At 51.0% G+C, this 56,524-nt stretch overlaps 18 protein-coding genes across 18 annotated transcripts; 10 read left to right on the top strand and 8 right to left on the bottom strand.

The window, feature by feature from the left end:
- Positions 1-700: 700 nt before the first annotated feature.
- On the top strand, positions 701-2,852 carry MIND_00664200 (uncharacterized protein; the record flags this gene model as incomplete). The annotated part of the gene is made up of 5 exons (XM_037363364.1): positions 701-759; positions 814-1,195; positions 1,240-1,792; positions 1,851-2,267; positions 2,338-2,852. Exons 1-5 carry the CDS (start codon positions 713-715, stop codon positions 2,850-2,852), a joined length of 1,914 nt encoding a protein of 637 aa, XP_037219008.1. The 5' UTR covers positions 701-712.
- Positions 2,853-3,015: 163 nt separating this feature from the next.
- MIND_00664100 (SNO glutamine amidotransferase) lies at positions 3,016-4,236 on the bottom strand (the record flags this gene model as incomplete). The annotated part of the gene is made up of 5 exons (XM_037363363.1): positions 3,016-3,205; positions 3,389-3,582; positions 3,631-3,714; positions 3,764-3,963; positions 4,017-4,236. The coding sequence occupies 5 exons, from the start codon at positions 4,234-4,236 to the stop codon at positions 3,016-3,018; spliced, it is 888 nt and encodes a 295-aa protein (XP_037219007.1).
- A 429-nt stretch (positions 4,237-4,665) lies between these two features.
- Positions 4,666-5,325, bottom strand: MIND_00664000 (Triacylglycerol lipase; the record flags this gene model as incomplete). The annotated part of the gene is made up of 1 exon (XM_037363362.1): positions 4,666-5,325. One exon carries the CDS (start codon positions 5,323-5,325, stop codon positions 4,666-4,668), a length of 660 nt encoding a protein of 219 aa, XP_037219006.1.
- Positions 5,326-5,496: 171 nt separating this feature from the next.
- Positions 5,497-9,363, bottom strand: MIND_00663900 (uncharacterized protein; the record flags this gene model as incomplete). Its single annotated transcript, XM_037363361.1, has 16 exons — positions 5,497-6,869; positions 6,917-7,222; positions 7,268-7,396; positions 7,444-7,506; positions 7,558-7,785; positions 7,828-7,869; positions 7,915-8,031; positions 8,083-8,121; positions 8,174-8,257; positions 8,312-8,359; positions 8,412-8,528; positions 8,579-8,755; positions 8,809-8,874; positions 8,925-9,005; positions 9,050-9,103; positions 9,147-9,363. The coding sequence occupies 16 exons, from the start codon at positions 9,361-9,363 to the stop codon at positions 5,497-5,499; spliced, it is 3,141 nt and encodes a 1,046-aa protein (XP_037219005.1).
- A 748-nt stretch (positions 9,364-10,111) lies between these two features.
- MIND_00663800 (uncharacterized protein) lies at positions 10,112-11,666 on the top strand (the record flags this gene model as incomplete). Its single annotated transcript, XM_037363360.1, has 4 exons — positions 10,112-11,002; positions 11,051-11,461; positions 11,513-11,557; positions 11,607-11,666. 4 exons carry the CDS (start codon positions 10,112-10,114, stop codon positions 11,664-11,666), a joined length of 1,407 nt encoding a protein of 468 aa, XP_037219004.1.
- Positions 11,667-13,358: 1,692 nt separating this feature from the next.
- On the top strand, positions 13,359-14,647 carry MIND_00663700 (uncharacterized protein; the record flags this gene model as incomplete). The annotated part of the gene is made up of 8 exons (XM_037363359.1): positions 13,359-13,432; positions 13,494-13,698; positions 13,744-13,819; positions 13,868-13,929; positions 13,973-14,094; positions 14,140-14,446; positions 14,491-14,532; positions 14,579-14,647. The coding sequence occupies 8 exons, from the start codon at positions 13,359-13,361 to the stop codon at positions 14,645-14,647; spliced, it is 957 nt and encodes a 318-aa protein (XP_037219003.1).
- Positions 14,648-15,495: 848 nt separating this feature from the next.
- Positions 15,496-16,104, bottom strand: MIND_00663600 (Costars domain-containing protein; the record flags this gene model as incomplete). The annotated part of the gene is made up of 1 exon (XM_037363358.1): positions 15,496-16,104. One exon carries the CDS (start codon positions 16,102-16,104, stop codon positions 15,496-15,498), a length of 609 nt encoding a protein of 202 aa, XP_037219002.1.
- An 829-nt stretch (positions 16,105-16,933) lies between these two features.
- MIND_00663500 (IPPc domain-containing protein) lies at positions 16,934-20,527 on the top strand (the record flags this gene model as incomplete). Its single annotated transcript, XM_037363357.1, has 5 exons — positions 16,934-17,370; positions 17,424-19,168; positions 19,217-19,728; positions 19,779-19,991; positions 20,045-20,527. The coding sequence occupies 5 exons, from the start codon at positions 16,934-16,936 to the stop codon at positions 20,525-20,527; spliced, it is 3,390 nt and encodes a 1,129-aa protein (XP_037219001.1).
- Positions 20,528-20,849: 322 nt separating this feature from the next.
- MIND_00663400 (uncharacterized protein) lies at positions 20,850-21,924 on the bottom strand (the record flags this gene model as incomplete). Its single annotated transcript, XM_037363356.1, has 8 exons — positions 20,850-20,948; positions 20,998-21,075; positions 21,131-21,205; positions 21,253-21,342; positions 21,396-21,542; positions 21,587-21,616; positions 21,669-21,796; positions 21,873-21,924. 8 exons carry the CDS (start codon positions 21,922-21,924, stop codon positions 20,850-20,852), a joined length of 699 nt encoding a protein of 232 aa, XP_037219000.1.
- A 1,164-nt stretch (positions 21,925-23,088) lies between these two features.
- MIND_00663300 (Glyco-hydro-79C domain-containing protein) lies at positions 23,089-25,235 on the top strand (the record flags this gene model as incomplete). The annotated part of the gene is made up of 8 exons (XM_037363355.1): positions 23,089-23,265; positions 23,313-23,397; positions 23,444-24,047; positions 24,095-24,116; positions 24,164-24,460; positions 24,512-24,568; positions 24,620-25,136; positions 25,192-25,235. 8 exons carry the CDS (start codon positions 23,089-23,091, stop codon positions 25,233-25,235), a joined length of 1,803 nt encoding a protein of 600 aa, XP_037218999.1.
- Positions 25,236-28,687: 3,452 nt separating this feature from the next.
- On the top strand, positions 28,688-31,336 carry MIND_00663200 (uncharacterized protein; the record flags this gene model as incomplete). The annotated part of the gene is made up of 10 exons (XM_037363354.1): positions 28,688-29,387; positions 29,436-29,477; positions 29,522-29,650; positions 29,699-29,734; positions 29,781-29,858; positions 29,914-29,994; positions 30,041-30,181; positions 30,232-30,456; positions 30,498-30,650; positions 30,699-31,336. 10 exons carry the CDS (start codon positions 28,688-28,690, stop codon positions 31,334-31,336), a joined length of 2,223 nt encoding a protein of 740 aa, XP_037218998.1.
- Positions 31,337-31,662: 326 nt separating this feature from the next.
- On the bottom strand, positions 31,663-33,075 carry MIND_00663100 (uncharacterized protein; the record flags this gene model as incomplete). The annotated part of the gene is made up of 6 exons (XM_037363353.1): positions 31,663-31,758; positions 31,808-31,983; positions 32,032-32,235; positions 32,288-32,663; positions 32,714-32,795; positions 32,849-33,075. 6 exons carry the CDS (start codon positions 33,073-33,075, stop codon positions 31,663-31,665), a joined length of 1,161 nt encoding a protein of 386 aa, XP_037218997.1.
- Positions 33,076-35,264: 2,189 nt separating this feature from the next.
- On the bottom strand, positions 35,265-38,334 carry MIND_00663000 (Glycosyltransferase family 39 protein; the record flags this gene model as incomplete). Its single annotated transcript, XM_037363352.1, has 8 exons — positions 38,009-38,334; positions 37,807-37,959; positions 37,061-37,758; positions 36,532-37,011; positions 36,327-36,484; positions 36,133-36,280; positions 35,746-36,086; positions 35,265-35,696 (listed from the first exon to the last, which is right to left on the bottom strand). Exons 1-8 carry the CDS (start codon positions 38,272-38,274, stop codon positions 35,265-35,267), a joined length of 2,676 nt encoding a protein of 891 aa, XP_037218996.1. The 5' UTR covers positions 38,275-38,334.
- Positions 38,335-41,299: 2,965 nt separating this feature from the next.
- Positions 41,300-42,380, top strand: MIND_00662800 (S-adenosyl-L-methionine-dependent methyltransferase; the record flags this gene model as incomplete). The annotated part of the gene is made up of 4 exons (XM_037363351.1): positions 41,300-41,337; positions 41,389-41,768; positions 41,817-42,000; positions 42,047-42,380. The coding sequence occupies 4 exons, from the start codon at positions 41,300-41,302 to the stop codon at positions 42,378-42,380; spliced, it is 936 nt and encodes a 311-aa protein (XP_037218995.1).
- An 805-nt stretch (positions 42,381-43,185) lies between these two features.
- On the top strand, positions 43,186-44,808 carry MIND_00662700 (Saposin B-type domain-containing protein; the record flags this gene model as incomplete). The annotated part of the gene is made up of 14 exons (XM_037363350.1): positions 43,186-43,338; positions 43,385-43,398; positions 43,466-43,505; positions 43,556-43,666; positions 43,724-43,995; positions 44,047-44,087; positions 44,138-44,156; positions 44,210-44,237; positions 44,291-44,309; positions 44,356-44,391; positions 44,440-44,464; positions 44,514-44,601; positions 44,650-44,718; positions 44,767-44,808. The coding sequence occupies 14 exons, from the start codon at positions 43,186-43,188 to the stop codon at positions 44,806-44,808; spliced, it is 957 nt and encodes a 318-aa protein (XP_037218994.1).
- A 154-nt stretch (positions 44,809-44,962) lies between these two features.
- Positions 44,963-46,227, bottom strand: MIND_00662600 (malate dehydrogenase; the record flags this gene model as incomplete). The annotated part of the gene is made up of 6 exons (XM_037363349.1): positions 44,963-45,085; positions 45,136-45,684; positions 45,734-45,757; positions 45,808-45,813; positions 45,865-45,948; positions 46,000-46,227. The coding sequence occupies 6 exons, from the start codon at positions 46,225-46,227 to the stop codon at positions 44,963-44,965; spliced, it is 1,014 nt and encodes a 337-aa protein (XP_037218993.1).
- A 67-nt stretch (positions 46,228-46,294) lies between these two features.
- On the top strand, positions 46,295-47,540 carry MIND_00662500 (CYCLIN domain-containing protein; the record flags this gene model as incomplete). Its single annotated transcript, XM_037363348.1, has 4 exons — positions 46,295-46,326; positions 46,372-46,481; positions 46,529-46,738; positions 46,786-47,540. The coding sequence occupies 4 exons, from the start codon at positions 46,295-46,297 to the stop codon at positions 47,538-47,540; spliced, it is 1,107 nt and encodes a 368-aa protein (XP_037218992.1).
- A 268-nt stretch (positions 47,541-47,808) lies between these two features.
- MIND_00662400 (Aldo-ket-red domain-containing protein) lies at positions 47,809-49,209 on the top strand (the record flags this gene model as incomplete). Its single annotated transcript, XM_037363347.1, has 6 exons — positions 47,809-48,035; positions 48,091-48,176; positions 48,211-48,615; positions 48,648-48,845; positions 48,922-49,070; positions 49,117-49,209. The coding sequence occupies 6 exons, from the start codon at positions 47,809-47,811 to the stop codon at positions 49,207-49,209; spliced, it is 1,158 nt and encodes a 385-aa protein (XP_037218991.1).
- Between the last annotated feature and the right edge of the window lie 7,315 nt (positions 49,210-56,524).

Raw genomic sequence — 56,524 nt, 5'->3', positions numbered from 1 at the left:
TAGTAGTTTCACTAAGGATTCCCCCTCTGCTCAGGACTCTGATTTCGAGCCTCGCGAGGTTGCCCTTACAGGAGAGCGCTGAGTTGGGCTGCCTTCAGACATGTGGCAAGGAAGGCGAGCAGAGAGAGCGAGGCAGAGAAAAAAAGAGAAAAGGCCCCGACAGATGTGTCGAGGGCGGAGAAGAAGAGATGATGGCACGTGACGTCTACTCGACACATCTGTAGCTAACTTATCTTACGATACCCTTGAGCCGCTCGTGCCTCGCCTCAAGGGTATCTTGAAATTGTCGAGCATCTGGAAGAGAGAGGGGCAGTCATTCTTGGTGAGGCGATCATAGGCGAGATTCCGGCGTGCGGCGCGAACTTTCCATGGCGCAAGTTGGGTCGGCGCAGGTGGGGTGGACATGGTCAGAGGGCAAGATGAAGTTTTAGGGGTATCCCCGTGTCACAAGCGTCACCGTGGAGCGTCTTCCAAATAAGAAAGAAAAAAAGTAAAGTGTTGAAGATTTGTATGTCCGGGTTTCGTGTTCAGCAACTTATATAAAAAGTGGGAACCTCTGTACATGATAAGTTGCTACTCCAGGATGGTACTTACGGGTTAATAGTTTATGTCGCTGATAAGTAGTTGAGAGAGGTGTTGAAGCCTCGAAACTGTGCTGTTTTCGGAATTTGACGTTTATCAAAACACGACCAAACAAACCAAGCAGGATGGTATGAAGCATGTCGCTCGAACGCGACAAGAACCCATTTCCGTCCCCTGGTGAGCCATCCGTCATCTCGACTTTCCTACAATCCTCACAATCTACTTGCTAAGGGACAGCATCGATGACTGGGTCAACTCCGCGGCTTTCGACTTCCGCTGTGCGCAAAAAGCACACGACCTCGCCAGAGTATCGATCGCTTACGGGAGCGACCTTTCCGACGAGACTAGAAGTCTCTGGTCCTCGCCGACCAGCGAGACCTCGGCGACCACCGTCGAGTCGGACCCTGGCGAACTCGAAGCGGCCTTTTATTATGCAGGTCTCGGGCCCAAGGGAACATGGCCACGGCTAGTCCATCGTGATTCTCCTGACGTGTTCGAAGAACCAACCGGGCCTGAGGCTTTCATTCGCATGATGAGGCTTGTGCCGGTCCCAAGCAGCCATTATTTTGCGAAGAATGGACTATGGGACACCGTCCGTGATTGGGCACGTACAGTTTCTTCTTCTTCTCATAATCCCCCGCTCATGCTCGTTACAAGGTTGAAGTGTTCCTCATAGCCCAAGAAATTAGGGTTTCGTCTATTGACTTTGTTCGTTTCACCTGGCTCAATAAGCGGGATGACCAGGAGATTGAGGTGAACAAGGAAGAGGAAACCGCAGCAACCGATTATAATCTGGATGACGAGGATATCGATGCTGCATACGCCAAGACCGGCGACAGGTACTACACCAATCCAACGATCTGGATCGGCGTCTTGCCCGATACTTTGAACGCTACACACGCCGCCGAGCTCAACCGGAAAATTCGTGATTTCTTGAATGGGCTCAACATCGTCAATGTGGATATCGCCTTTCGCGAGTCTATCACACAATCCTTGGTTCGCAGCGGCCCAGGGCCGGCACTCTCCGAGACGGGTGATTCATTGCAAGACTTCATCGATAGTATCTTGTGCATCCCCATCTGCGGTCGAAAGACGCCAATGCAAGGAACATTGGGGCCATACTTCAAGCACGGCAACAACCTTTACGCAATTACGGCTCGTCGCAATTTGTTCTTGGCCAACGATGGAAACAACGAGTATCGGTATCACCGTACGTTGACTTGCTGTTTCACGAATGAGATTACTGACCCCCCCTCTTTTTTTCCTAGCACATGGCCCGAAGCGCGAGGTCATTGCAATGGGTGCTTCGGCTTTTGAAAACTACCAAGCCGCCATACAAGCCCGTATCAGCAACCTCAATGACTCCGTTGTTTCGTTCAAGAAGTTGATCGCGACCTACAGCGCCCGAGTTGAGAAGCAAATTAATCTCTTGGAGTCGAAGGAAAGGCTTGCAGATTTCGAGACCGAGCTCGACAAGGCACACCGACGCATTGTCAAGCTCAAGCAGTTGTTCGTCACGCTGTCGAAGAACTGGAGCAAGACGGGTGCACATGTGATTGGGCATATTGTCTGGGCTCCTCCCATCGGTGTGGGCGTCGGTCCTAGTCGCTTCACCCGAGATGTGTGCGTTGTTGAACCGCACCAGTCGAAATTCTCCAAATTCGTCGGAAATTTGCTCAGTTTAGGTATGATGCTTGTCTGTCATTCAAGTTCTGTTTGTTCATCATTGTCCCTTCTCTCTTCTGTTTTTCCTAGGATCTGAGATGAATGAGTCCGACCTCAAGGGCCTTCTATACGACCATCCTGATACATGTATCCCCTTTCAATTCAACCACCCATCCAATGGCCTCCTCCAACTCAAGGGTATCACGACGAAGAACGAAATCAAAAGTCCCATTGATCAAGATCGAATCCCTCGGGTCCTGAAACGTGGTTTCCCAACCAACACAACGGTCAGAACGCTACCCCAATTTATGTCCTTCACAAGGAAGTACTTTACAACCGGTACCCTCGAGTCACTTGAACTCCCCATTCTCCCCCATGAGCGTCAGGTTGGGCCGTTCTCCAAGGGTGGGGACTCGGGTGCTCTCGTGGTTTCTCCAGCAGGGGAGCTTGTCGGCCTGATCACCAGTGGAACAAGCAAAGGGAGTGATGGCTCCGATATAACTTATGCGACTCTGTTTCAGTATCTTTGGGATCTTGTCCTGGTCGAGTTCCCAGGTGCAAATCTCTGTTGGGATGATATTCCAGCATTCCTGGCTGCTGTCTGAGTCCGTTTGTTCCTTTCTTCTGTTGTCTGCATTGCAACTAACGATCTTGTAGGTCAGGAAGGTTATCATATTTGCTGCCTTTGTTCTTCGCACATCTGCCTGGCCACTGTAAAGTAAAAAAAAAATTGGTCCTGTATGAAATGTCTGTAATTCCAATATATCATCACACGGTTAGTGTGAAGTCGTCAACCGGGGTTATCGAAGTCGCTGACTGCTGGTCGTGGTCGACGCCACGTGTGATGCTAGAATCGACGCGAAGGGTGTAAAGCGGCGAACGGGATCCATATAATGCTTTCAAGATGATCTTGAAGACTGCGTAGGCAGTTGGAGCTCCCAAGAGAGCTACGAGGAGCCTGGAGGGCATTGCTGAAAAAATTGAAGTGGGTGTGTTCATTGGGGCGCTGTTTTTATTTGCTGCACCACCGTGAGTCACGGACACAGTCGTTGAACCAGTTGAATGCACGTTAAAATAAGCAAAATTTCAAGTTTCGACGGTATCTATTGTCTAATGAGTATCTAGGCTAGGAAGTACACACTGTCGTGCAAAATAGTCATGAAAGCGATTGTCTTTTGTCAGCTCAGGATGGAAGGTCGTCAGCAAATGTTGGCCTTCCCGGAGAGCGACGATAGTTCGTGGGTCAATCTCGTCGTCCACTGGCTCTGGAAGCAGATTGGGTGGTAGTCGTGCAATGACTTGGATTCCAGCATTTGAATCTAGCCCGATGACAACCTGGAAAACAATCAGCTCTAATACTTCCTTCCAAAACGAGAAACACACCGGAGCACGAATGAAGATGCCCGTATACGGTACTGCCGAGTCCGAGAGGCCATTGACGTCCAGAGCTGCCTCGAACGATTCGACCTGCGAACGCGATAAGTAAAGAAAAGCACACTAACTCAGAGAGTCTTACCTGCGAACCCCAGCCATTCCTCGCAATGTCAACTGACACGCCTCCAAACAGCTCTTGTCCGTCCTTCTTCGCACTAGTGACTGATCTCGATAGCAGAATAGCGCCAGCACAAGTGCCCCAGACCGGTTTGGATTGGATGAATTGCTTGAGAGCGTCTGTCAGACCCGAAAGCCGCGCCAGAAGGGCGATAGTGGTTGATTCTGGCATGATTATTTGAACATGCTGAGATTTAATGAGATCTGGTCAGACGAACCGCCACCCGGAATAATGAGCCCATCACACCGCTCGAGGTCATCCGTAGTCTTCACGAGCACAGTCGCGATTTTGCGTTTGAGATGAAGATTTTGCAGTCTTGACTGGTGTTCTGCAAATGCGCCTTGAAGCTTGAAGGGCTGTGTGGAAGAGCAGTGTTGGTCCCTTGGCTTTCCCAGAGGCAAGCAGCGCTTGCCTAGAATCCCGATGGTGACCGACATGAAAAGAGAAGATTTTGATCCGGAGATTGTCACATGACCTACGGATTTGGGTCCCCTGAACAAAAGGCTGTCAGAAACCCAAGAAGAACTCAACTGATGGCCCTCCTGCTATCCAGGTCCTCCCTCACCAATGGCAGCCTCCGCCGCTTTCTGCACGGCACAAGGCACTAAAGGAGATGGAGGTCGGTTTGTGTGCCGCGTGTCCACCATCGAACTCGAGTTGTTGCCTCTCAAGCGTGAAGACAGGATTTGCGTACTCAGAGAGTAGACAATTCTCCCCCATTAACAGCGTACATTGACGACAGAAACAATTTCATGGGATGTTGCAACTACCCACTGAGGCGAGGCGAAAGTTGTGATTCGAGTGTTCTTCAAACGAAGTAGATTAGTTAGACCAGACCTCTGCTGAATGCCAACTCACGACTATCATCATAGAAAGCCACACATCGCCAACACTGCATCATTCGACCCGTCTTCTGCATTGACATCTCCCAGATACGCCAACTTCCCATCTCCCACCACCGCCAGCGCCACTGCTGCCTCTGAAGGGGTATGCGCCGAGGTCGGCGCAAAGACATGCGATTCGACAACCGATTCAGCCGTTGACGCGTACCAAACGTGGGCTGGATCGACCTTGCTCACCGACAATGCCTTCTGACTATAACTCGCAGGCAACTTGTCCGCCATTGGCCCAGCATTCGTGCGGTTCAACGTTGTCGTAGTCCGGTGGTAAGACCCTCTCTCCCACGACAGCCCGGCCTTTGCGAAGAACGGCTTGATGTTGTCTGGCTTGACGAAGCTCGAGAAGTGGCCCATCACAATCGCAGTACCTCCCCGTCGGACATAAGCAAGAATTGCATCCCAAACGCGTCCGTATTTCCCAAGCTCATTGGCAATCCCTCCGTCCGTGATGAGAACAGCCTTGGGGTCCTGCTCCAATGTGCGAATAGCAGGGTTTGCCGTTTTGACGCGTTGTACAGCAGCTTTTTCGCTCAAAGCTTCAATCAGAGGTTTGTACGTGTCGTCAAAGAACTCCATGAACTCGAAAGAGACCAGTAGAACTCGCGGTCTGTCGTCGTTTGTCGCCATCTGAATGCGAAGTTGCCTGACGATGTTATGCCAAAGTTGTGGCTGGAGTTAAAAACGCGACGCGAAGGTCACGTGGATTTCAGTGGGGAAAGCTCATACGACAGAAAAGAACCTCCAGCGTAAAGATATCAAGCACAGCCTGATATGAACAAAGTACAACAATAATCTAAATCATATGAAGGTTGCCTGCCTATTATCTGCTGCCTGTTTAACAACGACTTCAACCATATCCGAGTCCATGACATCCTCCGCCCGTTCTCCCCCAACCTTGGCACATGATACCCCAGTGGAATGAGCCAGCGCTCGAGGGCCAGCACCATCGTGCATATCCTCGAGGAAGACGATGTCTCCTGACTGGACATTGTTACCATGTTGACCTTGATAATGCGCAGGCAAACGATCCACGCGTTCAGACCGCGTCAAACCCGACCCTTCCTCTTCCCCCGAAAAACCTACTGGAGCGATCCTGACTGGCCGACTTTTTGTTGGAGAAAAATCCCCCAACAGTTTATCCGCATTGGGGAGCTTGCCCAAAGCCTCCGTCAACGTTGAAGAAGGACCAACGCCGAGCTCACTCAACGACATGTATGAACGACTAGTTGTCGACCATAAAGAACCAGAGGAAGGGGTGGTATTGAGCGCGGTACAGCCTGTCTTCACTGCTTCGATCTGCGCAACAGGCACCAGAGCGGTTGAGTGCACCAACGCAACTGGCACCGCGGGCCCACATTCTTCCAGAAATGTCAAGTCGCCGGATTCGATATCCCGTCCCAATTGTTGACGAAGGTGAGTGGGGAGATGACGGATTCGTTCCGAACGAGTCATTTCTGTCGACTCTGCTGCAACAACAGCCAATATTGGCTGGGCAAGAGGGTTGACTTGTTCACTGGCATTGGTGCTCGAATCTTTGCAAGGCATGTCGACGGATTTGAGTGGGCTTCCGGGAGGAGTCGTAGGGGTTTCGGTTGCCCAGATCTGAGAAGACGAGATGTGTGCGATCGGCCCGAGCTCGCTGAGACGCATTTGGCTGCGAAATGCAGACAGGTTGGAATGCATCAAATTAGGGCCTTCGCTTGGTGCGATGTCCTGCGAGTTGACTGGATCAGGTTGCTCGTTCTCGTCGCCCGCCAACTCCGGCATGAATGGACGAGTTTCAACAAGGTTGACAGCAGCAGACGCTGGTCCACTGTCCGCTCGGCTACGTTCTCGTCTTGGGAAAGAAATCGGTCCGCGTGACGGACGCGGGATGCGCGAAGGAAATAACGTGCAACGCGTGCCGTCTGAGATTGCTCGTTGATGGCAAGGGCCGTTCAAATCCACAAGAATGCGAGCATCCATAATCACCTCAGCTGTTTGGGAGCGGCCTCTCCTATCTGCTTTTATGCTGCTGTCCGTCACTGTATCGCTTGGGACTTGTTGAGAAGCACCCCGTTCATGATTTGACGCTGCCGCCATTTGACGAATGTCAGCAAAACTAAGTCTTCCAGGGGCGACAGAGTGGGCGGTGTGGCAGAAGAGATTTTGTGGGTGGATTGGGACGGAGTCTGCGCATTATCAGAACTTTTCAAGTCACAACAAGGAATAAGCAGACCCGTGAAGATTGCAGGAAGATGAGCTGCCACTGGATCGTTTTCAATAGTGTTTGTAACTTCTGATGCTTGATCTGTATGGCTGGATTCGAACAGCTCTTCCGCCGTCACTGCTCGCCCCTTCCCTTTTCTGCTGGCAGCATCCGGAGAAACATGCCCGTGGCGCGCTTTATATTCTCGCCGTTGTGCAGCAAGCTTGCTCCCAGGGGTTGAGGGTGGAGGAGAAACGGAGACATGGAAAGAGACGGGAGAGTATGGGAAAGAAGTCGTTATGGCCATCTCTTGCCCAGGTTTGGAGATGATTACATCTGAAGCAATGAGCCAGGTCACTCGGCCAAATGAACGAGATAGACCTTGTGATATAGCACCGACAGCTTTACGTGGTGTCTTGGGAATAAACCGGGTGGAGTTGTCCACCACATCTTCTTGACTATCGCTGGCAACAATGAAAGCACGATTTCCGTCTTCGAATTCGTCGTTGTCTGTTTATCAATGAGATCTCGGTCGAAAGGTAATTGGCCAAGCATACCGCATGCGACCGCCTCAACATCTCGCCCAATAAAATTGTTGTTCTCATCGCGAGCCGTAATGTCTGTCGTGGCAATGGTCAGACAAACAACGCAAGGGAGTGAATGTCGTTGACCTTGTGTCTCGTCGTAATGTCCTATCTCTGTCTCTTGAGAAGCAATTCCTGCCGCTCGACCTTTCCCCTTTCGACTGTTGGGATTAGGCGAAAAATGCCCGTGATGGGCCTTATATTCCTGCCGTCGCGCAGCGAGGTCGATTTTAGGCGTGGAAGGTATCGCATGGGAGTTGGTCAATCTGGGTGAGAGAGGGAAGGTGCAACTTGAAGGGACATCGGGAGAAACATCTTTTGAAATGTAAGAAATGGTAGTCGGAGAAAATGACAAACCTTGTGATATGTTTTCATTCACTCGTTGCTCGGTCCACGCAGCTGGCGACATTGAGAAGAGCAATGCAGAAGAAGCGATGAACATACACAAACGTGTTTTGTTGAAATCATTAGCGTCACTTCCTCCACTAAACAAGTTTGAGCTGTCCAATGAATCTTCTTGGCTGTCGCTAGCAAGGATGAAGGCCTCATTTCCCACGAATTCTGGAGACAGTTCAGAATGCCTCGATTTCCCGATACGATACTTCAACAGACCTAAACTTTCTTCGCAGATGCCTTCTATATGGTCATCATCTGCTCCGACAATTGAACCCGAGATCAAATGGAAACAACAGAAGGTACAAACCACGTTTGCCTGCCAATGAGGCTACAGACGAAGCCCCGCCGACTTCAGTTTGATCGTCAATAGGAAGCTTGTCAAGAGTGGTGTCTGTGTCAAGCAACGGTTGGGTGAGTGAACCAAGGGACTGAACTATTAACTGACCTTGCACTAGGTTAGAACTCAAATGTTCTCTCGCAGGACCTGAGGTGTCTATCCGATGCAAAGCAAGAGTAAGTATACCCACATCGCCTATAACACATACCTCCAATTTCTCCTAGGCAAGTAGCAGGATGGCTATCGCGCCGCACCAAGCTTTCGTCATCATTTTTTGCACCAGCAAGGAGAGCCAGTTGATCACCATTGTCGACTGGATGAGTTTCTGAGTCAGTAGCCTTAGCAAGTAATATGGAAAGATGATCAGATACGCACCATGGTTTACAATGGCTTCCTCGACGTTCATCGCCTGATTGTGGGGGCTTGAAGAGTTTCGATCAACCTCCAGCTCTTCACCGTCAACAGTGACTTCTTTTCCGGGGTTGGACAGTGCATGCACAGATGTTTGCACGTTGCTCTTCACGTCTTGAGCCAAGGGAGCATGATTTTCGACTAGAGAGGTCATCGTCAAGGAAAGGTTTTCAACAAGTGGTGTGAACCCGCACCATGATTTGATTCATAAACAAGCAGAACACGTCCTTCTTCGTTGTCCTCGGCAGCTTGTCCCACGTCTGGATTGTCGTTGTTTGAGTTTCAGTTTGGCGCAAAGAGAAAAGCTCACCATCATGATGGGCACGTGCATTCCTATCAACCTCATCACCATCTACCACGATGTGCCTCTCCCTTGCCAGTGCATGGGTCACTGTATTCGCTGAGGCTCACAAAATGAAGAAAAGGAACACGAACCACCATCTTCTACCTCGTTGACAACTAGCCTGTGACCCCAACCGGCATTGGCAACTGAGAAATCAGATCTCAGCAATGTGAACGAGCCATTGCGCACCTTCCTGCCATTGGACGACAGCCAGCTCCATCGGATTCTGAAGAGCTTCCTCTTGAGGTAATTCATGGCCCTCCTCCTCGTCTTGCTCCCGTACTAACAGCCAAACTTTTTCCAGAACGAACTCCAACCACTCTCGTATATGCGGCTGCACGAAATCGAAAAGTCGCCACAAGAGAGGTGCCAGCGCCAACCAAATGACATAGCCAATCACAGCCATGAGCGATATATGAACGCTGAGTGCTGCAAAGCCACTTTCCGGGTCAGGGAGAGCATCGATGGCGGGTTGGAGAACATCCCACGCAAGGGAATACCAGCCTGACCAAGACTCGGTTGACGAATATCCTTCTGGTAGACCTGGATCATCAACTACTTGCCCGGACGCTATCGTCTCCGACTCTTGCGTTGTGGTCGACACATTCCCCCGCCTAGTCTCTGGACAGAATTGGCGCTTCAATATTCTGCTCGTAGGCCTTAGTGACTTCGAACGCTGGAGTGGAAGCACTTCTGGGCAAACAAATGGCTCGACCACTGTGCATGTATTGCGTGGTGGGCGGATCGTCGGCCTTGGCGGTCGAGGCTCTTGGATAGGTGATGCTGCTGAGAGCCGATATTTCAACCGAGTGCGCAGGAAATGTGCATACGCCTCGACGGCTCCTGATACGAGAATGGGTCCCACCGTTGGGTTCTGCGGTAATTTCGACACGAGTGCCAGAAGCGCGACGAGATACCGAAACAACAACATCTAGAATTTGCTGGTTAGTATGGCGAGGTTCGTTGAAAGCAATTACCAGCGCTTACCTTCTTATTAGATCTTTCACGCGGCGAGGACAGGAATCTTGGTCGACCTGAGTGGCTTGGAGAACTTCAAGGTTAGCGAGTTACTTGGTATGAAGAGATTACTAACGTGGCGAGGTAGCTCCGGACGATATCTACTTTCGGCGTGCTTTGCAGCACTCGGTCGAGGGATGGTGAAAGGTGAAGACCGGTTGCACGTGAGGGCGGATGTAAGTCAGCAACCAAGTCACGTCACGTCACTGTCATTCGACTTGTCTGAGCCCACCATGCTCTTGAATCCATCGCTTCGCAGCTTCTTCACCACCGTTGTCGCACCCATACAATGCCTCTTCTGGAGTGTCAAAATTGCATACCTTTTTCTCCCCACAATTGGTGTCGTTGAAGAGGCTATTAAGGTGGTGCCACTGGCCACCATATATCAGCCGACCAAGACCGTCAGCATCCAACCCCCAACTCCTTGTGCACCCCACATCGTGCAACCCCTGACAAATTGGCTCCTCGTTACTGTCTACATGGTGCTAGTCGTTGCATGCATCCGTCTCAGATTTCAAATGAGAGTGAACTTCATGTCGCTCTCCACGCTATGGGTGACAATTGGCATCCCCTGTGCATTTTTATATGCGCTTCACTTCTATGGGATAATTACTTCCAAACCTCTAGTGTTGTCGTATCTTCTTGGACGCAACCTTGAGCAAGGCTTTCAGATTACCCAAACAATCATTCTCCTTATTGCCTCGATGACGACCTGCACATTCCGAGAATGGAGTGAAAAGGCTATCATCCGTCTCTTGACTGGCGGCCATCTAGTCTGGATCATCCTTATTCCTCGTTTCTATCGCTGCCGCAGAAGGATCGTTCTGTCTTCGGTCACAGAGCGGCTTGTGGTGTTTATAACAATTGCACCGATCTGTTTGGATTTGTCGTGGAATCCGTTATCGCAGCACCTAGCAACCATGCTATTATACGGACTCACTGGGCGCATCAAGTCTCTCCTGCACAATTTCCAAGAACTTGGGTTGTTCGCTCACTCAGATGAACCATGGGAGCCGGGGACTCTTCATGTAAGCCCTCTTTTGTTTCCCTCAATCCGTCTTTTTGATCGCTTGAAGATGCTGCTTGGCCCTGTCGTAATTTACAGCTTTCTCCACGCAATCTACCTCGCGACGACCATTATCGTGACATTGATCAGAGAATTAGCATACACCGTCTTTTCCGGGCCGCTCAGATGTGTTATACTTGTCGCAAACACCATCCGAATTGGGCTACTTGCCCTCTTCGTCTCAATCGTCGAATCGGCCATATCAGTGCTGGTATACCTACCTCTGATACCATATCTCTGCATCCTGGGCGGAACTTGGAGTCTCACTTCGTCGCGTGTTCCGGATCGGCGTTATGCTGTAAAAAATCTGGTCAAGAATAGTGCTGTTTGGAAACGGGAGCAAATTCGGTGGTGGGGAGACGTATATCAGGACGGGATCAATGGAGCTTTGTGGAAGGACGTACCATGGTCTTGCTTACTGGTTCGATATTCAGCTCTACCAGATAACGACACGGGCTGACTTCTCGTCTAGCTTGTGGTTGTGCCGCCGGTATTGTTCTTCGTCTACTGTGAAGCTGTCAGTCTTTACTCTTTTCCGTCTTCGTCTTGCTGAATAATGTGATCAGTGGCCAACTGCGCGTAAAATTTGGCGACTGTGTGGTCGCCTGGCCCGACTCCTTCCATAAAAAAACGAAATCTGCCTATTATCCGTGCCGTTGCTGTAACTACCAAGATTTCAGAAACCCAAATCGAAGATGGCTGGACAACATCACTACGGAAATGCAAGTAAGCACCGCTAGGGACGCCCGGCTTGTTGCCAATACTGCGTCTGGTCTAGCTCATTGTCAATGCACACTATCGATGGCTATTGATAATTCGGCGCATATGCATGATTTGGAGAAACGGATAGAGAATTGAGAGATGGCCCGGGACGGGGTCGAGGAGAAAGTACATTGCCTCTACGCTCTTTCAACCGTATAGAAATCAACAACCACAGCACATACGTGCAAGCATCGGACCGGTACCCACCGCATATGGATTCCGACTCGCTTTTTACCAATCCAGCGAGAACCGAACACCGACCCTCAAAACTTGCAACGAGTCTTGATCGAGAATCGACATCATCTTATTACCCAACCCTCGAGCGAGAATCGGACCCCGACCCTCGAAATTCGTAGCAAGCCTTGATCATGATCGAGAATCAGATCTGACGAACGACGGCCTTTTGAGCCCCGCGATCAGCTTTCGACTGTCAACTCACTAACCGCAGCTTTCGAGCGAGAATCGAATTCCTGACCCTCGAGGATCGACCATCACCACCAGCGAGCCTTGATTGAGAATCGGAACTGACGAACGACGGCGTATTTTCAGCCCCGCGATCAGCTTTCGACCGTCAAGACCCGCGACTTGAAGTCAATCCGCAAGTGACTGAGGAAGGTCCGTAATTCCGTCGTTTGCCAGTTGATCTTCTGAAACCTTCACAGATTTGATTGAGAATCGGACAACAACTGTTGTCCGACCGTCAAGTCTACCCAACCGAAGTGAGTCTTGTATGAGAATTGGGATACATCGTGTACTTCCAACCGTCGAGACTTCTCTCACTTGCTCGTTGATTAAGAATTCGGGAGTCACCAGTGGTGCTTTTCAATTTTCAACGTCATGCTTCTGCTAGTGTACATGTAGTCGTTTGTTTCTTCCTTGCAATAAATTCCTTACACTCGTATTGATCTTTGTGCCTGGCCTGGTCTACAGGTATCAGGTTCGGTAGCTCTCGGATGAGGCAGTATTACTGTATTACAAACAAACAAACAAACGCACCAGCGACCTCGCTGATTTGTCATCTTCGTCGAATCTCATCAGCTGATTGGAGTCGCAATCTTCAACCAAGTGCCAGTGCCATTCACTACTTACTCGAGTCCACCACACAGGTATCTTACGCAGCTGCCCAGGGTATAGAACATCATTGTGGCCGCCATTCTCTGCATCTGAACGCTCGATTCGCACCGCCCTGATCCGCCAGTAGCCGCCTCTCCACTTGCTAATATGAGGAAGGTTTATGACGACAAACTATAGCACTATTAGCCAAATGCAAGCACAAACTCGCCTACACTGTCGTTCACGCCCTCTCACTGCCAGCGGCTGCAAAGTCGAACGTTGTTGCTCGCCAATCAACCTGGCACACGTCGGCGACGGGTTGCAATGCTCGGCAAAGACTCTCCGTCAATAGACTCGTTTTTGCTTCCCGTTCACGTGCGGCCCGAGGGAGGCGGTTCCAGAGGCCGCGGCTAGGTGATCTAAAAAAAGTATATAAACCCGACCATGTTGACAACGAAACTCATCCACTCAAACTCACCCCTTCACCCGCAACGACCTTCATCATGTCCTCTCGATTCTCCGGGCTCGTCTTTGCCGCCATTTGCCTTGCTGCACGCGTCAACGCGATTTTCCCTCTGTTAGTCTCTGTTTCTTCAACACTACTTATCATCTCGTTTGTCCTTAACTTCCCTCGCTAGCGCTGGCCAGACTGTCGTATACGCAACCGATGTTAACAACGACAAGAGCTGTCTTACAGCCACCGCCAACGCAGACGGGGCAGCAGTCGTTGTTGGCTCATGCATACTGGGAACTGGCGGCACTGGCGCCCTCCCCGCTACCCAACAATGGGTAACCACTGGTGGCGCCCAACAGGCTGGTCAAATCAGGATCTTCGGTGACAAGGTGCGCAAACCTTCTTCTTGCAATCTCATCTCAGTCTGCCCTTAGTGCTTGGATGTCACCAACGGAAACACTGCGAACGGAGCCAAGCTGCAAATATGGACCTGCGCTGCTGGAAACACCAGTGCGTGCGCTATATGCGACCAGAATGCTCTTGATTCACATCTTCTAGACCAGCAATGGGTTTCATCAGACTGGGTTACGTCCCACATAACATGGGCTAACAACAACAAGGTTTGTGCTACCAGTGCTTATGACGAGAGACTCACTTTTCCAGTGTGTCGACCTCACGGATGGCGATTCGACCGACGGAAAGCAGGTGCAAATATGGGATTGTGACGCTGCCGGGACAAACAAAAACCAGAACTGGTCGCCTCTCCCGTTCAACGAGCCTGCAACGTCTGTGGTCTCTTTTTTGCGCAATGAGTGCTAAGAATTACTCAGCGTCCAAGCCGCCCTTAAAGCGAACACTAATCTCTGTATCGCCGCTTCCTCCACCACCCCTGGCTCCCCCGTCGTTGCCGCAACATGCAATGCCAACTCTGCTGCCCAAACATGGCAAGCAGCTGCCGCTAGCACCAACGGCTACTTGAGCGTCTTCAACTCGACCCTTTGCCTCGCCCCCGAATCCACACCCATCGTTGCTGGCACCAAACTCGTTGCTGCGACGTGCCCTACCTCCAAGGTCGCTGCAGACCGCTGGGCGTTGTCTCTTAACACCATTCGCAGCGCGCTTTCTGGCGTCGACTGGGTGGGTTTTATATTGAGTATTGTTTATTGCTGACTTTGCTCCAGTGCGTTGACCTCACAGACGGCAAGCAGACATCTGGCAACCAGGTGCGTGTTTGTTTGTTTTCCGCAATACTTGCTCAACCTTTTCTAGCTCCAAGTCTGGAACTGCGTCGAAGGCAGCACTAACCAAGCATGGAACTTCAAGTTCACCTTTCAATAAATTTAGCACATACGGACCATAATTAGGCATCCCTGTAATACATTGTTGTACGCAGTTCACCCGAGCCATACAACCTGGACGTCCTTGTCCTTGGGCATCATCAAGATCTCTGCATCGAAAGCGACCTATGAACGTCTTACTAAGTATGATGCCGACTTCACCAATTGCAATGGAAATTATACCTTCTTCTGCTTCTTCGCCGCGCGCAATGTCCCGTTCAACGCTTCCACTGCCAAAGCTTTACTATAAACTTGGCCAAGGAAGCAAAACACGAACGTGTGTTGGCAGTTTTGTCGAACAAGATCCCGTAGGCGACAGAGCTCTTCCCGTCGCTCGTCGTGGTCCCATACTGCACGATGGCGTCTATCGGGCAAAACCGAGACAAGATCGAGTGAAATCAGTGGAAGTTGTCGCAAACGATGGATTTCGCGGTGGGATACCTCTCAACACATCTATTTCGGAGGAAGTATCCACTGGAAAGGCTTTGTGATACCTCCAAAGAGCTTCCGAGAGAGACTGACTGTCGTGCAGAGGAGTTCAAAAGCAAGTAACGGCGGCCATCAGGCTTCAGCCGCGGCGGCACGGGATGATTGATCATAGCGCAAAAGTAGTATCCAGTTACTTTAATGACAACGGCGTCTTCAAGTTATTGGGTAAACTAAGCTCATTGGAACTATCAACATCAGCGACAGCTAATCTCGAAAGCGCGTCAACAACAACAGGCAGTTGCTGAAACCCTAATATTCCGAATTCGGGTGAGCTCGGCCGCTCTGACATAAGCAAGAGCATCGACAGCTCTGTAGGGTGCTGATGGAGAAGTGCAGACCCTGACGTATCGCTCAGGGTTGCTATGAATTCGACTTCAGAAAATGGTTGCGCTGGCGCAGCATCGATGGCCGGGGCACTGGGAATGCGGCAGGTTTCGTTGGCAGCGGAATGACATCCGACTGCTTGAATTGTGGATCAAGGAATAGACGACAAAGGCCCCAAATAGCCGTCAGCACCTCGTCGGGGTGATCCCGCCTCCCAAGCCGGCTAGTGACCCGCGCCCAAACGAGAGCGAGATCACAGTTGCAGACGACTTCAAGCAAAGCCTCATGATTGACATACGTAATGAGAGAGTCTGTCACCAATTGCTCTTCAGAAAGAGCCAAATTCGTGTCGCAGAGATGTATGTCGAGATGGTTCACCTTTGACGAGGAGGTGGCTCGGCTGACTACGAGTTGTAGAGTGGGTATGAGGCAGGTAGGCAGAGTATGGGCAGGAACATAGCCACAGTAGGATGATATCGAAGTGATATGGCTGAGCTTCAAACCAGGACGATTCCGATAGAAATGCGCAGAGGATGTCAGGTTGGACCGACGTCCTTGTATTCCACAGAGGACGACGGGTTTCAGATGGAGACTGAAGTAGTTGGAGAGTTCTCGACGGAGATTCGGAGAAAGATTTTCTGGCATTTTTCAAGCTTATCTGCGCTTGGCTGGTTGCCAGACCTCGGGATGTCAGGTATTGTTCATTTTGCCGTATGAGACTGTCCAAATCATTGCCGACCAGGGCAGGACGGGGCTCGTTTGTCCGCAATTCGGATTTACAAAGGGAGGCCAACTAATGTGCATTGGTGAAACAAGTCGTTGGATCGGGAGTCAAGGAGCGGAAGCTCTCCACAATAAACGCAGTCAGGGTCGCAGAAAACAGACCAGCTTGATCTGGTCAGTCAAAAAGTCAGGAAAACGGGTGGAAACCACACACAAAGATGAGAATTCCTTTCATATCAGCGCGCCATCCAGCAACTAATGCCGCCTTGTCATACTTCTCAGCTTGCGACGTAGGCAGACCACATCTGAGCCCATGCTTCTTCTGTACCGACTGAACTGCATTAGATTCTAACTTTGCAGCCTGTCATAGACGTACGGGAATCTTGGTTGGTTGGCTGCTTTCGGTCATTGAGCTCCTTCATGATGTCAGGGTGAAAGAAGGCACAAGGGCCTATTGATTGGCTTCAAATGGCCTGCCGGTGGTTTGGCACACATCTCGGACAGGTTTGTCGTGGTCTTGGCGTCGTGGTCAGTGGTCGGGGAATCCGGACGAGATGCGAAAGAATAACGCGTGACTTTGGACGTCCGAGTCTCCCTCGTTTCTAAACCTGACTGCTCTTCACTTCGACCACCACGACGAGCTCCTCACGAAGAACGGTGGCGACGTTCGTGTGAGCTGGCGCTCATTCCGCGTCCTCCATCACTCTTTTCGCATTGCCTCATTCAATACTAAACTTTTCGTGGTGGCGCCATGTCTGACATCGACACCGAGCCACCGCCAGCGGTAAAGAATCTTCGGTCCAAATTTGAGCAACTCGCGGTTGCCTCGACCTCAAAAGGACCAGGTCTTTCTCCAGGCTTTGCTCCCCGCCAACGAGCAACTTCTGGCTCACAACCGAACGGGGAACGCGCTGAAGGCAGTGCAAATTTACGGTCTTCAAGCTCTTCATCCGATTTACGAAAGAAGCCCCCTCCTCCGCCTACACCACGAAGTGGGAAGCCTACCCCTGCTTCTACCCCGAATTCATCACCCCGACTTCGTCCAGTTGTAGGCGGCTCGCCTGTCCCCGCGTTAGGCCATCGGTCGAGCCTGTCGTCTGTCGTCTCAGCCCAAGACGAAGAAGAGCCGACAGTCGTTGAGGAAACATCAACTCTTCCCAGTGTTTCTTCCCTAAGGAGCGTGTTTGCGTAGGTCGAATTACCGCCAATTTGACTGTGTTATTTATTTAACACATTGCTAGCGATCCCGTATCCTCAAGCAAGCCTCTTCTCAATCGCCCAAGTCTGACCGGCCAGCTGATCACCCACTCTGAACCAGAGTTATCGGGCATCCATCGTCCCCCACCTCCCATACCCCGCCTCATACACCAAATCCCGGATGACGAAGTTAGCTCCCCTGAACCGTTGTCTAGCTCAGACGGGGACCCGGAATCCCCCGTCGCCCGACCCACGTTGCCTCCACGTCCATTTACGCACAATCACCAACGAACCAGTTCCAGTCAGACTTCAAGCGAAGGCGATACCACAGTCTCCCGTTTACCCCCTCCTAGACCACCGCCTCGACATCGATCGCCCCCAAAACTTGTCGAATCTTCCGCCACCATGATCCCGCCCCCTTTACCGAACCGGCGGCCCACAGCGGTACTTGTTGAGGAGCCAACGAGTTATTTACCCCCTCCTCGATTGCCTGCTCGCCCTGCCGTTACTGTTCCGAATCCAGATCTTGACTCTTCATCATCTGCATCCACCCCAACTACTGCAGAACGCAAAGCGTTCGGACGTTTACCACCACCACCCACCCGAACGATTGCCCTTGGAGAGAAGTTGCCACCAGCTCGTCGCCCAGCTTCCCCCAATCTGTCGTCTGACGAGGAGTCTGGAGATGAATCACACAGTACTTCGGCAGTCGATCTTCCTGACAGTAGCCGTTCTTCTCGGCGTCCACCACATCTGTCTTCAAGAGCTGGCTATGTGGGTCCCAACGACCCCAAAATCCCTGTCGCGGCTCATCACGGACTGGTGATAGTTTCTGGAACTAGAATCGTTGTTGCGACGCTTCATCACCTGAAGATTTACGACACTGAACATTCAGAGACCCCCATCTTTACCCTCGAAAAACGTGATGTAGGCAATGGCCATGGCATTAAGGAACTTCGCATAACGAGCATGGAATACCGTCCTTGTCACGAGCCGGCTAACCGAGGGTGTTTGCTTTGGATTGGCACGAAGGAAGGTCATATGGCCGAGGTGGATGTGAGGAGTGGCTGCGTCACCGCAATCAAACTGTCTGCGCACTTGCACCCTATTGTTCGCATATTCCGACATGGGCGGAGTATGATCACACTGGACGAAGCTGGCAAGACACTTCTTTTCACACCCTCCGAGAATGATGAAGATATCGACTTGACATCTACGCTGCCACGCGTCTTGCGGATCACGGAGAAGCAGGATTTTGCCCAGATGATTTGCGGGAAACTTTGGACAGCTAGTCGCTCGGAATTGCATGGGGCTCGACTGCAAACTATCCGAATATTCGATCTTTTTTTCCCGGGTGCTCCTGCTCGCTCTGTATTGCCGCTAGAGGCAGTTGGGGCAGTCACTGATGCAACAATGCTACCTTCCAAACCTGGTATTGTCTTTCTTGGACACGAAGGTGGCTCAGTCTCGTTGTGGTCCTTGGAAGAGGAAGATGGTTGGCCGCGTTGCATCGAAGTCATTCGTGTCTCCACCTCTGATGTTCTTTGCCTTGAAGGGGTCAACGATAGACTCTGGGCTGGAGGACGGAACGGTATGATTACCGCTTATGATGTTTCGGTCAAGCCATGGCTGGCGACAAACTGCTGGCAAGCCCATCAAAAGCTCCCTGTCACGATGCTTGCTGTTGACCATTATGGAATCGAGAAGACGGGCCGGCTGTCTGTTGCTAGTGTGGGCAGGGACGAACAACTGAAGCTTTGGGATGGTTTGTTGGGTTTGGACTGGGTTGGTATGTGATGCTATTGACTTTCATTCCCGTCTACTCACATGGGGACAGATAAGGAACTCTTGAAGCGCGAAGCGTCGTTCAGCAAGTTCAGGGACCTCAGCGTTTTAATCATCTCGTGGAACTGCGATTCTGCTCGACCGGAGTCGTTGTCGGGAGACCCTGTCAACATCAATTTCCTCCATGAAGCACTCACCAGCGTCGACTGCCCTGACATCATCACCTTTGGCTTCCAGGAGCTCGTCGATTTGGAGAGTCGCAAGCTGGTTGCGAAGAATGTTTTGTTGGGAAGAAAGGACAAGCAGGACGCGTCGATTGCCCAGATCACTGGGTTATCGGGCTTGTCTGAGAAGGTCACGACTGCCTACCGCAAGTGGTACGAGCATCTTATCATGGCGGTCCGACTGGCGATGCCGACAAACGTGCCTTATACTGTGATTCACACGGAGAGTCTCGTCGGGCTGTTCACCTGTGTGTTTGTCAAGCACTCGGAACGTATGTCGATCAAGGACAACGTTATCACGTCCATGAAGCGGGGGATGGGAGGGAGGTACGGGAACAAGGTATATTCCCCTCATGCTTTCTATTCACAAGGCTCTAAATTGGTGGACAGGGTGGCATTATTACCCGCTTAGTAATCGAGGACTCGTCGTTATGTTTTATTAATTGTCATCTTGCTGCAGGTCAGCATGCGACACGGGCGCGTAATGCGGATGTAGCGGCGATGTTGGAAGAGCAGTCACTTTTACCTCCGAGCCAGGAGGACCTGCTTGCTTATGTGGGTGGAGGAGATGGACAGATGGCGCTAGACCACGAGATTGTGTTTGTAAGTGCGATTCACGAGAGGTTTGTAGTGGCGCTAATGAACGTTATTCACAGCTGAATGGGGATATGAACTACCGGATCGACCAACGGCGGGAAGTTATCGCTGCTGCTGTCAAGTCGGGCGAGCTGGAGAGTCTGTTGGCGCACGACCAATTGTTGAAGGAGATCAAGTTCAACCGGGGTTGCAGACTACGCGGGTTCTCGGAAGGGCCACTGAACTTTGCGCCGACGTACAAATACGACCGGAATTCTGACATCTACGACACGTCTGACAAGGCGCGGGCCCCAGCGTGGTGTGACCGTGTTCTATGGCGGACTAGGACGCCAAATCGGGTGCAGCAACTGCATTATCGGCGGTACGAGGCGAGAGTGTCCGACCATCGGCCTGTTTCAGCGGCGTTCAAAGTGACTGTCAAGTCTATTCGACACGATGTGCGACAGAAGGCCAAGACGGAGGTGCAGTCGCAGTGGGCGGCTGAGCAGGAGCGGTTGTTGGGAATTTCGCGCGACTTTTACGTCGACCTGGCATTGATTTGAGCTTTATTGCCGAACCTAAGGTTTGGCTCTATAGAATCATGTTGAAACCAGCCCCCCCATATCGGGAATGGCTGTGCATTTCTATAACCCTTTTGGGACGAGCCACGTCATATCACGTGGTGCTGGCCACGGTCTTCCCTGGCTTATTATGTAAGGTTCGGCACCTGCCGCTTGCGGCCTTATCCCTCCTCATTGTTATCCACTATCGGACTTGGTTTTGTGTGTGTTTGTATCATGGTCAGCATGGCATATGTAGCATGGGTTTAATAGCGCAGGATAATTGACAACACTAGGATTTGCAATTAAGGCTTGAAGATTGCGCTCAAGGGTTCCAGGGCTCCCACTCCCAATCACTATCTCCAACCATTTTCCCAATCGTCCAACGTTGGTAAGGGCTTCCGTTCTGTGGGCTGAAATGAATCTAGATATATCAGTCTAAGGGGTCATTTCAGCCAGGCCAGAGGACTGACATCCACCGGGTCTTTTGTGTAGTCCTTGGGTGTGTCGACAAGTGCTTGAGCGACTGCATCCTGATTTGGGATTTTTATCTACGGAGGCAGAATGATGAGCGAGGAAATATAAGGAGAGTAGACTTCGACAGACCAAATAGGTTCCATCCTCCGCGGGCTGGAGTTCGAATACGGTAGGGCCTCTTCCATAGGAGGTGACAAGATTCAACTGCCTCGTCAGCTCTGTCGACAGTGATGATAAAACGAAGGGTTTACGCTGCCTGGACTATAAAGCAGATTGTCGCCTCTGTCCTTGTTGACAAAGGTGTATTCTCCGGGGGCGGATCCATGCTTATACATCTGCCACTGCGGGGAGTCAGAGAGACGAATCGAAACTTTTTGAGTTCAAGTTGATTTACCACAATGCTGTGTCCAGGAAGGTTGTCGTAACCCGGCAGGAGTTGGATTGGGTAGAGGTAGGCATCCGCACCAGGTTTGAAGTAGAGCTCCCCGGTTCGAAAAGCGGCCCCTTGAGCGGCGTTGTTGTAGAGTACGACGTAGGTGAACTAGACTCTCATTAACTTCGAATGGATTAAACTTGGATACGGACATTGGGCTGTTTGGTTGCGTTTTGAGCTGTCTGATTCAGAGAGCGGTCAGGCCCATGGTGGGTGGCGAAAAAAGGACCAAACTTCTGTCACAGTCGGGGCAGCGGCGGCCAGTGAAAGAAGGGAGGTGATGGTGAAAAATCCCAGCCAGCGCATATGTAACTTTGAGAGAGCTTTCAGTTGCTGACCCGTGGGGGGTGAAGGTGGTCGCTCTGGATTTATATATCCGGATAAGTACGTCTGAATCCGCGCAAACGACGGAGCTTTACTAGTCCGGATGCTACTTACTTTGAGAGGCATTAGCAATTATTACTAACGTGAAGCCACAATGCTGCCACATGCTCGGTGTTCGAGAAGCTGAAGTAAGTATGCACTGGCGCGGTGCAAGGTTGGAAGAGGATGCATGGACGGTACTCTTGAGCTTAACAGAAATTCGAAATCCGATGTAGAAGTCGTAAAGAGTCGAAAGCTGAGAGAGTACTTAATAAGAAGGCCAAAAGAAGGTACGGTTGTCAAGTTAAGTAGATACAGATGCGGTTGGTCACAAGAATCTGAAGAGGGCTAGATCGTGCCATCGGGTAAGCCCTTAAACCAAGCTCCTACGCAAGTGGATTGACGGGCCCTACGGCCCGTACTACATCGACGAGCCTAGAGCTCCCGGCCGACGGCACGCCGGGACCAAATGTGCTGTTGCACCCGTTGACCCGTAACGGCGGCCGTCACGGCCATGTCACGGCTGAGTCATTGTGAATGCCAACGACATCCAGCAAAAATCCTGTCTTGCTCCTTCTCATCTTTGTGTACACTTGAGTGCATATCGCCCTCCCCAAAAACTACAAAACTCGCTAGCAGCCACCGGTCTGCCTGGGGATGTTGCCGACTGGCGACTCCCGTTCAACTTTCAGGTCGTGCAATGGAGGGAGAGGACATTAGTCCGCCAACAAAACGTGAATTCAAATCGTCCAGCCTTTTCCTCCGTATCTTACTCGGGTTGCTAGGCTAGGGCTGGTTCCGCGGCTCTTCGAGAGGATCTCGGTGCTAAAAAAGAATTGGCAACAGCGACGAAGCTGCTGTCGCTCCAACTTGATGACACAAAGGGGAATGCAAGTTGGCGCTTTGTAACAACAACAACATACCATGCTTTCGCCTCCGCCGCTTTTACACTGTTTTGGCAACCAAATGTGGTGATCGGCGCCACGATGATGGGACCCACCGTGACTGCCAGAAGTCGAGTTACCGCGAGCAAACTCGGACCAGTTCAGAACTGGTTCAGCAACTCGAAGCAACCACATCATGACCGTTCTGCTGGTGCTTCCGACTTCGCCAAAATCGAGAACACGGGTTGCTAAGTCCGCCGGGGAAATGGGTTTTCAAGAAAGTTTGTCGATGCCTCTTGCTCAAAAAAGTTACTGTCCTTGAAACGAAGAATGGGGGAATAACGTACAATTTCCGCACAAATTGCCTCCATGTCGACTCGATCTTCGCAATCCTTTCTCTTTTCTTCATGGGTCTTCCGCATCTCGCTCTCATACTTTCCGTGGTTCCTCACTGCGTGTTGGGTGCCATTACTGTCTACAGCGCCCAAGCAACACACGTTGGCCTCCCAGCATACGATCCGGCCACACTCATTCCTCCTCCTGCACCAACGAATGTTATGACCAGTATTCCTGTCAAACTCCAGGTGAGTTTCCTTCGTCTCCGCTGGTCTCGCTTGACGCTTTTGCCCAGAATTCAGGCACCGCCGGTCTCTCGATTAAGCAGAAAGGATCGTTTATTGGGTTCAGCATCGAGATGTCCGTCTGCAACCAAGTCTGTGAGTCGTCCCAGGTCTCCGACTGGGAGAAGCTCACCAATTTTAGTGGGCAGTAACTCGACACTAATACAAGTGCCCTTCCTCAATCTCATGGCCAACATCCAACAACGCGCCGGTTCCGTCATGGTTCGAGTAGGAGGGAACACACAAGAAAGCGCGAAGTTGGTCGACAGTCTTCCCAATGGCCGCATTCTCTCCAAAGACCTCGAAAACGTCACGGGCACAACAAAGACCCCTCCACTCGAGTATACTCTCGATCTCATCTACCTTATGCGAAACATCTCTAATTTCGTCAACGTCCATTGGTTCGCCGGTATTCCCTGGTTTGAAACCCAACCGTTCGACTTATCGATTGTTCCCGCCGCCAATAACATCCTTGGGGACTATCTCTTGGGCATTCAAGCAGGCAACGAGCCCGACATGTACTACCTCCATGATCATCGGCCAGCAACCTACGGGCCATACGACTACCTCGGGGAATTCTCCGACTTGCTCAGCCAAATCGTCTTTGGCGCGGACCCAACTGGTCGCGCGCGGAAGCTTCTCATTGGCCCAAGTACCACATCGTTCAATTGGTCGCTTGAGCAGGTGTGGAACACTGGTTTTGTCGACAAGTACAGCGCGAACCTGGCGTTCTTAGCTGCTGAGAAGTACATCTTCATGATCTTTTCCACACGCCCCTCACCGTTGTCGCCAGGTATCCGAATGACAACTGCCAGGTTGGCCTCTTCCTACATCGTCATTATTTGGCTAACGCCAAATTAAGGCCAGATTCGGTAATCTTGCCCAAGCGATCCCTCCTCAAAATGTTCTTCATACTTATCTCAACCACACGGCCATTCTACAGTTCCTCCAGCCGTACCTCAACACCACCAGATATGCGCAAGCCAAGAAGAAGCCGTTCCTGATGTTTGAGACGAATACTGCCTCGTGCGGCGGCTTTCCTGGGGTCTCGGACTCGTTTACCGCTGCGCTGTGGGGCATCGACTACTCATTGCAACTAGCCCACTCCAACTTTTCCGGCGCGATGTTCCATGTGGGTGGACAGAACGTCTATTATAACGTGAGTTGCTTTCCATTGTATACTACGTCTCAACCAATGACTACTATGTAGCCGTTTACATCTCCACCAATGAACGAGAGTTTCTTCCACCGCTGGTCTGTCGGCCCGGTATGTAGCAACACCACTACTCCCAATTGTTCACTAATTCACTACACGAAGATATACTACTCTGCCCTGATAATGGTGGAGGCTTTGGGACCCAGCAACAACTCTCAAGAGCTCGACCTTCCTATCCCGGGCATTTCCGAGTTCACCCCCGTCTACGGCATCTACGAGAACGGCGTTCCAAAAAGGGTCGCCATTGTCAACTATATGGATGATCCCAACGGCGCTCACGATGTGGACGCCGTCATTAGCCTTGCCAACCGAGACGGAACGAAGACTACACCGTCAAGCGTCAGGGTCAAATATCTTGCTGCATCGTCGGTCGTACAGAAGGGAAACTACACTTGGGCGGGGCAGACATTTGGTTCCTTTTTCGAGAGCAACGGACGACCGATGGGCGAAAAGGATATCAAGACGGTCGCGTGCGATTCAGAGTCCAGAACTTGCACGGTTAATGTGCCGGCCCCGGGCTTCGCCCTTGTGTTTTTGTCGGAGGACGCGGAGACGGAGAGCTCGGGTAAAGTGAGCACAACATTTGCGACTACCGCAAGAACAAAACTGAGGAATACTGGTGCGTGATTTGCGGCTCGCCGCTCAATCAACTCAGGTTGTTTTGATGTCTACAGCAACCATGAACCTTGCCGCGTTGGCCACCTCGAATGGTAATTGATTTGCCGACCACGAACTTGCCGGAACAAGTCGACCACCAAGTGCAGCTGCGAGATCAGCTCACATGAGTGCGTCGGGTATATTATTAGGGCTTTTTATGGGAATCATATCCTATGGGTGGATATTCTAGGAACGACTCGTAAGCTTTTGCTACGAATATAGTAGCAAACGAGCCTGCATTGATATGAAAGGCTACAATCTCTAATACTAAGTACTCTACTGCATTACTATCTACAATTCTTTACTGTTAATTTGTGCTTTGTCCTGGGTGAAATCGCGGTTTTTGAAGTTTGCTGCATCGCTGACAAACGTTCGCTGACAAACCTGTGACAGTGACCACACGTGGCTCAACGTGAGGCAAGCGCACGAGTATCATTATGTACCCCAGCACTTTCCATGACGAAAGTGGTGTGCAAATTTGTTACTGTCCACACAAAAGAGGAAGATAATGGTTGGTCGGAGAGTGACTACTGTACAATCGTTCGAAGATAAGCTGACAAATTAGTGAGGCCAGGCAAGTCTCCAGAAGAATCGATGAGTGAAAGGAATTGTAAATTCATTGAAAAGAAGGGACAGAAAAATAACTACTAGTACGGGTATCTATAATAGAAGCATGGCGTTGTGAATCGCGGAGCACCACTGGTGACTCCGCAATTCCAAGTCAACAAGAAAAGTGACAAGTCTCGGCGGTTGGAAGTACACGGAGGTATCCCAATTCTCATAAGACTTGGATAGACTTGACGGTCGGACGACAACAATTGTTGTCAACTTGTCCGATTCTCAATCAAATCTGCAAAAGCCTCAGAACAAACTCGGCGCAAACGATGAAATTCGAAACGGACCTTCCTCAATCACTTGACTCCAAGTTGTTGAAGTCTTGACGGTCGAAAGCTGATCGCGGGGCGGGGGGTTGTGCCGTCGTTCGTCAGATCCGATTCTCAATCAAGGCTTGCTGGTGGTAATGGTTGCAATTTTCGAGGGTCGGGACTCGATTCTCGCTCGAAAGCTGATCGCGGGGCTGGAAATGTGCCGTCGTTCGTCAGATCCGATTCTCAATCAAGGCTCGCAGGTCGTAATGGTCGCAACTCGAGGGTCGGAATTCGATTCTCTCTTGAAATCTGAGTTGACGGTCGAAAGCTGATCGCGGGGCTCAAAAGGCCGTCGTTCGTCAGATTCGATTCTCGGTCAAGACTTGCTGCGGGTTTCGAGGGTCGGGTCCGATTCTTGCTCGAAAGGTGCTGGGTTGGTGAGTTGACGGTCGAGGCTGACGTTAAGTTTGTCAGCTCGGATTCTCGATCAAGTCAGAATATGGCGTCCATAAGCTGGAATGCAGGTGACAGAGTGTCCGTAGCTCCAAAGTCGCATGGTCGTCATAAGTAGTCGCCAAATGGGCGAAGTAGTCACGGTGTGATTGCGCGAATTCAAGGGTCGGTTTCCCGCTTCTCGCTTGAATGCTGCTGATATGGTTTCTCGACGAGCGAAGCAGAACGTCAAACGCTAGAACGCGTTGTGATTTGAACGTGTTGCCCGTTTTTTGTATCATCAAGAGTGGCACACAAGGGCAATCACCTGCTGGGCGTCCCCGATGCAAATGGCGTTGCACGCTTGCGAGGATAGCTCGTCTGTGGGGGTGTCAGACCGAAGGAACAACGGAAACTCGAACCACTTGCCATCGGTAGAGTTTCCTCAAATGACGGAAATACCTGCACCATGTTCGCCACCATGGAAGCTGTTGGTAGTGTTGAGTTATCTGGGCGGAAAGGTACTATGACGCGACTCACCAGGTCAAAGTAGATGTAAAAGACGATTGGAGGGGAATAGATCAACTGTTGTGCGGATAAACTCAAAGTTCCCAAGTCGGGCAGCAACAAACTCACCATCAACTGCCACCAAGGAGCCTGTCGGTGGACGACTAGCTCGATAACGCCACGCTGGAAGTTTTGAAGGAGCGGAGAGATCCGGTCGTTTTGTCGTGACAGCCATGCATTGTTGGCTTCGAGGAACTCTGAGAACATGTGTTGCTCCAGCGGCGAGACACCATAGAAACGAAAGGAAGTCCCGAGTAGTATCAGCACATTGTACGAAAAGAAATCTCCTACGCCCAGCCATACACCCATGTAGTAAACAGCAATCGTGATAAGCAGTACGAGTTGCATCAGGCGATAGAAGAAAAAAACGCGCAAAATGTAGCAGAGTCGTGCAAGGTCTTCGGTGAACAGATAGGCGGGCGGAAGTGTGGCTGTCGCAATTGATGTGACAACGGAAAAGCATGCGCAGAATCCATGGACAATACCCGGCCCCAGCGCAAACTAGAGAGCGTAATTAGTATGAACACAGTGTCAGTAAAGCACCACTGTACCATAAGAGTATTGGCGTCCATCCAGGAAGTCAGGCATTCAACCAGATTGTGCAAGAGGACGGCATGTGGTGACCTCGATAGTGGCTGCGTGACGCTGAATAAAATCAACCACACAGACCGCCTGGTGTCTGGCCAAAAGGCGAAGAACAGAACTGGTGGTGCGAACATCATACACAAGGCAAATCTTATTATCGGGTTTTTAAAAAACTCCGTTTGCAGACGATGGAATCGTCGAATTATGCCTATCCACACCAGATGACTGGCAACGAAAAGGGTTATGTGCTTGACCGGGACTGGGCGGTCAAACGCGCGGGCGCCAACGGCTCCAAGATTTGTCCAGGCATTGGATGACTGGGAAGCCAGACTGAATCCAAATAGGAGGGGCTGGACAATGTGATGAAGATGGAAGGAAGGGGAGATGAATCGCAAGGCTATTGTGGAGCCAGACAGCATGACCCAAACTAACGCCACACACAATCGCTTCAAACTTCTGGTGTGGAAGAGGATTGGAGCCAAGCCACCGACCAGTAGTGCAAGGACTACCAAGTAAGTGCCAAGGGCGGACGGATCGGAGATTGTGGGTGAGCATGGTGTTGGAAGCTCCCAAGCCGACGTTTTGGTAGGCAAGTCACGATGGATGAGTGACACCACATCCCTGCTCTTCTCGGTGTTGAAGCTCAAGATGCGAGTGAGTTTGACACTCAGTAGGAACACTTGAACGGGGAGAACGAGTTTTATAAGCAATTGGCCAACGGATGGCGGAATCGAGGGCATGGTGGGCTAAGACAAGACGATGTGACGTGACTGATCTTGAAGTCACGGATGATGTCCTTCCGCCATCACGTGCAACGACGCGCTCCTCTCTCTTCCTTCATTGTTTCCACTACGGGCTACAACTCTTATTGCTTTCAAATATCTCAGGGCCGTCCAGCGTTCTTCTTCCCACTCGGCGAGACTTACTTGCTCAAAATTCTGCTTGGCGGCTGCGTTCTTCAAGTTCTCGGGCTGCCTCTTCTCGTCGCTTCAAGGAATTGACTTCTGGTGCGTATACCATTTCTTTGAACAGACCACTGTAAGCTGATTGTAATGCAGCGATGTTTTTCGTTCCCTTAATTCTCGTCCTTTCGCTTTTGGCTACCCTCGCCCATGGCCCGCAAACGTCGTCTACCCTTGAGCTCCCAACATTGGAGGACTACAGAGCAGTCCTTCAACGACACCAAGAAGCGGCAAGGCATATCAAGCTGCTCACAGGCCTAGCAACTCGCGAGCCGCCTTCGAATGCAACAGGCCATAGTTCTTTCGCTACAAACTCATCGCTCCCTGCTAGTGTCGACGAAATCTCGGACGTGAAGGACGACGCAGATCTTGCAGACAATACCCCCGAGCACCCCATCAACTCGCTCGCCACTGTCTTCGATATCACTTGGATTCTCGACCGTCTTGTCCTTTTTGCTGCCGAGCGGCTTCCAACTCCCGAGGGCTACATAGGTGTCAGTATTCATGCGACCTGGTGGCTCCTTCTTGCTTGCATCACAGCCGGTACTCTTGCTGGCCTTTGCTGGGCTGTCTACCCCACTCTCCGTCGATTGGCGCCGTTGTTTGAATGGGTCCTGCTGAACTGGTTTGAGACATTGATATTTGCGGTTTGGCAGCTTATCCGGCGAGAACATTTTCCTTTGCCTAACCCAGATGTTGGTGTTGAAGTTCACTTCCGCGAGTTTGATCTGGACGGTCTTGCTGAAGACCACGATGGGCGAATTGGTATGGAGGATCCAGTAGACTGGGTGCTAAATGGTGCGTCATTGTGTCGGCGGTAGAGGCGTCTGTGACTTGAGTGATTAGGACTCGGGCGCGACGACCAACTTGTTGTTTTCCGAGGTGAAGGTGCTGAGCAAGCTGAACCACGTGCTTTTGATGGCAACTGTCAGTTTCTTTCCCTACCTCCATTTTCACGTTCTTCTTACTCAAGGCTTCAGTATGGCTCAACGTTGCTGGGGAGCCAATCGACCAGGAGCTACAAGAGCTCGAAGTAGCCCCGCAAGATCACGGCGCTGGTGGTACGCTACTCTGACTGGTCGTTGCAATATACTGACACGACATGGTAGTGGACATTGGCATCGACAACCTCCCCGCCGCTCGAGGTAGTGACATCGACTGCTATTTGTGTCTATTCTAAACAAATCCAAGATGTTGGTGAACTTGAAGGGGCTGCGCCACAACAAGCAGATGTCGGTCAAGGTGGGGCAGGAGATGAGCGTCCTGAAGGTGCGTCTGCCTCTATGCACCGTTGTCATTTCTCGTGATTTATTCCGTTCCTTAGATGTCGGCGAGGACCATAGCGACGAATTTCTAGACATGATGAAACATTTGCGCTTCCTTGAAAAGCTTATGCTTGCATGTGGTGAGTTTCTTTCACAGACTGTACCGCCTTTCATTTTCGAGCCTAGATGTTTTTGCAAGTAACAATGACGATCTGTGGTTGCCTCGGGATTTGTTCAGGGTGCGACAGGAGGAACTTGTAGTGGGTGATCACCTCCAGGAGGCAATGAGGCATTTGCGTCTCGCTGAGAAAGCCATTCTCGCGTTTGGTGGGTGTTTTTGTTTTTCAAACTGTGTCTTCTTTGATTGGCCGGTCCAGACATCTTTGGTGGCAATGATGACGAGTTGCTGGGTAATTTGTTCGAACTCGATTTGGATGGGGTTCCTGAGGGTGAACAGTTTTGCTTGATGCTCGTTCAATGGGCTTATGTTTTTCCAGGGGACTCGCAAGAGATCGATATTGAGGATCTCGTCAACCGCCGTCCGACCATCCTGAACGACGTTCAGCCACAAGACTTTGCCGTCGCAGCTGAGGTGGCGGAAGGTAAACCGCATTTCAAAATTTACCCATCTAATATTTCTCAGCGAATGATTTCTTTAATGAGGAACTCGAGGCCTTCGATGATGACGACGATGATGACGAGTGGATGTACAACTGGATCTATGACTGGCTCGGCGAAGGGGTAGAGGTGGTGGATGAGTTCAACCCGCGCGTAAACATTGGTGGATCCGTTCCTGGTATGTTCCTCTAACTGGGAGTTGATTTGAGCTGATGTCAACACGAAGAACTTGTTGTTCCTGCCCCTCCTGCCGACTTCGCTCGATCTTCCACTTCATTCACCCCACCCGGCTCTCATTCGTTCATTCGATTCGGTCAAGGCATTCGACAATACCACTCTCCAAACCTACCGCCTCCTGTCGACCACCCACCTCCAGTCACTCAAACACAAGATGCGTTGTTTGAATCTCCTCAAGGCCCTGCTACTGTCTTCATCGCTGGAAAAAGGCCAAGACCATTGTCTCCAGCCCCATCTCCATCTCCTGCAAATAGCCAACCTTCTGCCAAAGCTCTCGGAAAGCGGCGGGCCGTCCCATCTGAAGACTCGTCAATCAACGACAACGAAGAAGCTGCTTCTCAGCCGACTCCCCAAGCAACGCCTCCCGCAACGCCGCCAGTCGACCCTTTCGCACCCTCAACAAGCAAGTTGCCCCCATTGGTGAAGATCGCTCTAGCTGATTTGGCCAAATCTTTTGCTCAAGGTGGCTCAAACTCTGCTATGTTGGGACTGTGGGACACCTCCGGCCATCACCGCACTTCTTCTGCCAACGTGGCGCTGGGTCTGCAACGGGCTTCAATACATCTGCGGGTGATGGATGGCGAAGCGGAGACGCGAAGAGCACGGACTGTGTCGGGTCCGGTTTGAGTGCATATCTAGCGTATCGATTTGTGGTGGGCTTTCCCTACGAGTCTGATGTGCCATTTCTGACATGTTTGCTGCAGAGTTCAGCGGTCTTTCGAATATCAATCATTTTGGACGTTGAACTGTACATCAGAACTCTCAGGTGAAGAGCAGCAGGTTTGCGGATGATCACGTGTCAATAAAGGGTCTACTAGACGTATGGATTTAGAGTCTCGGAATAACTACGAGGAATGTCGAGTAACCAGACCGTTGTACATTGAGCCCAGATTGCGCTGTGCAAAACAGCGGATTGTTACGTTTCCATCATTTGTTGACCCTTTGAGTCAGCCCTAAGGGCGAAGAGGCTCAACGTGAGGCGAGCGCACGAGTACCCCAGCACTGTCCATGATGAAAGAATGGATGAAGCCTGGTTTGGTAGTATCACCCTGTCGGGCAAGTTCAAATCAGTCAACCAAGCCAAACTCATACACGCACAATCATATTCGCGGGGAATCCCGGCTCGAAGGGGATGATGCTTTCCAGATATTCGATCTGTTTGGGCGAGAGGGAGATGTCCAGCGCTTCCACGTTGGCGAGAAGGTGCTCGATTTTGCGTCCGCCGATGATGGGGAAACAGTAAGGCGTCTTTTGCATAACGTAGGCGATGGCGACTGTGGGCTATTGAGCGAGTTCGGTTTCGATAGCGGAGAGCCACATACCAGCTTGAATAGACTTGGCGCCGACTTCTTCAGCAACCTTCTCGAGTGCCTGAGATATTTTGACCTCGTTTTCGTTGCGCTCCCAGTCAAATCCGCCCATCTGAGTCATGCGGCCTTTCTCACCAGTATTCCGACGCACTTGATCCTGCGCGTCAGTTCTCAGCCTTCCTCCGCCTAAGACGTCCCACGGAGCAAGCGCCATGCCTAATTTGACACCATTATTCACTCGACAACGGGAAAAGGACAGAAAACATACCGTGAGCACGAGCCATCGGGATGATTTCACGCTCGAAAGACCGCTCGAGAATGTTCCAGCGGCCTTGGTAGATGACGAACGGCGACTTGCCCTTCTCCTTTGCATAGCGGTTGGCCTCTGCGACAACCCAGGCTGGGGCATCCGAAATTCCCAGGTAGAGGACCTTGCCCTGGACGACGAGGTTGTGCAAGCCGTTCATGACCTCCTCGATGCTCGTCTCCCAGTCCCACCAGTGCACATAGAGGATGTCGATATACGAGGTGCGAAGCTTCTTGAGACTGGCGTCCACGCTAAGATTCATCGACTTGACATTGTTGCCTACGAAATTGGCCTTGTTAAGATACCCGGCCTTGCGAATCTTGTAGTTTGAAGTATACTGCGTGAGATGAGACTCAATTATCGACTCAAAAGAAAACTAATAGTCGCCTTGGTTGCGATGACCACCTGGTCGCGGATGTTGCGCTGCTCCATCCACTCCCCAAGAAACTCCTCAGACGATTCGTCCTGGCTGTAAAGGACGGTTATACCTAGACCAAAACAACTTGAAGCTGCAAGACTCACTAGCCATTCGCAGTATCAATAAAATTGCCACCGTTCTCAACAAATGCGTCAAGTAACTTGAAGCTCGACTCCTTGTTCATCGACCCCAGACCAAGCTGCTCCCACTTGTCGCCTACACTCATGGCGCCGAGCTGGAGCGGCGAGACATGGATCCCCGCATTGGGGGAAAGGGTCCTGTAATGCGCGAGTTTTGTCGCTGCGGGGATTGGTGCGTCGATGAAAGACATTGTGAGTTTGTGAAGGAATACTGGGCCATTTTATATCTTCCCCGCTAAACTCGTGCTTCTTCGGGCGGATATTGAGAGTCAGACTGAGATCGAAATTGCTGACTTGCAGACAAGAAAGACCGACGAATCGGGGTTTAAGCAGCATGTTGGAATGTAAAGAGGATTATGTGCCTGTGGCTTGGTGGCACGATTTCCGTCGTAGTCGGCTTAGGAAAGAATGGTCAGCGTCAAATGTTCTGGATTTTTTTCGGGTTCAAAGTTTGTTCCAAGTGAAAGTGTGACAGCAAGGACGTCACATTGATGGCAGAGGGTTTCTCCAAAGTTGAACTCATTGTTGACTGTTAATTTGCTTGTAGTACAAGGAGAATATTATCAATACACATCTGCTACACAAAAATCCAAGACATACAGTAAGACTTTTCAAGAGAGAAACACTATCATGTCCTTGCCTTCTTCCCCGGCGCTGGCACAATCGGTAGAGACAACCGATGAGCGCGCTCCACGACCTGCGACGGATTCAGCGCCTCGATTTCTTCACACACTTCCTTGTGCGCTTCTCTCGCATGGCCAACAAGGTCCGTCCACGGAGCAGACACAGGAAACTTCTTTTTGCACGTGCGGCAGGCCATCTTTTCGTTGTGCGTCTGGTAAAGGAGTGACAAATGCTTGATGCCGAGAGCCCGCCGTATCGGTGGGGCTGGTGGGGGTTGGAATGAGGAGTTCCAGTTGGTGACGACTGGCCGGTGGGATGGCACCCCAGCATCATGAGACTGAGTTCGCCGTGGTAGTATAATCGGCGGGGTCGTAAAGGAGGGCATGGGCGGGTTGACAACAGACGGTGGCTGCGTGTGTTCCAGACTCCGCTTTCGTTTGTGACTAGGCACAATATCAGATGGCTGCCCTATGCTCGAAGAAGTAGCAATAGGTCGAGTTGATGAGGCAGTAGTGATCGCAGGAGCTGACACAGGCGGTATGGGAGGAGACCGCGAGGTCCAAGGCAGTGGCCGAGTAGCATCCAGACTCCGTTTCGGTTTGTGACCCGGGACAACATGAGATGGTCCCGCTAAGCTCAGCGAATTACTCGCAGCAATAGGCCGAGTTGAAGAGGCAGTAATGATCGCAGGAGCTGACGTAGGCGGTATGGGAGGAGACCGCGAGTTCGAGGATACCGGAGAAACAGACTTTGACATGGGTGGAGGGATATTAGGAGAATCGCTGTGAACTTCTTCAGCTTGCGGTAGTGGAACAGAAGCCTAAAATGTTGTCAGTAGGCGTTACCTCAAACCGACCAAACTTACTTCCGCATGCGAGTCGGGCAAACGGTTCGAGGACAATATCGTGTGCTGCCGAGCATGATGAAGCTCCTTTGTTCGCGCGTCAAGTTTGTGCTGGAGGTTTGTTACTTCATTCGCATTTGCTTTGGCGAAGGCATCCACTTGAATCAGCTTTAGACTGAGATGCGAGTTCTGTTCGTGCGCCAAATCAAGCTCCTTCTTCAGCGCCTTTTCCACGCTCTGCGACCGCCCCAACTCTTTCTTGAGCCTCTGGATCTCCTCGTGAAGGTGGGCAGTCTCTCGCGCAACCGCCTCTGGCGTCACAAGATCATAGTCAAAGTTCAGTCCGGCCTTGCGGTATTCCAGCACAGATTTCGGTATGCGAAGAGTGAATCTGGGGCGATCCTCCGAGCGGGCCGGCTGTTGCTCGGGAATTGAATTCGCAGCCGCGTCCACGTCGATTGGGTGTTCACGGTCCATTGCTCCCAAGGTTGCCTAAGTGTTGCGCATATAAAAGACCGACAAGGCAGGAAAAGAAGTAAGACGTGTTGCGATCGAAACCCACTAGAAAGTCGAAGGAAGAAGAAAAACGTGTCAGCGTCGCGGTTACGTGTGACAATTCGTTGACTCCTCCTGTCAGGTCCTCTTCAGCGTCCGCTCGGTCAGGACTCTGGAGACATTGCGACGTCTGGGTCGGAGGCGACATAAGAGAGCAATGTACGTTCATGAATAATCGTAGAAAAACGAATAATTTTCAAATTGTAGATTTATTTGCTTTTTGACTGATTTTGTGCCTAAAAGAGCAATTGTCGGTATTCTTACCTAATCGCGGAAGAAGTCGACGATGAAGTCCAAAGAGATATAAAATTACGCACACAAAGCCTATACTCATAAATTACAACGTAGGTACTTTTTCTAGTCCGCATCGGGGTACAGCTCATGCGCAACCTTCTCCGCCTCCGCTTCCGCTTCTCCTAACGGACCAGCCAGCTTGCCCGCTTTTGCTTCATGGTCTCCCTTGTCGGACACCAAACTCGAAGAGCTACTCGACCCAGATGACTGTGATGAAGATGCAGCCTTCTGTGACGACGACGAAGATGATGATGATGATGAAGATTGGGATTCCAAGTCTGATTCTCCGTCCTTCGTCACGACATGCTCGTCAGCTGGATGTGGTGGCGGTGGTGCCCTGCTCTTCACCGAGTCTTGACCTTCACCGGCAAAAATATCTCGCCCTGGCTCCGGTTTGACGACAAATGCGGACGTCTTCTCGTCAAGATTGGTCACGACCGCGACTGGTGGTTTATGTGGAGTCGCTGCCGCCATCCCGGGGGTGTAGTCGGAGTACTAGACGTAAAGTAAGCGAGGGGATAAACCGTGAACATTTAAAACACACATTATCGTGGAAGTCATTGCACGAAAAGTCCCACGTCTTGAGCCATTTGGCGCTATTACACTTGCTCTTCGTCCACTGGGTGCCGTAGGCAAGCGGGCTAAAATGAGAAAAGTTCCAAATGGCAAGGATAATAAGAACTGCCGCGATTTGAAGTCGCACGCGTGGTCGCAACGTTGAAGTAGCAAGGTCGAACACACTCGCGAAAAGCAAGACGCCAAAATAGAGCGCGGGGAAGTAGTGATGCAGGAAGAGCTGGCGGCCCATAAGCCAGAAGGGGAAGTAATGTAAGAACCATCCCATAAAGAGGAACCCGCAGATCGAATCGTACTTGACCACCTTGGCTACGAAAAAGTCAGAGATGGAGCAACAAGTTCAAAATGAACGCACTGTTGTCAAAGTCACGATAACCACGCTTTGCACGGAGAATGAGGAATCCACGGGCAGCGACGTAACTCAGCACGGCAAGTGAGCTGAGCCACCAAACCATAGCATTGCCGATCAAATAGACTTGAGTGTGGTCTTTGACCCAGAAGTTCTACAGATATGTTAGCTGACGCACAGAAAATGACTACTGGTCTTACAATTCCGCGACGAAGGCGAGGCCAGGCATCCGGTCTGGAGTCATATGTGTGTCGATCGGTTAATCCAGCGTTCGTCGTCCACATCACTTGTTGGAGTTCGAGGAACTTGCCCATGAATCCAGGAAGTTTGTAGTTGACCTTCGGTGCGTCGTCGGGAACTATTAAAAACATCAGCGAATTCACTACGAGCAAAAACAAAACTGACGATTTGGGTGTGTCGCAGTCTCAACATACCACAACGAGTTGGCCATGACCGCATTGGTGTTGCACGTAACTTCTTGCTGCTCGAAACCCCACTCTGGCAATTTGACCTTGTGCGAGAAGAGGTAGCAGCCAGTAAGTGCATGGCGGAGACGGAATTTGGTTTTGATTGTCCGGAGTCGCTTCGTTGAGTGCGAGTCACGCTTGTCTCCGCTGACAATTTCGAGCCACCAATCGTCATTAGCATCGCCCTCGAAATTGGCCATGCCATAAGCCGAGACCTCGTTCTGGAAGTCAACTTCTGACACTGGCGGGCGGAAGTCATGGGAGTGGAGACGTTTGTCGGTAGAAGGGTGGAATAATTTTACGCGGGCTTTGTCGCCGACAAACATGAGGCCATTCGACGGAATTTCTTCCCATGTTGCATTTGTAATTTGCCAGTCGTTGTTGTGGTCACGATGTGGGTAGAGCGTAATTTGCTGTTCTGTGGAAACCGTCAGAGAGGTATAACGGGAACGAATAAACTGCGGTACGTTTGCTGCCACCAGGATAGTTGTGAGCATGAGAGTGGAGATAGCCGCCTTGGGTGTTGACATGGCGAATGGTAACGATTGAGTTGAGATAAACGTCCGCAAAGGTGTCCTGCATCCCGCGCCCACCAAGAGTGTGTTGGAACTCAGAGCTCATAAAGCCATCTCCGTCACCCGAGCTGCCTAGAATCATGAAATGAATCTGGAACATCCCCATGTAGAATACGACGGGGATGACGATGAGGCAAAGAGCACGAGCAACGAAATGTCGCAACCAAGTTTTAGGTTTGACACGTAGGTCGCCTAAGAGCACCCAGAGTTGGTGGATGGTGCTGCATCCAACAGTGGCGACCGTGAAAAGGCCGACCCATTTGGCGCTTAAAACGGCACCAAGCGATATACCGGACATCACGAGCCAGAACCACCATGATTCAGTAAATGGTTCGTGTTTGTCCTCGTTACAAAATCCAACCCAAAAGAATATAGCGAGGGCGGTGAAGAAGACGAGGGGAGCGTCGAGTAAGATGTAACGAGATTGGGTGACAAGCCCGTTCTCGAAGGTAATGAAAAGAGATGCAAGGAGTGCAGTAGTCGCGCGACAGTCGAGGCCACGGAGGGTCAAATAGGAAAGGGGAATAGTGGCAATGCCGAGAAGAGCTGGAACTAGACGCATGGCCACGTAGGGCACGTCTTCATAAGGTCTATCGCGATATGAAGGTCTTTAGTCAAACAATTCGATTCACACTCACTTTCCGATATCCTTGAACTCAAAGCTTCCGTCATATCCGAATACGAATGCGGCCAGAGTTATGAGAAGCTTGGCCAGAGGCGGGTGGACGTCGACGAAGTATTGGGTCTTAATGTACTTGCTGGCAAACTTGCCAAAATGAACTTCATCGAAGCTTGACAGAATGGTCAGACGCGTCAAGAAAGACGAGATTATGAACTTACACGACACTTGAAGGCTTGGAGAGGCGGAAAAGGCGAACTATACAAGCAACCACGAGCACTACGATGAGCAGCTTCCACTCGCCAGAGCTGAGACTCAGTCCTCCAAGTGGGTACACTTTTACACGCCCTGGGGCCAGTCCTTTGGAGGCAGCGGCGCGGCGTTGGTCTGCATCTAAATGGTCCTGCCTGGGATGTGGAAATCGTTGGGGAGTGGGATGCGTAGCACCAGGCGGAGGTGACGCGGGTCGCCGTGCTCTAACCGCCATGAGCGTCGTCGAGCTTGCGAGGGGAAGAAGGGAAGGAAATGACAGCAAGTGTCGAAGACGTGGTCGGCGATGAGAGTTTCCAAAACGAGATGATGTCATCAATCATTGATTGATCCGCAGTTTGCAGTCGAAATGTACTTGGTGCACAGACTTCTGGCGCATTCCTCTACTCGATTCTATTCGATATACAAGAATGAACATGAAGTGCTCAGAAACTTATGACCATCTCAACGCAGCAAATAGTTGGGCTATTCTGCCTTTCGTCGCTGGTGGAATAACGACGTCATTCCTAAGTGACGCACAAACTGTTGAGAGAAGAAAGTTTACATAGTGAGGAGACTCACGCTGCTGAGATTTCCGCCTCATACTCAATGATGCAGTTACGACGGGAAATGAGATTTTTCATGCCCGCACGTGGCAGTGGCCGGTCAGGTGTTGTTACCAATAGCAAAGGTCGCGGAATTTGGTGGGATTTCGGTAGTTTCTGGTTGCCCATAAGGACAGCGGACCTGACAAGAGAGGATCAGATGAAGTTCCGGACCGAGTTTGGAGTCGCACCACAACAAGTCTCGCAAACCCTCTTCGCTAAGCGTGGACTGCAAGTTCGGTTTCGGCTGCACCAGCACTCCAAGCTTATCAGAAGAAGTTTTGAATATAATAGCAGCCACGGCACTGCTTGTTGTTGAGCCAACAACGATTACTTGCACAAATATCGGTCTCACTGAGGGGTTGCGCCGATGGCATCTTCTGCGGCCACCGGCATGATCTTGGTCCCAGAAGCCATGGTCAACATATCGTCGCGTCGTCCAAGACTGTTTATTCGTATTAGCCAAGGACATCTAGACTCCCATATATGCACAAACCTCCGCCACAAATCCTTCTTGCGTGGATGACGCTCGAAAATATCCGCAGTCGCATAGCCCTTGGTGTCGGACAGGTTTTCGCCACTAAGCTTATGTTTTTCCCAGGACTAGGAGATGTCTATTGACTGGATGATCAAGATAGTAAAGGAGAACTGACTAAGAATTGACATTCAAACATGCCCTGCCCGAGAGAAATCATGCGAGGTTTTGCCCGGTCGGTGAAGCGCATATATTCCCAGTCCTTCGCATCCTCGGGACGGGGTCGAAGTACAGAGATTGCGCCAAATTCCGTAGCAGCATAGAGAGAGCGAATATTAATGCCGAGCGACACCAGCGAGTCCCCGACTGCCTGAGCCAAGGCTCCCCCTCCGAAAAGCTGGTTATAGCGGTGAGCGACATGTCCCAGAATGAAGGGCAAACATACAACGAGATTCATGGACTGGAGGAATTTGACAGCATCCGGAGACTCAGACCAGCCGGCAAGCAAAGCTGGGAAGCACAGCATAACCTTACTGTTAGCCTTTTGCGCATACTCGATTGAGTTTTGCGGTGTGGGCACAATGGGTATCTGACCGGGCGACTTGACGACAGGAGGATAAAGAGCAACGGCTATGCCACCAAACAAAGGCTGTAGAAGCTGACAAAAAGTCCCCGACAGAGCCCAAGGTGTCAGACCCATTGCACCAACGGCAAATGGCGCTGGAGCGAAGTGGTGAATTTCTTTTATCATGGCTACAATAACCCAGCTCAACTCGTGGAATGAATACGCAAGAATATACCACATACCAAACTCAGTCCAGTCCGACACGGTTTTGTGTATATGTCGGATTGGTTTAGCCGAACCAGTGCTACCAGATGAATGCATGATCATTGCAAGACTCTCGGGGTCCCGGGCCGGAGGTGAAGGGTATGGCTCAGGCTCCTCAGACACAGATTCAACGTGGGCCAGTTGTGGATAGACTGCGGCCAGGCTAGGAAATTCCTGAATGCGGAGAGGATAATCTGGGTCGACACGCGCCAACTCGGCTCTAATACCAGCAATGAGGTCGGTAAGACTCGTTTCAGTGACCAAGAGAAAATGGCAGTCCGTTTGCTTCAGCATACTGACAACAACTTTCGGTTCGAGACGCGGCCACAGAAGGAACGGCTGGTTGTTGCATGTCAGCATCCAACAAATCGAACCGGGAGAAATCACCACTGACGACTAGTCCCGCACACATGGCGCCCACAACTGCGGCATGGTAAACAAGAGTGTCGGTATTTGCGAGGAGCCCAACAGTTGGCGCCGTTGGCTGTTCTCCAGAGCTTGTAGGCTGAGAGTAGCCCGAAAGGGTCCAAGCAACACGGTGCGCCGCCTTCGCGAAATCAAATCGGGTTACGGTGATAACCTCAGTAGATGGGCTGGGCTCAGCAAAAACGTAGAATGGAGAATTGTCGTGCTCCTCTGTAATGCGTTTGATAGCTTGGGGGATGGACATCGAGATAGCTGGGATCAAAATGAGAGACGATGCTGGGTATAAGTGAAGCGTCAGAGAGCAAGATTCGACATATGAACGCCGTATGAAGTGCCCACGCTCCTATTCCTGCACTGGTTCTATTTTGAGACCGGTACATGCTTTTCCCTCGATGACTGGGTGAAGGAAGCAACCGTGATTCGTCCGTCCCTGCGTCAGTTCCGTGGGTTGCAACAACAGACATCTTCTATAATGGGCATGTCGGCTTGCCAGTGAGCTTCTCCATCTGTCGCCGATAGCAAGCTGATAACCAATCCTCAGCCCCGACCCTTGATGAACGCGTTGTGAATGCGGGACAAATGCGGGAGAAAGAATGTTTGTTGACGAGATGATGGCTGTTGTTGATCGTGACTGACGCTGAGTGACAGTGTGATTTTCTGCATTTTGACCAACTTGGAAATTTCTTCGAATCTCCTCTCAGTCGCTTATAGCCGCAGGCGAGCGATGCATCGAGCCCAACGAGACCTACATTCCTTGGACATCCCGTTTATGTCAGCACGGGGACTCGCGGCCAGACAAACAAAATTAGCCAGCAATTTCCCGCTTCCCCAACACGATTCCTCGATGCGTGATACGCAGTGCCGAAGCAGCGGAAACTGTCAGAGCTAAAGTCTGTTCACAGCCTTCGCTGCGGCTCTATCTCTGACCATGAACGCAGGCAAGAAACTAGTTCCAGAGCAAGAAAGGTTATATTCGGCGCTTTCGTGGCCGTTTAGCAGCTGAAGTATTTCGCTTAGATTGCAAAGGCAGTATGATATGCGCAAGAAGATATACGGGCGAACGTCGCCTTTGCCCGACTCGGTTGATATAAACCAAGTCCGTCGTGTTATTGATGTCGCTGCTGGAACCTGTGCTTGGGCTCTCGAATTCGCTGCTCTACCCCAAGTTCGCGGTCAGCAAGGGGCGATTGAAATCCACGTTTGCGATGTTGACACTGCATGCTTCCCCCCGTCCTCCGTGTTGGACGCAGCAGGCTTAAAGCCATTCGCTCAGGACATCACACAGCCCTTCCCGGACCACCTCGGTCAGTTCGACATCGTGCATGCAAGCTTGCTCTTCCTGTACCTGACGGAAGAAGACTGGAAGGCGGCGCTTACAAACCTGCGCAATATCCTCAGTAAGGACGCGTGTGGGTTGCCGACCTTCTGGCGCTCAATATTTGCAGAGCCGAACGGTGTTATTCTTCTCGAGGAGGTTGACCCTATCTTGTTGACAGAGCTTCAAGACCGTCAGCGGCGAGAAGACTCACACGGAGACGCTATACAATCATATATGAAAGGCTCCACTTGGCGCGACAAAGCCAACTCCCTTTACACCGGTTACATGCTACGCAAACAGCGAGTGGTTGGGTAAGGGCATTAATACCACAAAATTTCGGTCTCAAGTGTGCATTAGGTTATCGTTCCGCCTCCCCGAACTCGCTAATGCATTGGGACTGGCAGTTTCCGCCCAGGAAAACGTCTCGTCGCCATGGGGTAAGCTCTGCGCCCACCGAGCTGGGTCGAAGGGCGATTCACTAGCGGAGTACGAGGCAGAGTCTGCCAGCAATCTGGGCCTTGTCTTTTCGTTCACCGGCTCCGTGTTGGCCAAGGAAAACATATTAGAAATTCCGTTTGGAAACGCGGTCGACAACGGCGTGCTTCCAGCGGTACTGAATGAGATCCAAGAGGGACTGAGGAGTGAGGGAGCTATGATCCAAGGTTCGCAGTTCGAGCTTCGTCGAATGTAATGTCTATCTCGTTGACAATTCGCCTTGCTTCTCGCGATCGTTCTATCATCTTACCAATGACCGTATGGCCGAAGTCTCCGAACTCGACCAGCTGTGATCTGGCGAATGGCCCTCGAAAACTTCGCTCGTTGCTTACCCACAGATCGTCTTGGGTCCAAAATTGGACGTCTTACGATCCCCATGGTGGCTTGCTTCCATCATGATGACAGCGGGTTGTTGGCTGTACACGTATGTCTAAACAGGTGCTTACCCGGAATCTCCAAGTATTCAACCGCGGCCGCGCAGCACGGGTCAACGCATGGCTATCCAAGTCCTACTAGCCATGGTCTCCGCTCCTGGGGCTGCACTGAATCTCAGGCATCACTAGACGAGCCAGGACTGAGGAGGTTGTGAACTTGACACTGTTCTCAGATGCCGTCCCGATCAAGTTCATTGTTGTTTTGGAAAGATATTCGCTGGGCTGGGGACACAACTTGGGGTCTGCTCGATATGGCCGCCGGCATCTCATTGAGTCCCACCTGATGAATGCGCCACGACGACGCCACCGTGGGTGCCATCTAAATTAGGCACCGTGATTGCGAGCATGAGCATCAAGCGCTGTTGCGTGGGCTCGACTTATCGACGGGTATTATTGCGCGCTGACTCCGGACGACCGAAGGACGCCCTTCAGCCTCAAATCGGCGACAAAAATAGCAGTCTGGTGTTTCATTCAAGTTTTTTTTTAGAGTTGCACGACTGGCGGGGCCTTTATAAGACGAGTCGTCGTCGCCTGGTCGCGCGCTTGCCCCCTTGCCTTCTATTTCTCATGGCAGCAGAAACTATCCCTCCCCTCGACGGACTATTAGGCGCCGCCGAAATCGGTGGTGTCGTCGGGACTTTCCTCTTCGGGATAGGCACATTGCAGACATTTAATTATTTTCAAGATTATCCGTCCGATGGTCCCATTCTCAAAACTGCGGTCAGTTCGCTACTACCTGCTTGTCATTAACATGACCTATATTCAGGTTGCTATTCTTTGGTATGTAACGCAGTTGTGCTCAAGGTTTCAATTCAAAACCTGACCACTGTTTAATTTCTTTGCTTAGGTTTCTTGAGCTTGCCCACTCTATCTCCACCTGGCATGGGGTATGTCAATATTTCACTGAAAGCACTCAGAAAACACTGACAAATTTTAGTTGTACTCAATCAATGTTACATTCTATGGCCAGCTTGGACACCTGCTCAATCCTCCTCAATCACTGGCCATCTCTATTCTGTTTACAGGGCTTGTGATTCCCTTGGTGCAGGTCAGCTAGCCAGACAGCCACCGTTCTATCACTGTTTTCATACAAATAATTTTCTAGACATTTTATGCACTCCGTATCCGCAGTCTGTCAGGTCGCTGGAGCATCACAGCCATTTGCTCTGTGCTCACCTCCCTACGCTTTGTCTTCAGCATGGTCCTCATGTCCCTGTTCCTCCACTCTGCCGGATTTACAGTTCTCCATACTGACATCAAAATCTATTGGGTGTTCACTCTGGTTGCATCACTGGGTCCAACTGTAGATATTATAACTGCCACTTCACTTTGCTATCTTTTATGGCAAAAAAGGACTGGATCAACAAGAATAGCATCGTATGCTGACAACTATCTTAAAATATTTTTGAACTAAATTAACCTCTATAGAACACGGCGAATTGTTGATGATCTGATCCTGTGGACTGTTGGTATGTCTCTTGAATAAATGTGCTGCTCAGTAGAGTCAAATCTTGTTCAGAAACAACAGCTATTACTTGGTATTTCATATACTAATATACAGAGATATCAAAAAGTTGACTTCCTATTACAGTCTTGCTGGTATTATGCAACTTATCATGGTTAGTTTGATTATTCATTTCAATTTATTTGTTTACACCTACTTATTGTATAGTTCCTGACCAGGGATGATCGTAAGTATTAACTGATTTTAATAATACTAAATAATCTGTACTCTAGTTACCTGGATTACCTTTTATCTATTACAACCTAAATGTGAGTCTCTATGCAGCAAGTTTCAACTCGGCGCTCACAGCACCGCAGTATTCTCCAACTCAATGCTTGCATCGTAAGTAATCATGAGATCCTGGACCACGACTAGTATGAACATTTTCAAGGTTGAACAACCGGAAAAAACTGCGCTCAAAGAATACCATCATTACTGTGAGCTCGGGGGCCTCCAGCACTCTGCCACAACGACCTACAGTCAGTGATCCATTGTTGTCATCGCCCACGAACTCATCCTTGCGAAAGAATATGGTCATACAAATGCATCGCATGATGGAAACTACTTCAGATCGAGACAAACAAGTATTATCTATGGTATGCGGTATCAAACAGTTAGTCGGGTCAGTTGTTAATTGACTGTAGGATGCTATGGATATGGAGAGAGGAGCTGGTGCCAGTGAATAAAAGATACCTTGGGATACAGGCCTCCAGTTTAGTGTAAAATATATATGTATTGGCACAGCGAAATCCAGTCAAGAATCCAGTAGGCATGCAGAATCTACTTTTGGACATTGCAGAATTAGTGCCTCCAGTGGAAGACAATGAAAACACCAAGGAATTATGCAACGAAAGCCTTGCCCTTCTCGATGTTCTTCTTCAGCTCCGGAAGGCACGCCTCCAATAACTTCTCCTCCTCCGCCGAAATTTGTCCGATGGGGTGAATTTTCTCGACACCATTTACCTGCACAAAATGGGTAAGCAGATGAGATAGGGAAGGACTTCAATACGTACACCGAGCTCAACGTTGGACGAGAAGAAGTCGATGCCCTTGTCGGCGAATAGCGGGCTTTTGACGAATGTCGGGGTGACGACGCCTTTCTCGCCGTTCAGGCCACGGAGGACAGCATTAGCAAACTTGGCGCCAGCGTAGGCCATCGAGAGGGTTGCGCTACCGGCACCGTCTTTGGCTTTCACGACCTCGTCGCCGCCAAATTGGATGCGGTTGACAAGCGCAGCGTACGCGTCACCGGTGACACCCTTGCCATAGCTGGACTGCGAAAGAAGGGGGACGATCGTGGCACCGCTGTGGCCACCAATGACGGTCACGGGTGTGTCGTTGGGGCTGGCGTTGCTGATGCCAGCCAGGAAACGAGCAGCGCGGACAACATCCAGGGTGGTAACACCAAAGACGCGCTTGGGATCGAAGACACCAGCCTTTTCGAGGGTAGCCGCGACGATAGGAACAGTCGAGTTGACGGGGTTGGAGATTACGAGGATGTTGGCGTCGGGTGCTACACGGGCAACAGCAGCGGCCAGGTCACGGACAATTGAGGCATTCGTCTGGAGCGGGCCACGTCAGAGAAAAGTCACAGAAAGCATAAGGACTCACATTGAAGAGGTCGTCTCGGGTCATCTAAGAAGCCACGTCTTAGTCAAAAATAAAAACGAGGGCAAAAAACGTACTCCTGGCTAGCAAACCGAGTTAGGACAGTATAAAACGCGACAAGAATATGCTCATACCTTCCTTGGTACACCAGCAGGGATAACAATGACCTTGGCACCTTGGAGAGCTTCGTCGAGGTGGTCGGCAGCATAGCCGTTAACCTAGAACATGGTGTGCGTAAGAAACTGTGTCAGTCAAGTAGAACAACGCACCTCGCTGCCGGTATCCACATGGCTGACGTCGGCGGCGACACCAGGCGCACCGCGAATATCGTATAGGCTCAAAGAGGTGACGAGAGGGTCACTTTTCAGCAGTAGGGAGAGAGGTTGACCAATTCCTCCACCCGCACCGAGAACCGCAACCTTAGTTTGTCGGGGAGCGGATGAGGAGAAGAGACGCGACGAGGGGGTCAGCGTACGGAGGGCGGAACGGGAAAGCATGGTGGTGGTCGGGAAGAGAAAAAAACTTGCAGCCGGTTGATCCTTTCCATCATGACCACCCGTTGAAATGGCCACCGATTTCTGGTCGAGTTCCCACTAGTACCAAGCCTTTTCATCCTCTAACTCCGACCTGACGGCCTGTAGCAAGCGATGGATTGTCGACCGTGCGACACTCCGTCAAGCAAGAGCAGAAGACCTGCTTTATGTAGAAGACCCTGAGCATCTAGACTTTCTAGCGATATACTTTGCTGAAGGTTCGTCCTTTTACCCCCAATACCAGGCCTAAATTCATATTTGGCAGTGGTTGCAAAGCTAGGAAGGTCTCTCCATCTCGCGCAACGTGCCATCGCCACCGCGACAGTTTTCTTTCGACGCTTCTACCTCAAAAACTCTTATTGCGAGACCGACCCATTCATCGTCGCCGCAGCATGCTGTTATCTTGCCTCAAAAGCAGAGGAATTTCCGGTCCACATCAAGAATGTCGTCTCTGACGCCAGGCGGATGTTTGGTCGTCAGTGGCTGCTCTTTTTCATTTCTGGTGTGGTCTGACAATTGTAGAGGAGCCATACAACGTCAAGACCTTCCCTACGGACAACACCAAGCTCGCCGAGATGGAGTTCTACCTTGTCGACGACCTTGACTGCGACCTGACAGTCTTCCATCCCTATCGAACACTGCTCACCTTGTGCAAGTCTGCCGAGGATCAGCCTGAGGAGGAATCAGAGGCCGGAGAAGTCGGTGTCGGTGTTAATGCGGAGGATGGCTCGCGGTATTGGGGGACTGGGCAAGGGCAGCTTGAGCTCCCTTCCGGCGGACTCCAAACGGCATGGTTCATTATCAACGACACCTTTCGCTCTGAACTCTGTCTCCTCTATCCGCCACACCTGATTGCCATCGCTGCCATCTACCTTACCTGTGTGTTCAACCCTGCAACACAAAGCGCCATTGCCGCTTCCCACGAGCCTACTCCCACTCCTCGACGTTCCTCGCGTCACGCAGCAGACAAATCCAGCACCCAGGACCCGCTCACCTTCCTTGCCGGCTTGAACGTCTCCCTCCCACTGGTAGCCACAATTGCCCAAGAAATCATCGCCATGTACACGCTCTGGGAGCGCTACAGGGACAAACTATCTGAAAAGAAATCAGAAGCTGACGCAACACCACCGCCAGTCGACGGGAATGGGATGACAGCAGCAATGCTGACGGATATTCTAACGCGCATGAGGGAGGCGCGAATGCAAGATCACATTCAACAACAGGGTCGGCAAATGGCAGTCAATCGAATCTTGGAGCGAACTCAAGGAGCCGGCTGATAAGGGTTAGTTTTGTTGTAACTTCTGCACTGAAATGTGACCAGTCCTACTTCTTCGCTGATTAAGTGACTCGCTGAGCTGACAATTGCAAGAGCTGACAAAGCGCGCTTTCTCAGCTGTTGCGGCGCTCGTATTCTCCACGGGAGCCACTTGGTTGTTGAGCGCCCCCCCATTTCGGATTCTTTTCGTTGTGGGTGTGAGAAGATGAGGTTGATACTTCGACCAGATAAAAGACGGCAGCTGTGGTCTGAGTGGGCTCATACCCAACATGTCTTTCTGGGAGGCACCAATCCCAGCGGCTACCAAGCTTGCACACTACAGAACACTCTCTCCCAACGCAGGCATTCATGTCTCTCCCCTCCAGCTCGGCGCGATGAGCATTGGAGACAAATGGGAGCAGTTTGGAGCCGGATCGATGAATAAGGAGTCGAGCTTCAAGCTACTCGACGCGTTCGTCGAAAATGGCGGCAACTTCATCGACACGGCCAACAGCTAGTGCGTCGTTTCTTATTACTGTTACAACACCCGCTCATGATTTCTACGCTTGCAGCCAGGATGAATCCTCTGAAGAGTTTCTCGGAGAATGGATGGAACAACGCGGCATACGGGACCAGCTTGTCATCGCGACCAAGGCGCGTCAGTTCAAAAGGACTCCGCAATGACTTGACAGGGATCCAGTATACCTCGAACTACAAAACGCGGAAGCCAGGTTATCTAAACAAGGCCAACTACGCTGGCAACAACGTCAAGTCGATGCATCTCAGCGTTGAGGCCAGTCTCAAAAAGCTTCGTACTCCCTATGTCGATATACTCTATGTCCACTGGTGGGACTGGGACACAAGCATCGAGGAAGTCATGAACGGTTTGCACAATCTTGTCGTTCAGGGGAAAGTGCTCTATCTGGGCATCTCCGACGCGCCCGCGTGGGTGGTCGCGGAGGCCAATCGTTACGCAAAAGACCACGGAAAATCGCCGTTTGTGATCTACCAAGGCCGCTGGAATGTACTGGAGCGTTCTTTTGAGCGCGAAATCATACCCATGGCGCGCGCTCACGGCAAGTATTCGTTTACCACAAGTTGTCTGGTCACGGTTGACAGCGGGTGCTAGGCATGGCTCTCGCCCCATGGGATGTGCTTGCGGGCGGAAAACTGCGAACTGATGCTCAGGATCAGGCACGTCGAGAGAGCGGAGAAAACGGCCGGACATTGCTGGATCCTAACTGGGAGCGGAACGAAAACGAAGTCAAGATGTCTCGTGCGCTCGAAAAAGTTGCCGGGGAGGTTGGAGCCAAGTCTATCCAAGCCGGTTGGTAAATAGACCTCGTCATATGCTCATAGCTCACCCATTACACAAGTTGCCATCGCCTATGTGATGTAGAAAGCTCCCTACTGCTTCCCTATCGTCGGCGGACGCAAAATAGAACATCTGGTGGCCAATGTCGAGGCTCTTGACATCTCTCTTTCGCCAGAACAGATTAGTTATCTTGAGAGCGTGGTTCTATTTGAGCTGGGCTTCCCGTCAGCAATGATTGTGAGTTTTTGCCATAGTTCCTCTGCACAAAACTGAAGCAGTTTAGGGTGATGGCTCCGAGCAAAGATTCATGCTCAAGTCTGCGGGTCGTCTTGTTCCTCTGCCGCGTGTTCAACCCTTGCGCCGCACGGAAGATTAACCTGACTAATAGCATTTAGAGCTCGAGTGGCTGGAGTTTTGATACGTTCGTGATTTCCCAAGTACAGCCGAGTACACTTCGAATTTCATTATGGATGTCGTCAAGAGCATACGCTGGACTTGAAAGTAGGGTTGGAGAGAAATTAAACGAGGTATTTGTTGGGGGGAATAATCTGACTGAAATTTTCAGTGTGGTGGGCGGCGTCAGCCTTGTCCTCCGTGATCAAGAGCACCGACAAGCCTGCTGAGAGCTTCCTTCACTCTTTACTAGTCCTCCGATGCTGTGAAAATCTGGTCCCACACCCACACATCGATGCCACATGTCTTCCTTTTTTGTCCTCTGACTCTTCGGCGACATCTCTGGCGCCCGGTGTGGGCGTCCATGGGTATGGGTATAAAAGGCCGTGCCGTCTTGCAACGTGGTCAACAGCCTCTTGTCCTCTCCCCTCGTCTTCTCTTCGAACTCGCTCCCCTGCTCCCTTCCCTCAAGCTCAAGCAACTGACCGTTCCACAACCCTCAACAGCACTCGATGTAGGTGTCGCATACCTTCTTACACGAGGTTCGCTCACCATGCTCAGATCGGACTCATGCTCGACAACATTGTACTCATGCTCGACACTGGTGAGTAGGCAGTCAGCTATCCACCCATTCTCTCTCTCTCTACGGGCATCGTCCCATCGTTCGCGTGGTGGTCGGTTATCAACCACTTATATCCCTATCCATTGTCCATCGAGACTGGGACCACCACATCGTTCACCATCCACTACCTCTGCCTCTCTTTCTTCTTTCTTTCGCACACACCCCCAAACCAACCAACCAACCGACCATCGACCACCCATTCATCGAAATGCTACCCTTAACCGATGCAGGCCCAGCCATAGTCCCTACACACACGGTCTCAGCAACATCAGGACAGGACCATTCTGCGAGATAAAATTCCAAAGCGGTCAGTTGACTCTATCGTCGTCGAAAACAACCACTCACCCTTGGACACTAGTGACCAAAGTGAGAAGACCGTGTTGTGTCAGGCGATCAATGGCTGGTCCAGGAGTCCGACCGGCAAGAGCCCGACTGTTGCAGTGCGCCCGCCGCGGTTTCGGATCGAGGATGTCGCGTCTTAAATTTGCATCGCTGATGCTGGCCGGCAGGTCTCCTGTGAGATTCCAACGGGGCGTACGGACGGGGGCTCACTAAGCATCGAATGGGCGTCAAAGGACATCGATAACCTGCTAAGTTGTCAAATAACTCCTCTGTTTCCTTTTCTTTTCTTCGTTTTTTCCTCGAGGAATGGGATGCGGCCCCGGATGCTGGCTGACCTACTCAACTTTTTAGCTGTTCTTTGTGGCTGTTGACTTGATTTGGTGTACTGGTGTAGAATTACACATGCATAGAAGTCAATGGCAAATATGATTGGTATCGCAGATTACAATGGGCATATAAAAAGCTGAATATTGTTCGCTCGACCACTTGAAGAAACACTGCGGCAAACATGTCAGAGTCATATCATCAGGCCTGACAAAGCCTACCACAAATCGACACACTAGGAATCCACCACCGCATACTCAAACTGGACCCGACACAGTCCGCGCTCGTCGCGTCTCCGCTTCACCCTCCATCCGCCGCAGACGAATGGAAGCCCGCTGCAGACCCAGCGCCACATTGCCAGAAGAAGCACGTTGATGTCCGGAAAAGTTCGAGAAATCAAACTGAGCGCCAAAAAGATTTTGCCAAATCAGCTAGAGCGATCTTCACCAATGGGTGCAACTTGCTCGTTGAGGGTGCGAAAGGGTCGACTGGCGGTGTTGCGGGAGGCGTTGCTTGGGGAGTCAGCTGAGGAGTAGCTTCTTCGTTGTCGTTGATTGACGAGTCTTCAGATGGGACGGCCCGCCGCTTTCCGAGAGCTTTGGCAGAAGGTTGGCTATTTGCAGGAGATGGGGCTGGAGACAATGGTCTTGGCCTTTTTCCAGCGATGAACACAGCAGGAGAGCCTTGAGGAGGAGATTCAAACAACACATCTTGTGTTTGAGTGACTGGAGGTGGGTGGTCGACTGGAGGCGGTAGGTTTGGAGAGTGGTATTGTCGAATGCCTTGACCGAATCGAATGAACGAATGAGAGCCGGGTGGGGTGAATGAAGTGGAAGATTGAGCGAAGTCTGCAGGAGGGGCAGGGACAAAAAGTTCTTGGTGTCGACATCAGCTCAAATCAACTCCCAGTTAGAGGAACATACCAGGAACGGATCCTCCAATGTTTACGCGCGGGTTGAACTCATCCACCACCTCTACCCCTTCGCCGAGCCAGTCATAGATCCAATTGTACATCCACTTGTCATCATCGTCGTCATCATCGAATGCCTCGAGTTCCTCATTAAAAAAATCATCCGCTGAGAGAAATATTAGATGGGTAAATTTTGAAATGCGGTTTACCTTCCACCACCTCAGCTGCCACGGCAAAGTCGTGTGGCTGAACGTCGTTCAGGGTGGTCGGATGGCGGTTGACGAGATCCTCAATATCGACCTCTTCTGAGTCCCCTGGAAAAGCATAAGCCCATTGAACGAGCATCAAGCAAAACTGTTCACCTTCAGGAACCCCATCCAAATCGAGTTCAAACAAATCACCCAGCAACTCGTCACCGTTGCCACCAAAGATGTCTGGACCGGCGAATCAAAGAAGGCACAGTTTGAAAGACAAAAACACCCACCGAACGCGAGAATGGCTTTCTCAGCCAGACGAAAATGCTTCATTGCCTCCTTGAGGTGATCTACCTGAGGCTTCTCCTGTCCCACCCTGAACAAGTCCCGCGGCAACCACAACTGGTCATTCGCACTCGCAAAAATATCTGGGCTCGAAAATGAACGGGCATACAAGCTGTAAAAGAAAAAACTGACCACACGCAAGCAGGAGCTTTTCAAGGCAGCGGAAATGTTTCATCATCCTGTGAAATTCGTCGCCATGGTCCTCGCCGACATCTAAGGAACTTGATAAGGAATAAATTACAATTTCATCGATTGCTGACCGAAAGCAAGCAGTGCCTCTTCGAGTGCGAGTAAGTCTTTCGGCTCCCAGTCCTCGACTTGCTGTTCGTTGGCTATAAACCATGAAAATCGCATTCAAGACCAAGCAATACCACCGTGACCGCACCTTCAGCCTCATGCACAGGCTCTTGGGCCTCAATTTCGCCCCAAAGCTCTGCTTCCTCAAGTGGGGCGTGGTTGTTTACTGCGATGGCGTCTCCCAACACGTTGGCAAGAGCTGGAACTTTAGAGAGGATAGCATATAAAAAAGCCATACGGACGCACCTGGAACATCCAACTGACGAGCCAACTCGTCGTCTTCAAGCACATCGTTACCCTGCTGGTTGATATCTGGATGTATTCCGCCCTGATCTTGCGCGGCTACTTCGAAGTCTTGAAGCTCCTGGTCGATTGGCCGCCCAGCAACGTTGATCCACACTGAAGCCTTGAGCAAAAACGTGAAGATGGAGAGAAAAGAAACTGACAGGCGCCATCAGCAGCACGTGGTTCGGCTTCCCAATCACCTTCACCTTGAAGGACAACAAGTTGGTCGTCGCGCCCTAGTCCTATTTGCCAAAGTTACAACCCTCTCTGTCTCTAATGCAACTACCTGCCGTTTAGGACCCAATCTATTGGATTTTGTGCTTCGTTGGCATTCTCAGCCCCAGCGGCATCGGCACCCGGGCCAGCTACATCACGACCAGCTTCTTGGGCATTCTCGCGACCACCCAAAATAATTGTGCGAATGCGCTGGACCAAGTCATAGAGATCCCAGTCGGATGGGGCGAGATAGTGGTAGGCAGCCCAACCAAACACAAAAAAGCCACAGAAAACTGTCGTCCACCAAGCCACATGCGTGCTGACAGCGGTGAAGCCCACCGGGTCAGGGAGGAGCCAAGTCGGGACAAACAAGAGCAAGTTAACAAGGAAAACGATGACTAGCCAGGCCAGTTGGATGATCTTCTGCAGGCGTGTCACAGTCGCCTTTGCTTCACCATCATCCCCGCCGTTTTCGAAAGTTTCGTCAGTGGTTGGAGGGGTGAGGGAACTTGAAAGCTCTGGACTTGAAGAACTTGAACAGGAAGAAGTTGGAGGAGGAAGATAATTTTTGTCGGTTGTGGACGCCTCGCTAGTGGATTGAGGGGCGTTAATGAGCTTGACTCGCCTTGCCGCCGCCTGACGTCTTCGTAAAATCGCGCGGTATTCTTCAAGTGTCAGCAGTTCCACGGGAGGAGCCGAGGGTCGTGGGCCGTGTGCAAGGGAAGCAAACAGTGATACGATAAAAAGAATGGGAAGGAGAAGCATGGCTATTTCATCATCAGCCAGTAAACTACATCGCCAAAGAGAATATGCAGCACGCACCAACTCGGACACTGGCAGTTAATTCGTGCTGTTGCAACAAGGTTGTTCTTTAGCTTGATCCCGCCTTGAGGGAGTGGATTGAGAGATATCGCGAATTTCAAGAGATGGTACTAGGCGTGGTGCACAAGGAGAACACTCAGTGATTGAAGGACAGAGGAAAGAGAGGTCGCGACGCAGTGTAGACACGTGATGGCGGATTGACACACCTCTGTGACACCGCAAATCAGTCACGTCACATCATCTTGTCTTCGCCCACCATGCGCTCGATTCTGCCATCCGTTCCTCGGTTCCTTATAAACATCGTTCTCCCCATCCAATTGCTTCTGTTAGGACTCAAAGCCACTTATACTTTGAACTCCGCCACCGAGCAAAGTCAGAGTAAGGATGTAGTGCGTGGCGTCTATCCGCCTACCAAGACGTCTGGTTTCGAGTCTCCAACGCCTTGCAGACCTGCAGTCTCCCAACCATCGATCGTGGGCGTCGCAGCTGTCATATTTTTAGTCCTGTTTATTACTGCGCCAAGCATCTTCATGCTGCAGAAGCGTACACGTCGCAAGCCAAAGGCAAAGGAGTGGCCATGGGTATCAGTTTGCCTCTTAGGCATCGTTACCACTCTCTTCTGGTCCGTCTCATTAACACCATATCTCATCGAGACCATGAGAGTGGCTCGGCAATCCTCCCGTGTTTTGGAGCTTGGCTATGCTATCCCCACGAAGGTGTTCTCTCACTCTGTGTCAGTTGCAGAAGTGAGCGCCCTACAACGACCTGCAACGCTTGCCATTGCTTGTCTTGTGAGCCATATCCTCTGGGTTCATTTGATGGGCCTACTTTACCGATTGCGAACCTACTTTTTCAAGAATGCTTTCCACAACTACAGATGCTCCGTGTTGTTCGCACTGGCGCCGTTTTTCCTCATATACAGCTCGGAAGCGAGGAAATCCTTGCTGTTGGACATCTTCATTGTGTCCAGACCGTTGCCAGGTTTGGCTCGTGCTTTAGTGTCGCTTCAGCACCAGATTCAGCAGTGGGTGCTCGGCATAGACTTGGATATTCTTATGGTGCGTGAACTGTCCTCTCAGTATCTTGGCTGAGCTCTATTCCAGTTGTTGCTGGGCCCCGGCGTCATTCACGGACCCGGCATATTTCTTTCGATCAGCGCCTCAGTCGTCGCATGCATATTTCCACCTGCATATATGCTTCCACCGGGAAACTGGGTTTACTTCATCGCTTTATGGCTGGCCTATGTGTCTATCCATTACATCATGGTGGTCTGGATAACGGTTGTTGCTGTGGCACCGTACCTGTTTTTCGGCCAGATCTTCAGCTGCAGGTTGTCGGTGTATTATGGAACTGCTTTCCGCTTCTACGGCGTTGAATCGCTTCAAGAATACATGTTCGTGGAGTTTCTTGGCGACAGCGACGCTTGGCTGTTACGCCAGAGCAATCGCATCGCCCCACTTCTCCGAACTCTCCACCATGTTACTGCCGAACGAGTCCTCCAACGACAGGCTCCTTTGTGGCAGTTAATGGTGAGTTTGTCTCCGAGTCTACTAAACAAGAACTTTCAATTTATCTCCGCTCAGCTTATCTGCATTCCCCCGATCCTCTTTTATATTCAACTTGAACTGGTCAGTCGCATCTTGTCTTTCCCAATTTCATGACTCACAGATTTCCACAGCTTCCGTGGCGGCGCACATTGCACAAGGGTTTTCTTTATCTGAGAACACTGCTCAGATGACGTTGCGACGCAGTACAGACAACTCAGAGCCGGGTGGGGAACAACTGACGAGTGCAAAACTTGCAGCAACAATTGTGCTGGGGACGCCCAGTCGATTGTTTGCGTGTCATCATGCTCAATGATCGCTTCACTCACTGTCGAACACCGAAATCGGAACTACGAGCAACAACACGGAGGTTGCTTGTAGAACTCTCAAGGACGTGATTGAGTAGGCATACACATGCAAATCAAGTCATCACTCCTTTCCGTTCCACGGTCGAGAAACAACAAGCGATCGTGGATACCTCTGGGCTTGTGCAGTTGGTAGACGGAGAATCGACTCAAAGAATGCACAGAGCAGTTTCACGACCATTCACCAAGAATGACGGCCATCCTGTCGCCCGCATTCTCACCCATGAATGCTATCTGACTTGATTGAGAATCGGGGTCGACAAACCTAGCATCAGCCTCGACCGTCAAGTTACCAACCCAGCAATTTTCGAGGGATAATCAGACCCCGACCCTCGAAACTCGCAGCAAGTCTTGATTGAGAATCGGAGCCGATGGCGCCGGACGACTTTATTCGACCGACTTGAGCTCCGACCGCCAAGTTCTTCTTATCCACCAACTCCTCGAGCGAGAATCGGACTCGCGACTCTCGAAACTCGCAGCAAGTCTTGAACGAGAATCGAATCTGACGAACGACGGCTTCTTTCGCCCCGCGATCAGCTTTCGACCGTCAACTCACTGACTGCAGGTTTCGAGCAAGAATCGAATTCCGACCCTCGAAAATTACGACCATTACCACCAGCGACTCTTGATTGAGAATCGAATCTGACGAACGACGGCCTTTTGAGCCCCGCGATCAGCTTTCGACCGTCAAGACCAGCGACTTCAACTTGAAGTCAAGTGATTGAGGAAGGTCCGTCTTGAATCTCGTCGTTTACAAGTTTGTTCTTAGGCCTTTTCAGATTTGATTGAGAATCGGACCACAGTTGTCGTCCGACCGTCAAGTCTATCGAAGTCTTATGAGAATTGGGATACCTTGTGTACTTCCAACCGCCGAGACTTGTCCCTTCTTTCATCGACTCGGAATTGCAGAGTCACCAGTGGTGCTCCGCGATTTGCAACGCCGTGCTTCCGTACCCGTACTAGTAGTTATTTTTTGTCTCTTCTTTTCAATGAATTCACAATTTTTTTCACTCGTTAATTCTTCTGAAGACT

This window comes from Mycena indigotica (genome assembly GCF_014461135.1).
Source record: "Mycena indigotica strain 171206Taipei chromosome Unknown Mind.scaff0006, whole genome shotgun sequence".
NCBI classification, from domain to species: Eukaryota; Fungi; Basidiomycota; class Agaricomycetes; order Agaricales; family Mycenaceae; genus Mycena; species Mycena indigotica.
This window is presented reverse-complemented; position numbering and strand designations above follow the sequence as displayed.